The sequence below is a fragment of the Dreissena polymorpha genome, chromosome 1 (genome assembly GCF_020536995.1).
Source record: "Dreissena polymorpha isolate Duluth1 chromosome 1, UMN_Dpol_1.0, whole genome shotgun sequence".
NCBI classification, from domain to species: domain Eukaryota; kingdom Metazoa; phylum Mollusca; class Bivalvia; order Myida; family Dreissenidae; genus Dreissena; species Dreissena polymorpha.
This window is the reverse complement of record NC_068355.1, coordinates 38,219,354-38,289,128: the sequence shown is the minus strand read 5'-3', so window position 1 is coordinate 38,289,128 and position 69,775 is coordinate 38,219,354. Positions and strand designations below refer to the sequence as shown.

Sequence of the window (69,775 nt, the reverse complement as noted above, 5' to 3'; positions counted from 1 at the left end):
TGATTCTTTAGGAGTAAAATGGACCAAAACACAAAACTTAACCAAATTTTAAATTTTCTATGTATAAAAGGGGCCATAATTCTGTCAAAATGCCAGTCAGAGTCACATAACTTTGCCTGCACAGTCCCCTTATGATAGTTAGTAAGTGTTACAAGTATGAAAGCAATAGCTTTGATACTTAAGAATAAAGCTAAATACAAAACTTAACCAAATTTTCAATTTTCGAAGTATAAAAAGGGGCATAACTCTAAAATAATGCCGACAGAGTTATGCACCTTGACCTACATAATTGTCTTGTTGCCATAAAGAATTATTCCAAGTTTGAGTTAATTATCTTTGATAGTATTAGTGATTTGACTTTTTAAACAAGAAATGTGTTTGTCAGAAACACTATGTGTCCTTCTGCGCCACTTTTAGTTTTTTTGACCTTGAAGGATGACCTTGACCTTTTACCACTCAAAATGTGCAGCTCCATGAGATACACATGCATGCCAAACATGAAGTTGCTATCTTCAATATAGCAAAAGTTATTGCAAAATGTTAAAGTTGGCGCAAACAGACCAACAGACAGGGCAAAAACAATATGTCTATAGTGGTGGGGGACACAAAAACTTTCATTAACGGCAAATTGGTTTGCAGTTGCACTGCTTGTTGAAGTAGTCACAATGATTGTATGTACGTGTGCGTTGTTTGTTCAACTTTTACACTTTTCCGGACTGTAGCTTCATTAATATAAGTTTTAAAACATCTTTACCAATTAGTGTGTACAGGGTGCCCGCACATGTCTAGACATTAAAATGTGACCTTGACACTGGAGCTTGACACACATAGTCTCCAAACGTAATGTTGTCACATAATAGTTCAATTGCTGAAGTAATAATGTGAACCAGAAACTGACCAAAAACAAGTGCTATCAACAGAATAGTTTATTAGCCAATAGTAAAAATAGTAACAATACAATTAAAAAGTAAGAACACTTACAAGTTTGCCCTTTAAAACTGGAAACATTTTTTTCATAATTCCAGTATAATTCAATTATCAAGTGATTAATTCATCTATTATATAGAAACAAGTTATATAATAAAACATTTTTCAGACCTAAATTAACATTGTTCAGACCTTCTCAACACACACGAACTAGTTACTGTCTTCATTATAAATAATGGTGAAGGTAAATTCAACTTGACGATTACATACATTGTGTCATTAAGAGTTCACAAATAAATATGTGAATTATAAATAACAAACAGATATTACAGAAATAGATTTATATTTAATTTCGTACTACAGTTTGCCCATCTATTCTAATCTACTATACATCTAGATACAAATGTAAATTTATGATCACAATATTGAATAAAATAATTTCATGAGGTATTTTTTATAGTTATTTCATAGAATTAAAATCATGTGCAAGAAATGTAACTGTAAACAGAGTGCCAAACTGTCACAAGATACGCCCGGTCGAAGGTTTTGGACACCATGCTCAATGCTTGAAAGTGTCCTCAAGACCTAGTTATTGACCCGGCATGACCCATATTTGAACTTGACCTAGATATCACTTAGATGTAACATCTGACTAAATTTGGTGAAGATCAGATGAAAACTACTTCAATTAAAGAGCGGACAACATGCTTAATGCTTGAAATGCACTATGTGACCTCGTTTTTGACCCGGCATGACCCATGTTCGAACTTGACCTACATATCATCTAGACACAACTTCTGACCAAATTAGGTGAAGATCAGATGAAAACTACTTCAATTAGAGAGCGGACACCATGCTAAATGCTTGAAATGCACTAAGTAACCTCGTGACCTAGTTTTTGACCCGGCATGACCCATATTTGAACTTGACCTACATATCATCTAGACACAACTTCTGACCAAATTTGGTGAAGATCGGATGAATACAATTTGAATTAGAGTCCGGACAAAGTGGCGCCGTTGAAAATGCACTAATTGACCCTATGACCTAGTTTTTGACCCGGCATGACCCATATTCGAACTTGGCCTATATATCAACTAGATGCAACTGCTGACCAAGTTTGGTGAAGATCGGATGAATACAATTTGAAATAGAGTCCGGACAAAGTGGCCCCTTTGAAAATGCACTTATTGACCCTATGACCTAGTTTTTGACCCGGCATGACCCATATTCGAACTTGGCCTAGATATCAACTAGATGCAACTGCTGACCAAGTTTGGTGAAGATCGGATGAATACAATTTGAAATAGAGTCCGGACAAAGTGGCCCCTTTGAAAATGCACTTATTGACCCTATGACCTAGTTTTTGACCCGGCATGACCCATATTCGAACTTGGCCTAGATATCAACTAGATGCAACTGCTGACCAAGTTTGGTGAAGATCGGATGAATACAATTTGAATTAGAGTCCGGACAAAGTGATGCCTTCCGCCCGCCGCCCGCCGCCCGCCAAGGGGTTTCACATAATACGTCCCGTATTTTATACGGGCGTATAAAAATTAAACATTGTTTTTTTTAATGAATAATAAATGATATACAAATGCTATCGAATATAGAATTAATTGCTTACTATTGTTGAAACAGGGGAACTGTTGCATTTTATTAAACCATTCCTAGAACATTGTTCCAAATCCTGATATAAATACATTAAGAGAAAAATATTAAATCAAAATTCCTTAATACTTAGTAATTGGAGAATCATTATAAGCATAAAATCAGTATAGTTATTTTTTAATATCCCTTATATATTGGATAATTAAAAAAGAACACTTTGTGTAACAGTCTTGAACTAGAAATTTGTCAAAAGACGTGGATGCAACCACTAAATGTCACTGGACACAACATAAGTGTAGTGTGACAGATATTCATACCGATTGGAACAATGAGCTTCGTGTTTCTAATAAAGCACATTGCCTTATTGTGACACTTACCTAAATAGCAAGCAGAATAGATCATGAACAATAAATATATATGATGATTTGCTTCCAATTCTTCCAGAATCCCATCATGCAAAATATTATTAACGACACACAAATCAAGAAATGTGTTATTTCACCATAGTCATAGAAGGAATATGACCTTGGTCTCATAGCTAGCCACATGGGTGGTGCATGCTGCACATCAACATTGTCTTCATGTGAGAACTTTTTATGCCGATTAAGGTCGAAATCCTATATGGATGTAAAAACGATTGTTCCTATCAAAAACTAATGCCATCCCCATTTCCATCCCCCCACACACACACATAAATATACATCCACATACCGAGAGTCGTAACACTGTATGCCCTTCTACAATTATCATGTGGAGCATAAATAAGCATTAAATGTTTAACAAATAGATACCTTGTGAGATAAAAAATTGTATCAAATCTGTTGTAAAAAGATATGAAAGTAACTCTTTATTTACTCATATAGACAAATTAGAAACAAGAAATCCTAATTGTGGGGAGAAACTATTGCTCCTTAATTATTATTATTAAAAATAATTATCCATTGTTAATGTGACTTGTCTGACAAGTATAAAGCACTAAACATTTACATATGTAATATACATTTATTCATACATAAAACACGCAAATACACAAAAAAACACGCGCATTGAAGGACAATCAAATTGATAACAGAGTTAAACAATTGTTCCAAAGATATACTGGCGTAAACCAAGTTTCTTGCAAGAAATCATATTTACATTTCATTTTATTACTAGAGCTTTGTCACAGACGTGACGTATACCCCAACGTGCTGCATTGACACAGACTATTTTGCATGCTGTCTTCACAAAACAAGAGAATCAAATTTATAACGATTTTTAAGAATTATAATGCCATTATCATTTATGGCCTTTTCAACCTTTGAACTCTTGAATTCTTTCCCATGACATGCCGTCAAAATTTATGGCCATTTTTTTACTTTTGAACTCCAAGTGTGACCTAGACCTTGGAGTTATGGACATAATTCTTTCGCATGACACATCGTCCAATGATTGTAAACAAATGTACCAGGTATTTTTAAAATCTCACAATGAATGACAGTTATGGCCCGGACAAGATCATTTATCGCCATTTTTGACCTTTGATCTCAAAGTGTGACCTTGACGCAGATATTGACGTTATTCTTTCGCGCGACACACCGTCCAATAATGCTGAACAAATGTGCCAAATGATTTTAAAATCTCACAATGAACAACATAGTTATGGCCCGGACAAGCTCATTTATGGCCATTTTTGACCTTTGAACTCACAGTTTGACCTTGACCTTGGAGTTATTGACGTAATTCTTTCGCGCGACACACTGTCCAATGATAGTGAACAAATATGCCAAATGATTTTAAAATCTCACAATGAATGACATAGTTATGGCCGGGACAAGCCCATTTATGGCCATTTTTTACCTTTGAACTCAAAGTGTGACCATGACCTTGGAGATATCGACGTAATTCTTTCGCGCGACACACTGTCTAATGACGGTGAACTAATGTACAAATGATTTTAAAATCTCACAATGAACTACATATTTATTGCCCAGATTAGCTCATTTATGGCCATTTTTAATCTTTAAATCAAAGTGTGACCTTGACCTTCGAGATATCGACGTAATTCTTTCGCGCAACACTGCCCCATGATTATGAACACATTTGCCAAATGATTTTTAAATCTCACAATAAATGATAAAGTTATGGCCTAGACAAGCATTTGACCCTTGAACTCCAAGTGTGACCTTGACCTTGGAGATATCGACATACTTTTTTCATGCGACACACCGTCCCATGATGGTGAACAAATGTACAAAGTTATTTTAAAATCTAACGATAAATGACTTAGTTATGATCCGAAAAAGCTTTCGGTTTAAAACACACTAAGTGACCCCGTGACCTAGTTTTTGACCTGGCATAACCCATATTCAAACTTGACCTATACATCATCAAGATACAAATTGTGACCAAGTTTGGTGAAGATCGGATTTAATTTCGGGACAGACCGACCGACAAACTGACCAACAAAGTGACTCCTATATAACCCCCATTACCAATGGTAATGGGGGTATAAAAAGCAATATTATAAAAAGTACTTAACACATGTACATTTCAGGAAACCTTTAAAACTTGGTTTTCATAGCATCACACAGATTTTGTTACTTTGTGGTATTCATGAATATTTACAATACTTAAGTATTACAATTTGAAAAAAAATAAAAGGATGTCAATGGTTGCCAAAATATGTATATGAATATTCATATGGGATACCCACCTACTATCTGTTGGGTTATAGGTTTGCATAAACAGTTGAAATCTGAAGTCAATAATATACAAGTCTATGTAAAACTGGTGACACCCTAGTTGGGACTATATTTGATCCAAGGGGCATTTTTTAAATAATCCTTTCAAGGTTTTTTTCTCCACCTTTTGATAAGATAGCCCATGGCTTTGGAATTGGGAATTTTATTGGCATTTTCATGAAATTGGGAAAATAAATTAATTAGCCTTTTTTTCCACACGAAAAGTCCGCTGATTAGGGAAATACTAAAATTGATATAACTCTTTATAATCATTCAAATTAAAAGAACAAAATTTTATAATACTTTGTTAGATGTAATTGAATAAAAATTGAAATAAAATACGCATTAGACACTTCTTTCTAAAAAAAAAAAAAAAAAAATTGTTTTTTTTTTTGGAAATTGGGAATTTTTTGCCACATTTTGGGAAAAAAACGTACTTTTTGGGATTGGGAACATAGCCGAATTTCGACTATAAAATCGGGAAAAAAAAACCCTGCCTTTATAGAGCATCTCTTGATGAGGCTACATAAAAAATATGAAAGTCTTGGGTGTTTCAGAATTAAAAAAAAAAGATTTCCAGTAAATAAGTTTATGTAAAACTAATGAAACCAGAGGTGGGCCAGTTTTGACCTGTGGGGCATAATTTGAACAAATTTTGTAGAGGACCTAAAGATGATGAGACCAGATATGAAAGGCCTCAGCTTTGAGGCTGCAAACACTGCATATTTAAACAGATATTCCCAGTATAATGTTGCAAACACTGCATATTTAAAAAGATACTCCCAGTATAAGTCATTGCAAATCTGGTGACTTGAGACTGAATAAACACATAAGTATAATTTGAACACAATTTGTATCACACTACATTTCTACATACCAAATATTTAACATTTGGTGTTTCATTGTTTGTTTTTTTTAATTTTCATTTTTAAAGCATCTTTTTGGGCCCCATGACGTTATTATTAAATGGACCAGAACTATTTTAACAATGTTTATACCGGTATCCCAAAGCTTGCCAGGAGTGCATTTTGCTTATGTGAGCTACAAAAAAAACATAAAGTGTACTTCTTTTGCACACAGTTCAAGATTTGTTCAAAAGGTACAAACTTTAATAAAGCAATGCCGCACAGACATAGATACATTGTGTATATGTCAAAATATGCTGAAGAAGTCATTGTAATTAAGGAGTGTTATAAAAACAATTTGTATCTAAATGCATTGTAAAATTTCATGATCATTTAGAAAATATCCCATATCTGTTAACACATGATCCTCTTCTAACGTGTAACAGTTAAAAATACCTTTATATATAATCCATAGCCCTCAAGATCATTTGAAGTAAACAAACTCCATCCCAAAAACAGACTCAATTACAAATACAATGAACCATAATAACATTTATATCTACATTTTATCCAAGAGTTTGGTAAAAACAATACAATAAAACTTACAATTGGATATTAAAGTCAATCTACATTTCCTATCAAGTAAGTTGAAATATTATAATAATATAAAGTAAACTCTATAACTGTTAAAAAACAAATTTCCTACAATTCTTTGCACCACATTGACAGACCATTCTGTATTCCTTTGTAGCAGATGGGGCCGAGGTTGAAGCATCGCCCATTTCTGAAGCACGGTCCGGAATGGGTTCCGAGTCTGGGTCGAGTTCTGAGACATCGGTGAGTGTTCCCTGTGATAGGTCACCCTTCAACGTGGATGCCTCAGTGGTCGTAGTGAGGACTGAGCTGTCATTGTCTGAAATTATAATGGATTCAAAGATGATGAACAAACAGAAATATTTCAAACGCAAAATCAACATTAGCCATATCAATCATTTTACTTTGAAATTGTATAATAATCTACTCTTTGCCAGCAATCTTAATTACTGGTATGTGCTTAAATACATTTAATTTTTATGATTTTAAAATGTTTGCTACAAAGCAAAACTGTTTAAATATTTGTTATGTGATCTACAAATTTGATGTCTTCATTGTTAAGAGTACCAGCTGGTGTCAAATCACAAGTCAGTACATGTGTAACAAGAAAGGTCCAAAGTCACTCACCTGAGATACAAAGGAACTGATCTTAGATATCATTAGAACAAATGTTCTGACGAAGTTTTATGCAGAGTGAACAATAAATGTAACTTTAAGAGTGCTAATAAGGTTTTACTATAGCCATATTAGGATAAATTCCCCGACCCCTGGCGGCTATGTTTTTCAACAGACTGAAAGCATTTTTGAACTGATCCAAGATAGCATTGAAACAAATGTTATGTCTGAGTGTTATGAAGATTGGACAATAAATGTGACTTCTAGAGTGTTAACAAGTTTTTACTTTAGCCATATAAGGAAAATGCCCCACCACCTGGCAGCCTTTGTTTTTCAACCTTACCAACCAGAACTATTTTCAAACTCGTCCAAGATTTCATTGGGACAAATCTTCTGACCAAATTTCATTATGATCAGACAATAAGTGTGGGCTCTAAAGTGTTAACAAGGTTTTATTAAAGTAATATATAGCCATATAAGGAAAAATGTCTGCCCCACTGAGGCCACGTTTTTCAAGAAACCGGAACCATTTTCGAACTCGTTCAAGATATAATAAGAACAAATGTTCAGACCAAAAAAGTTTCATGAAGATTGGACAATAAATGTGACTTTTAGAGTGAAAAAAGTTTTTAATATAGCCATATCAGTAAAAATGCCCCGCCCCCTGGCAGCAATGTTTTTCAACCAACCAAAACCATTTTCCAACTCGTCCAAGATATTATTGAGAAAAATCCTCTGACCAAGTTTCATGAAGATGTAACAATAAATGTGGCCTCTAGAGTGTTAACAAGGTTTTACTATAGCCATATAAGGAAAAATGTCCTGCCCCCTGTGGGCCATGTTTTAAACCAACAGGAATCATTTTCGAACTCGTCCAAGATATCATTGGGACGAATCTTGTGTCCAAGTTTTATGAAGATTGGACGATAAATGTGGCTTCAAGAGTGATAAGAAGGTTTTACTATAACCATATGTAGCCATATAAGGAAAAATGCCCCACCCCCTGGCAGCCATCTTTTTCAACCAACTGGAACCAACTCTCCAAGATATCATTGGGACAAATCTTCTGACCAAGTTTCATGATGATCGGACAATAAATGTGATCTCTATAGAGTGTTAAAAAGGTTTGACTATAGCCATATAAAAGCAAAAATTCCCCACCCCCTGGGGGCCATGTTCTTTAACCAACCGTAATCATTTTAGAACTCGTCCAAGATATCGTTGAGACGAATCTTCTGACTAAGTTATATGAAGATCGGACAATAAATGTGGCCTTTAGAGTGTGAACAAAGTTTTTCTATAGCCATATTAGGAAAAATGCCCCGCCCCCTGGCGGCAATGTTTTTTAAGCAACTATCACCATTTTTTTTAACTCGTCCAAGATATAGTTCATATGAATTTCCTGACCATATTTCATGAAGATTTGACAATAAATGTGGCCTCTATAGTGTAAACAAGGCAAATGTTGACGCTGCACCACGGAAAAAAGCGTTCCCAAAAAGCTCACCGTTAGCACATTGTGCTCAGGTGAGCTAATAAAAAGGCCGTAAAACATAAACTTACATGCTTAAAACATAAAGCATGTTAAAAATATAAAATTACTGCAGGTTTTTATCTCTAGAAGATTGGTTATAAAGCTGCTTGAAAACACACACAGAATCTGTACAGCTTTGTTTACCAGATATTGAAATAGCAGAGCTAATGTCATCCACATCCGAGGACCTAGCTTCAGAAGCGTCAGAATTTGGCCCAGGAAGTGAAGATACCTCTTTGCTGTTTTCCATCAATGTTCCTTCAATGCCACTTTCTTCCAGTGGAGCTGTATTATCAAAAAGATTTAACAATTACAGAGTTCTATCTACAGTATAATTGGTTTGAGTGGAGTGCATTGTGGTATGTCAGGTAGGTGTTGTTTTGTCAAACTTTAACATAGATTTATCAATAATATGCATATTTTAAGTATAAAAGGGGCAATAATTCTGTCAAAATCCTTGATACAGTTGCCTGCACTTGTTTATAGGTTGAGGTCATGATGGTAAACAAGTATGCAAAATATGAAAGCAATATGTCAAGGGACATAGGAAATATTTGGGGTAGTATGCAAACTTTAACATAGATTTATCAAAAATATGCATATTCTAAGTATAAAAGGGGCCATAATTCTGTCAAAATGCTTGATACAGTTGTCTGCTCTTATTTATAGGTTGGGGTCATGATGGTAAACAAGTATGCAAAATATGAAAGTAATATGTCAAGGGACACAGGAAATATTTGGGGTAGTACGCAAATTTTAACATAGATTTATCAATAATTTGCATATTCTAAGTATAAAAGGGGCCATAATTCTGTCAAAATGCCTGATACAGTTGTCTGCTCTTGTTTATAGGTTGGGGTCATGATGGTAAACAAGCATGTAAAATATCAAAGCAATATGTCAAGGGACAATGGAAATAATTGGGGTAGTACGAAAACTTTAACATTTGCACACTAACGCTAACGAAAACGCCGATGCCGGGGTGAGTAGGATAGCTCCACTATATATATTTCATATATAATAGTCAAGCTAAAAATTGTTTCAGATTCGCAAATTTTTGTTGTAGTTATGATTTTTGTGAGGAAACAGTAAAACTGAACATTTACCATGCTCTAAAATATCAATTATATGCATCTTTTGACGATTTAAAAACCTGAAAATTATAAAACGTTGCAACGCGAAATAATTGAATAATTGGAGAGTTCTGTTGTTGTTGTTATATTTTGTGATACTACGAGGATTACTTATATAAGGTATCAACTACATACTGATTGTATGAGCACGGTGGCCTAGTGTTATAAGCGATACACTTTTACTCCAGGGGTAAGTGGTTCGAGCCCATTTGAGGGTTACTTTTTTTTCTTTCTTTTTTTGTCCTTGTTGTTTACTGGAGCTTTTTAGATCCAATGTTTACATTTATCAATAAAAAGCATTTCATGACAAACTTCCATACATGCCAAAATCTGTGAAATGACCCCTTTAAAATTCAGTGGTTCTTGAAAACAAACAAAAACTGCAAAGGCCTTTAAGGTATGTCTCTGATAAATGTACTCTCAGATTTTGCTGCAGCACATGCAGAATTTCAACTCTAGAATGTATATAGAACTGATGCAATTAAGAATACAACACTTAACAAGGGCTGTCCTAAGACAGACTTCATATATATTTAGCTGACCTTGACCAAACTGGACCAAACTGGTCCAAAATGCAATCCCATGATGCTACATGTAGATCTTCATGTCAGAGATAGGAGTTGTTGCATGCAAAAGTTGACCTGAATTTTTCTCAGAACAAAAATTAAAGATAATAACTCTGCTTAACTGCAGGTCAGAGTTATGGACCCTGGTCTGTGACTTTGTATGAAAATCCCCAAAATATGTGACAAGTTTCATTGCAGGGAATAATCTAGAATTTACTATCAATGGGTCCCTGAACTCGCAGATTTTAGACCAATAAGTCCCAGGCCAAAATTAATGAGTCCACCTTGAAAAAGAATGGGTCCCAAATTTTGAAAGATACCAAGTAGTGAAGAAAATGAGTCTAAATCACACTAGCTCAAATACTATATTTTGCAATAAACTTTTAATAATCTCAAAAACATGTTGAAACCAAAAAAGCAAATTCAGGGTAATCACTATCTTGTTTGCCTTCACATAGGCTTTAAAATTATCTGTTACACGAATGTAACCTGTTACAACATTTCAACTTGATTCAAATCGATGATAATATTATTGTTAACATCCGAATTGCGAGCTTGATAATATTATTGTAAACGTCCGAATTGCGAGCCGTTGGCCTACCATTATTAAAGTTTAGAGTTGTTTTTTTTGGATTTAGCTTCAACACCTTATATCGGAGGCATTTTTTCTGTATCATTTATGACTAAGTTACAACAAGATGCGTTTGTGAAACACAATGTCCCCCTATATGACGTTTGACCTTGAAGGATGGCCTTGACCTTGTGAAGGATGACCTTGACCTTTCACCACTCAAAATGTGCAGCTCCATGAGATACACATGCATGCCAAATATCAAGTTGCTATCTTCAATATTGCAAAAGTATTCATAAAATAAGCGATTTGGGCCACATATATTTGACCTCTGACCTTGAAGGATGACCTTGACCTTTCACCACTCAAAATGTGCAGCCCCATGAGATGCACATGCATGCCAAATATCAAGTTGCTATCTTCAATATTGCAAAAGTATTTATAAAATAAGTGATTTGGGCCACATATATTTGACCTCTGACCTTGAAGGATGCCCATGACCTTGACCTTTCACCACTCATAATGTGCAGCTCCATGAGATACAAATGCATGCCAAATATCAAGTTGCTATCTTCAATATTGCAAAAGTATTCATAAAATGAGCGATTTAAGCCACATATATTTGACCTCTAACCTTGAAGGATCACCTTGACCTTTCACCACTCAAAATGTGCAGCTCCATGAGATACACATGCATGCCAAATATCAAGTTGCTATATTCAATATAGCAAAAGTTATTGCAAAATGTTAAAGTTGGCGCAAACAGACCAACCAACAGACCAACCAACGGACAGGGCAAAAACAATATGTCCCCCACTACTATAGTGGGGGACATAAAAAGTTTAAGCAGGTTTTCATCCAGGGACTCTAGAAAATATCATAACACACTCTATTTAAATGGTCAATTCTAATTGGTTTGTATTATACAGCAGCGGCTCGACTAGACCCAATCAAAAGACTTGTTGCAGTCTTCAAGCCTCGTTTGGTTAAACTCAGCGTTCATCGCTACACTTTAGACTCATACCCAAGATGGTTCGTACTTAACGCGATTCGCGTATGTGTTAACGGATTCGTTTCAGCAATGCGTCTGAGTGGACGCACATATTTCAAAACTATGCGTCTATTTCGATATTTGTGCGTCATAGACGCGGGGCGCACATGTAGATTATTCCCTGTATCTGAAGCAGTTACAGAGATATGTACTTATTGCACGCAAACCTTAACCAATATTGCATGTTGCACGCAAAAGTGAACCAGACTTGGTACAAAAGGGGGCATAATCCTGATAAAGAGATCACAGTTATGGGTTCATTTAATTAATATTCACACATTTGTGTTCATAAAAAGCTTTGATAAATATGCTACATAAGATAAATATCTAACTGGGTTTGATATAATTTGTTGGAACTACTAATGAGGCCATCCTTAAAAATATGTTTGTTTGGCATAACCCGACCCCGGTAAATTTGGGTGGGTAGGTAGGTAGGGAATTTTTTTTTTTAGTTTTTTTTTTTCTGACATTGAACTTCCGACATATATCAAACTGAAAGGTAATTATCATATAAAGCTCTAAGTCTTCTGCCTCATGAAAGGAAATTGGTAAAGATTTTTCTGCACCATCCGTATCACTGCATGTGTATTTGTAAGTCTATTTTTTCTATAAAGAACATCGAAAATATAATAAAATCGACGAAAAATAATTTATCCGAAAGCGATAGTCCGAAAATATTTACGCATTTTGCACATGAAATCAGATGTGCATATCGTTTGAAAGAAAATGAAAACAAGTAACCTAGCAAATACGTAACTAATATACTATTTGGTTGACATATTACTTTACAATAGCATAGTTTGTGAGTAAAAAACAACAAAGTAATTATCACATTTTAATTTCAATCAAGAACAGAAAGGTGTAACATCTTCGACATGTAACTTATTATTTAATCATCATCCTTTAATTCAGATCGATAGACGGTAGAAAGTTGTAGTGATCAGCTTAAAAATAATTAATTGAGTGTTACACTTCTTTTCATTTGCTTATTTTTATACGACTTTTGCCATCGGCCATTATATAAGGCAGACGACAATATCAACTGTGTATTCCATAATCTGCACATGAATGACCCAATATTACCCGATAGCAAACTCAATGTTGATTGGCAAGCTACCATATGCGCTTCAAAATGTTCATGGAAACAAAGAGAAAAAATTTAAAAAAAACAAAAACAATCCGGATTAAAATGGCAAATGTTTTCAATGAAATTTAACGAGATTTTAGCATATTCGCAAATTATATTTTTCTTGAGCCAAATTCGCTATATTTTCGCAAATGGCGAACGACAGCGCGAGCCCTGTTATAGTGAGCATTTATTCCAATAATAACACGTTCGCAATGCTCGCGCTGTCGTTCGCCATTTGCGAAAATCTTGAGAATTTGGCTCAAGAAAAATCTAAATTGCAAAAATGCGAAAATCTAGTAAAATTTCGTTAAAAAACATCCGCCATTTTAATCCGGAGTGGTTTTCTATATTTGTCTCTTTGTTACAATGAATGTGTTCGCAATTCGAACAGTTAACGAAACCCGATTAGACATCGCTTGACCTTATTGTTATTGAAGTGCACATGGTAGCTGGCCAATCAACATTGAGCTCGCTCACACATGACATGACGTTGTCGAATGAAACGTGAGAGCGGGTGGAGCTATCGGATAATATTGGGTCATTCATGGGCAGTAGAGCTGCAAAGATTCGATCCGATTCATCGAAAATCGATTCGAAATGCTTCGATTCAATTACAATATCAAACCTACCAAATTCGATTCGATTCTTTAACATATATACATATATAAACATAGATACGTAAAGCGCGCTGTATTCTGCCTATTGATACAGGAAGGTGTAGGTTTTATCTTTACCTGTAATTACGACGCGCGCGATTGGTTGCTTATTACTTTAGTCATCCAATCAATAAGCCCGTTACGGTCTACTTTCGGAAAAAGCGTCAAAATGGCTGAACAAGTTGTTGCCGACAAATTGAAATTATCAGATGCGCCTTAGAAGCTAAAATCAAAAGTGTGGCAGTATTTTGGGTTTCGGGATGGTAGCCCTACCGATAAAGCAAAGTGTAAACTGTGCTTCACGGATGTGGCGTACGCTAAGTCCGGCTCAACTACTAATCTAATGCAATATGTCAAACGCAAACATAACGTTGATTAAGCAAGACTAAGAGGTCGCACAAGTGCAACTACTCAAGTCAAGTTTATTAGTGAATGTGATTTGTCCTACAGGTAACAGGTGATGCTGTCATGGCACAATGGTAGATATGCTTATAGCGGTTTTGGGTAAAAGTATAATAGTGATAATACTAACATTCAACTGATTCCAGATACGTTCTTATGATTATTTATTTATTTTTTATATTATTGTGTAATCAACACAATCTTCTAGTCAGAAGTTTTTATATTAAAATTGAGTCCTAATTTGCTATTCTTTTTTATGTGTTTTATTGAAATCACATTTGAACAGAAATGTTAATTTTGAGGCATAAGAGTGAATATATGATAAAACTAGGTTTGAAGATGAATCGAATACTAGGTTTGAAGATGAATCGAATCGAAAAAATCGGTATCGGAGTGTCTGAAATCGAAATCGAATCGAGCTGTTGGTGAATCGTTGCAGCTCTAATGGGCAGTTGTTGTATAATTTAAAAACACATTTAATATCGCCGTCTGCCTTCAAAAAAGCATCTGGTCACAAACTTGTATAAAGAGATAAGCAAATGAAACAAAAACGTGACAATTCCCGTCAATACATAGTTCTAAGCTGACTACTTTTTATCTTTCTACCGAATATTTACCGATCTGAATTAAAGAGTGATAATTAAACAATTAGTTATATGGCGATAATATTACACATCCCTGCCGATTGCCGAATTAAATTGAACGGTGATATTTAAATTAATTTGTTTTTTACTCCCAAACTATCCTGAAGAACAGCAACGTATTTTAATTAAAGGTTTACGAGAAAAACAGGAGCGGTTTAATTGTATTTAAAGTCTAATTTATCACATATGCATATGTCAAATAAATAGGCGACTAAAATAAATACCAGTACGCGTTTTCTTCATTCCTATTCTAGATATCCTTGAAAGAGCATTCAATTAAATGACGCAAGCAAATGACCGGAAAGGATAAAAAGCGGAAAGGAAAAATAAAGTGAAAAGAATTTTCGGCAAGAAAAAAAATTTTTTTTGGAAAATAACAAAAAAAAAATCAGTCGGGCCGATTTTAGTGGGTAGGTCGGGTTATGCCAAACAAAAGAATTTTTTATGGATGGCCTGAAAATGCCTCTATAACTTAGACATTTTTGGGTCCAAATTAAGTGATCTTTTTTGTTCTAAACAAAGCTTACATCAATAAGGGCTTTTTTCCTCCCCCCAACAGAAAGGCCCCTTCAAAAAAGAGAATTTCTTTAAAATGATGTGTTTTCCCCCAAATGTCAAGCTTACTTTAGGATTTTTTTCCCTTTCTCAGTTTTGTCCATATTTTTCCCAAACAAAGAAAGGCCATTGATGCAGCACTTACAGTGCACCTTGCTGGACATGTAGTCAAAAGTAAGCTCCTCCCCTTTCTCAATGTCACGCCGTGAGAACAGGGCGATACGCGGCAGTCGAGGGTCCAAAGTGTTGATCCATACACTGTACACCTCCAGGTTTGGGTCACACTGAAATCATTGCCCCAAAAGACACTTGATATTCCTTTGTTGGACAAATCGAGTGTCTGTATGAGTTGACCCAGAGTATGAACAGACCAGTCAAAGTTTGATAGAATTTATTATGTTGATTTAGAGACACATTGCGCACAGTATTTCTCAAACGCCGACTATTATGTCAAAATGAGACTGTTCAATTGGTAAAGCTATTCCTTTATGAACTAAACACTATAAACAGTATTATACATGGTATAAAAAGAATGTTTTTTCATATATCACGGAAATACAAAGTACATGTACCAGTAAAAGAACACAATGCCCTGTTCAATAAACGCATTAGCATACAAGAGGAAGCCTTGTCAGTATAATTTTATTGATTAGTTTGTCCATTTGAATATGTCTAAATCCACAAGTAGGTAAACGTCTTGGTCTAAATGAATTCAGGTAATGTCACATTGCTGAGAATGAATAAAGTTAGCATCAAAGCAAGTCCTTTTCTGGGAGTTGAAAATAGATCATCAATTCAAGTATGATAGCTTTATAGTACAAATTATTGATATTATACAAAACATTAAGGGCAGACATTTTCAGGTATACGAAACATATGTGACTTAGTGTAAATCTCATACCGACAGGCCAATGATGAATCCCTACATGCAACTCGTCATCAGCAGATGCCTGCATAAAAAAGAAGACTGCTTGAAAATAATAACTTACTGAGTGATTCACAAAGTGAGAGACATTTCCATACACCGCTGCATCCACGGTGAATGGACAGTCATCACCATTAAAATCCAGATCAAACAGGTATGTCCGGCCCACAGAATCATAAGTCTTCCCGCGAATCTCAGCCTCCTCATTACTGATAACCTGTAACAAGCCATTTTATATACATGTATATCTAGGCAATTTTGCCACATACAAATTGAAAAGTTGTGAAAAGGAAAATGGAAACAAAGGTTTGAGTAACGTGTAAGAATGTAGGAAAATCACATTCTTTATTGTTAAGAATGATATTTGTACTGACTTTTGTAACTTGATTGACCCTCAATTGGCTATGCAAGTCCTTTTTTTTACTAATTTTATGTGGGCGTCATTAAATTCTACACACTTTCAGACTTTCATCAAGCACATCATTTGGAAATTAAAACACAGGGGTACACAAGATTTGGTAATAAAAGCACAGTGGTAGCCCAATGTCTGAAATTCAGGCAGTGGTACCCCTGTGGTTGCGCTGCAGAAATCCCTGCTGCTCTTTCGTAATAACTTCCATAATAGCAGTTTTTGAGAACTGCACTAATATTTATTCCTATTAGGCTAATTGTTGCATTCCAGAGCCCTAACACTACTTTGGGGGTAGGGGTCTGCAGCCCTTAGGAGGGAAAAGTTTTTGTAAATGGGGGAATTTTTATAATACTGATTTCATCTTCCTGTATAATAATATTTTAGCCTATTACATTCGATAGTAGAGTTCCCTTTCATACATGAACTTACTTTACAGCAAAAAATGCAAAAACATGAACTTTATCAAAGCAGTTTACTATTCTAAACATTGTTTCTTGAAATTATTCAAAATAAAAGATCCAAGGACCATGCTCCTATTTAAAATTGTTATATCATACCGAGACCATATTAACAGACATGGCATCTTCACTAGTGGAACAAAATGCATCTGCATCTGACAGGGCAAGGGACTGTTGCTTTAACAGAACAGGGCTCAAAATTAACTTTTTTTTCTACTTGCAAAACATTGCGAGCTGCTTTATTACCAACTCGCAAAATCAAAAACAGACTCGCAAATTTTGCAGTGTGTTCACTCAGAAAACAAAGTTTAAGTGTTAGTTTGGGATATTTTTAATGGGTTTTCAAATATTGAAAAAAATCAGCTATGATATTGTGTGTTGAGTGCGACGTCACCAAAATACAAATCAACGGTTAACTTTATCTTTTGTATTTTTATTTCCGTCTGTAGGCAAAATGAAACTAATTATGTTTGGCTTCGACGCCATGTCTGTGCAAGTTCAATGAACAAATGTGAATAGTCAACTGTTTAACGTTCTTTGTTCCAATACTATCCGCGTATCTGTACTATAAGTATACCAGTCTACATACAAGGTGCGCGCTTCTGCATACATAGACGTTCTATAAATTGACCTACGGTTTAGCGTTCATGACGTTGAGTGCATTTATATTACTAGTTTTTTTCCCACTATTTCTTTACTCGCAAAAAAATACTAGTGGCTTAAAACTTAACTCGCAATCAGTATTTTTCACTCGCATTTTGCGAGTGTGCGAGTGTTAATTTCGAGCCCTGCAGAAGATCAATTTTTTTTACATTTAGCAAATGTTTTACTGTTGACTTTTTTACGATAAGACTTGCTGTTAAGTGTTATGAGACATGATGTTGTTTTGACCTTCACCTTCCGGCCGGTCTTGATTGTCTGGGTGTTTTTATTTTCTGATGTTTTATTAAGCGTCTTATCTACAAAGGTTACATACCACCAATTCTATTAGAACGAAATAAGCGTAGATAGTTCAGTGTGCAAAAAAAACGGTCTATTTTCAACTACAAATCAGCGATTTAAACAAAAACAAAATCATTTTCTGAGGGGGAAAAAATCAGTTTTTTTCGGAAAAAAAAAAATACTTTTAAGGTGGGGGACTGCCGCCGAAATTCGGCAGCAGATTTGATAGATTGACGGCCCTGCATACTGACAGTATCAAGGTGGTCAAAATAATTTAGAAGTTGACAAGCTTTAAATTTCTAAATATCTTAATAAAAATTCATAAAATCAGTTCATCATGACATGTAAAAAATTGAAGCACCTCTTAACTCATAACCAATCCATAGAAGTCTTAGGTGCATGCATTTGAATCATAACAAAAAATCAAAGGCAGTTTGAATGTTTATAGTTATATGTTGAGAAGTATGGGCAGTCTTCACAGTAATATATTTAAACCACTAGCCCGAATTATTATGCTTTATTTGAAACGGCTAAAAAATCCAATAACCCGACTATATAAATTATTTATTACTAGTAGCCCGAATAACATTTCTCCAGACACGCAGGGTTCCCGCTGTCGATCGCCATTGGCGCCAATTGCGACAAAATAAAAAATCTGGCGACAAAATTTCGTAAATGGCGATTTTAAAAAAATCGGCATTTTTCTGCGTTCATATTTTCTTAAAATGACAAAAGACGCTGTGTTTACCAGCCGCTTTACGGCAGTCGTAATACTTTAGATTTCCATGGTGTAAGCGATACAGCTGTAATCAATGGAGCGTGGTGCTGACTGCCGACTACCGCAAAGTGGAATGTTATGGTGATAATTGCGATTATCTGGGGTGCTGTTGCAAGTTATCTTAATTGGTCACAGTTTTATTGCTTCAGAGATAAGGCAATATTAAAATATACCGACTTTGCGCTTAAATGTGAAGTGTTTGTCACAGTGTTCGAAGCAGATTCAAGACCGTTAAATTGACAACAATGACAATCAAAAAGGTAAGTATCGATTGTTTTTAGAAAAATCGGTGTAATTATAGAAAATAGTAAAACATTTTACATCTATTGGTTCTATTTAAACGGTGACATATTGCTGTTTCACTCGTCAAAATGGCAAGTTCAGAGTGTAAAACGACTTTTAGAAAGTGAACATTAGATGCTGCTTATTTCGAGACTCATTCAAAATGCAAACGTTCCCACCGCTATTGTTCACCAGCTAACAAACAAAAACCAAACAAAGACAGTTGTTTATCAGAATTTCATTTCCTTCAATATGATTTCCAACACACAATCTATGCTGTGTGAACTCTTTATAACCTCAACACTTATCAATTCATTCACTACCGGATGTACCTTACAAAAAAAGGTAAACATAGTTTAGCACATGGAAATCAATTTGACATTTGATATACACAAATGCTTATTTTATTTGACTGTTGTGTTAAGGGCTCTATGTAGTAGATCATATGCTAGCACACATTTATATTATTTATATACTTCACATTCATTGATTATTATTAGTATTATATTAATATTATATTTCCCTTTTTGTATTTTCAGAATACCACAAAGCTTCTGAAGCACCAAAACTGTGGCAACATATTCAGGCTGCTAAGAAGGTGTCAATCAACAAGAGTTACAACTGATTGAATGTGCCTTTATTTAATTAACAATGTTAAATGTGTTGTTATTATTAATACTACTGTTATTAAATCAATTCCTTTAACATACTGTAAATGCTCAGTTTTTGTTTGTATTATAATAACATGATCTTCATTGCCCAAATGTAGCCCCAGTGTGGCGACAACTTTTTAAATTTGGCGAAAGTAAGTGGCGACAACTTTTGAAAGCCCAGAGGGAACCCTGACACGGGCTGTCGGGCTTATAGTTAGCGTGAAGACTGAGTATGGGTGAAATTTGCCAGACAAATTCCTTTGGATGGACAGAGAGATGTCCCATGGTGATTCCAGTACATCCCCCTTATCTTTGTATTGGGTCATACAGGTGGTACAAAAAGTATAACTGGATAGATACAGATCATTCAATCATATCCAATCGAGCAATCAATCATATTAAAAAAAAGCAAAATAACATTTGACTAATACGACATGGACAGTCAAATGAAATTACCTCTCCTACGTATTCCATTACAAAAGTCCCAGACTTAATTTTTTGCATGGCTTTCACTCCCCATCCTCTTCCGTTTAGTGTCCGAAACACGCACACCTTATGTTTCCTCCCCTGCTGCACAACGCGATTCGGACAGTCTGGCCCGCATTTGCATTTCTTGTTGCACTCATAAATCGGACGACCAACATGTATACGTAGACGTTTGTGCTTGAAGTAGGCAAACTCCACCCCAAACTGTGCTGCACAGCACTCTTTCTTCTCAGAGAAACAATCTGTGCACTCGCACCCGATGACTGGATCATCTGGTATCACTATTCCTGGACCAGATTTATAATCGTTGATGTACTCGAAATTCTCTGGAGGCCCCTCGAGATCTACTGTGTTTTCCACGAAAATAGGGGCTGGGTCAGAGTTCACAGCATTTAAATGCTTTTCCCACTCTTTCAGCGCATTAGTTATCACAATTTTCTTCTGCTTGTACGCTTTTGACCTCGGATTCAACAAAGCTTTGCTGGTGGTGTTAAACTTTGGAGCCTTCAATCCTTGGCAATTGATCACTCCTTTGTATGACTTGGTGAGTTTATCTGGACTAGTCTGCGATATGAGACTAAGAGGGGTAACGGCACCATTACAAGCTACAAGCTTCCTAAACAGTTCATCAATGCGGCTCCTCTTAGTAATTCTTTCATCCTCCTCGGAGGCCTCTTCCAATTTCCGCTTGTTATCTTTTTTTTGTTCGCTAGCATTAACAAGTTTGTTCTTCAGTTTAAAAGATTCGATGAGGTCCGGACAGTTAAGGTTCTTTTCGGGCTCCCAAGTGTTGTGGGCATGGCTCCAGCCCTTCCACTTGATCAGGTAGAAGTATGTACCCTGGTGTACAGGTAGAAATGTATACATTAAGCTTTAATAAAATAATTTTATAAACAAAAACAAACAAGAATATCAGTGAAACTGATGGATGCCCCTTGATGATGCGCTTTGTCAATCTATGTGTTAATAACCACCTAAAATAATCTATTATTAGCCTCAGTGACCTTGACCTCAAACCTCATCAAAAGGTAGAGATCTATGCAAGGTACCTACATGCCAAATATGTAAGAGAGCGGTAAAATATTGAAGGCGCTATGAGAAACTGTAACAAAATTGTGACGGAAAAATCTATTTTTAGCCTCTGTGCCCTTGACCCAAGTGACCTCAAACCTCATCAAAAGGTAGAGGTCCATGAAAGGTACGGTACCTACATGCCAAATATGTAAGAGAACCGTAAAATATTGAAGGCGCTATGAGAAACTGTAATAAAATTGTGACGGAAAAATCTATTATTAGCCACTGTGACCATGACCCCTGTGATCTCAAACCTCATCAAAAAGTAGAGGTCTATGAAAGGTACCTACATGCCAAATATATAAGAGATCTGAGAAATATTGAAGGTGCTATGAGAAACTGTAACAAAATTGTGACGGAAAAATCTAGTATTAGCCTTGGTGACCTTGACCACAGTGACCTCAAACCTCATCAAAAGGTAGAGGTCCATGCAAGGTACCTACATGCCAAATATGTAAGAGATCGGTAAAATATTGAAGGAGCTATGAGAAACTGTAACAAAAGTGTGATGGAAGGAAGGAAGTAAAGAAGTACGGAAGTAAGGAACTTCAAACTGGCAACTATATGCTCCCCAAAAATTTTTGGGGAGCATAATAAAACGTGTGGTAGTGATTCTGAGACAACTTAGCATTTCCATTTGTACTTATAATTTAAAATTAATTTTAACATACTTCTTTTCAAGTAAATCTCCCTGTAGCCCCGAATGTAAAGATTGCATAATGTAAATTATAATTTGTTTCTTTAATATAATGATCTTTTTTTCCATTACTGAAATTGGTTATGCCTGAAAACTCACTCATAGGCAAACAAACCATGTCATGACATTGATAAGAAAGTTTTAAAGAGAACTTTGCAAAACTAGTCCATCACTTACATCCTCGCTGTAATAATCCAAGATGTTTTCGACCTCAAAATCATCTTCTTCGTTCCATTTGATCGCACCGCTGGCTACCACTGCAGATAAAGGAAGTTGATCGTGTTAAATTTCTTTAAAAATCTTAGCAAATGGACTTTATCAGTTGTGAGAAAGAGGAAAAGTGCCAAGGAATGAGATTTCCCTATGTAACTTTAATGTGTCTACTGCGTAGACAATGCAAAATACATTTACAAAATGTTGAACCCATTTATCAATAAGGGCGAGAAATCGTTGCTTTGTCTGTCAGGCTTTTTCCGCCCTATGCCACGGGTCTGAAATTCGACCCCATTCCCAATGCAAATCTGGTTGTTTTTTTCCCAATTAAAAAAAAAAATCCCCCCCAAATTTTTTTTTTTTTTTTTTTACCTTTAAATATTTAAGTTTACCTGATTCGGTGTAGAAAATAGAAAGTATTGAATAATTTAATTATCTGTTGCCTTGAATTTGTTTTTAAAAACAATAAAATATGTTAATGATTATTTAAGACTTTCCTTATTTTCCTCAAAATCCAGCGCTTCGCGCAATTTTTTTCACCTCAAAAAAGGCTAGGCCTTTTCCCCAAATTCAGATTTAAAAACGTGCACTTATCACACATGTTCATAATATTTTGTAAAATTTTAATAATAAGTTATCAAAATAGTAGTTATTTACCAGTTAACGGCTTCTTTGAAATATAAGAAACACTATGTACATGCAATAATCTTTCCCAATTGAGCCAATTTTGCGATTAATTTTTTTCCCAATATGGGGGTTTTCACGACGCGAAATTCCCAAAATTCCATTGTGGTGTTTTCCCAAAATGGAGCGGAAAAAGCCTGTCTGTCTAGTTCCACGCATGGAAAGCGTGATTGTTGCAACAGATCATGTACTGCAACTAAATATAGATGTACAACTCAGAACATGTAGTATTTTCTAATGAAAAATTTGCATTTGAATTATTATAAATGCACACAATGGGAGAGTGTTGAACTAGTATTGGAATTGTAGAAACAAGAAACCGTCAGAGACGGGTGATGCTCCCCAAAGTTTTTTTTGTCACAATATTGCACTATATATTCAGATAAAAGGAAACGTCTTGAGGGGCATAACTTTGGACAAAATAATATGATGGATGGTTTAGCAAATTAAAATTTCAAAGGGCCATAACTCTCTAAATAAATCATCTAACCAGAACCCACAAATAACATGAGCATCACCTCAAGGTAGTTAAGCTTCCCATAAAACTTCATTGAATTCCAGTCAGTAGTTGCGGAGAAATAGCCTGGACAAAAATTGCACTATATGTACAGTTTATGGAAAATTTCAAAGGGTCATAACTCTGTGAAAAATCATCTGACTAGAACCCGCTGATAATATGCACATGTCCTCTTGGTAGTGAAGCTTCCCATAAAGTTTCATTGAATTCTGGTCATTAGTTGCTGAAAAATAGCCCGGACAAGAATTGCACTAAATGTACAGTTAATGGAAAATTTCAAAGGGCCATAACTCTGTGAAAAATCATCCGACCAGAACCGGCTGATAATATGCACATCTCCTCTTGGTAGTGAAGATTCCCATTAAGTTTAATTGAATTCCGGTCATTAATTGCTGAGAAATAGCCCGGACAAAAATTGTGCACCGACAGACCGTCGGACGGACACACGCACTGACAGACGAATCGGTGACTTTATGCTCCCCCCAAAAATTTTGGGGGAGCATAAAAATACATAAATTTAAGACTTATACATTGCGGTAGATGTAATTTTTCATAGAGCCAAAAAGGACCAGACTACACTGTAACTCCAATGTAACGCTCTCCGTTATAGCGCTGAAATTGAATCAAATATAAAGCGGGGTGCTTGGATCCTTTTTTTCCCAACCTTCCATTTCTGATTCAAATCCACGATATGCAACTTCGGGTATTCTCAGAAAATTCAAAGAAGGCGGCGTTCACAGATTGCATGCTTGATTAAAAGTCTGTTTAAATGATTATAATCGATTAGCGATTAGACAACTCTCTCAGGTTTTTTTTCCCACTTTTTGGGAAGATAGCCCATGGCTTTGGAATTGGGAATTTTATCGGCATTTTCATGAAATTGGGAAAATAAATTCATTAGCCTTTTTTTCCACACGAAAAGTCCACTGATTAGGGAAATACTAAATTTGATTTAACTCTTTATAATCATTCAAATTAAAAGAAAAAATCATATAATACTTTGTTAGTTGTAATTGAATTAAAATTGAGATAAAATACACATAAGACTTCTTTCTAAAAAAAAATATTTAAAGAAATTTATTTTTTTTGCAATTGGGATTTTTTTGCCACATTTTGGGAAAAAAGTATACTTTTTGGGATTGGGAACATAGCCGAATTTCGGCTATAAATGGCCAAAAAAAAACCTGTCTCTGATGCTTATTGGTGATAATATGTTGTTCAATGTTAATAAAGGTGTGAAAAACTTTCGTGTCAGGGTTTATTGTTCCTTAATAGGGGTTGAATGCCTTAAGTTCATTAAGGATAGTGTAGATGTACTTGTTGCTGACTGTTGTGATGTTTTGCATTTCTTGCCTATTGTATTGTATTTTATGCGTATTTTACTGTATCCGTGTTATCGTTTATTATATGCAGTATTCTAACATTCATGATTAATAAACAATATCTCTCTTGATCACTCATGATTAATAAACAATATCTCTCTCATGGCTCCCTCTGGCTCAAAATTTTCTGTAGCCAAAATTACCTTTTTATGTCTTAATTCTTATTATTTTGGATATTTTATGGTTGATCATGCAGAAAACATTGGAGCCAAATGGAATTTTGTGTAGCCAAATTTCCTTATGTGTAGCCATTGGCTAATTTAGCGAATGGCAGAGTAAGCCCTGTCTCTTATTGTTTAATTGTTTGTGTGTTGAATATCTTACCATTCCCAGAAAATGTGTTTTACTATCGCACTTTTTACAGAAAATAGTGTGTACATGTAGCATTCATTCATGAATTTATTCTTATTTTATATTCACTTGTTGATTGGTCGATTATAACAGTGATCATGCCCGCACAAAGTGTCACTTGATTGAAGCATGTTCAATTGGAAAAAACCCATCTTACGCTTTATTGTTCACTTCACATTTCTGGTTAATGACATAGGTTTGTGAGTTCTGACCAGGGGTTCTGAAATATGCTGTCCGAGTTGTCCGAGTCAATTTACCCTTCCGGGCAAGCAGTTTTTGAAAGCTGGCTTGTCCGGGGACAAGTAAAATTTCCGTGGTAAAATTTGTTTCGAGAACGAAACTTCAATATTTTTTTTAAATAAAAAACGAAGTTTATATAAAAAGCTTATGATTAATCTGCGGACTAGCACACTTTTTTAACTGGAGGTATGTTATTTTCCGATAATTATTATTTAATGTGGTAAACCAGTCCACGAGTATATATAGCAACAGCCAATCACGCATAAGAAAACAATTTTAATCAGGGACCTATGTCCCTGTTTTAATAGAGAAACCAGCACACACGTGCATAGCAACAGCCAATCACGCATAAGAATCTTATGATGACACTTTTCGTACATTGCAAATGGCCGCATACATGTTCTAAACGCCTGCATTCGATTTTTATATAATAAAACCACTTCAACGTCTAGCCATGACGCTAATCAGACCAATGATAAAATCAGTTCGGCGTCGGAAAAGAAGAGAAAAGCCAAGTATGAATATGATAAACACACAACGCCAAGCGGAAACGAGAATTTTTTTAGTCTTGGCTAATTGATTTTCCTTGGCTTGAAACGTTGCCGATGTGTGTAAATGTAAACTTCGTAAGGAGTTTCCTTTATTAGCGGGTAATTATATACTTATAATTAACGGAGATTATTTTATTTCAAGTGAATTGTGTAGTCATTATTAAATATTATTTTATTTTAAGTAAATTGTGTAGTCATGTTGAGATTATTAAATATCCGAGATGGTACATGTATCATGTTAGTCGAACTTGTTTACCCTCTCAAATATTAAGCTACATTGTATATTGGTAATATTTGAAGCTCCAAAGAATTTAGCCCACATAAAAAGTATCTCTAAATTCTTTGCGCGTCTTATAAATAAGACTAGTATCATGTGTGACTTAAACGTGATCTTATTATATGCACATCTTGCTTGTATTTTTTGTTCAATTTTCTAGTTAACTATGTTTATAATTTAAAATAGAAGTTAACAAAAGTGTATGCTTGTATTATTTGCTTAATTAGTAATGACCTTTTCCTTTATCTATCTTAAAAGTACGGACAGTGATTTTTTTTGCCAGAAATTACAGCCGATATTCGGCTGCTTCCCAATTGCAAAAAATGACGTTTTTTCCCAAAAATTTGTTTAAAATTTCCCAAAAAAAGACAAAATTTTCCCAATAAAGTCAATAAGATTACAATGTAATTAAGCAATAATTTCGAACGAGTGCCGATCGAGTTGCCGAGTCGTCGCCGAACAACAACTGACTTAATTACGTATTGTTCGCGAATTTAGCCGAATACGATTTTACGTTGCTCTCCACATCTCTCTCTATATTGTGGAGGATACCGACGATAGTCGATGTATCCCGATTGTAAACGCCTGTTTTTACACACGCCCAAGATGGCGGCAAGCAGACGATAAATTTGCGATGAGCGGCGAAAATGATAAATAACATTCAAATTAACAATGGATATCATATGGTTATTACGGAATAATTTAATGCGTTTGTCAATTAACGCAAAATATAACGTTTGAGATAAAAACAACAAATATTTATTACAAATCTTCACAGTGAATGTGCATCACGGAAATCAGTGTTGGGAAATTGGAATTAGTCTACCGTTACTCACAAAGTTAATGCATTTAAGATGAGTATCGTTCGAAAATGGAAAGAGACAAACATGATATGATTTATATGTGAGTGGATCTGTGTAAAATCAGATTCATATGCATATTCTGCTTTATTATGTTTGTCACGCTTTACAGTTTACTGAAATAGCATTGAAGTGCAAGATGTTGAAAGGTAAAGAAATGAAATAAATTATTTTAACTCCATATAATACATCATTAACATAGCAAGACCACTAAAGCGTTTTTTTTCATAAATATTTGTTAATGTTTTCACCATATGATATTTAATTTAAAAGAACACTGAATTTAATTCTTACTGTTAAAGAGGTTATGATTAAATGGTATATTTAAGAATCTATATAGATTATTGCAAGTTCAATATGAATTTGGAAGGATATTAACTTTACATTGTCTTCATTGTATGAACACATTAAATTAGTACTTTATAATATAAAAATGCTGTCAAACATACTTTAATAATTTTAATTCTGTTCTTATAGATCTAATCATATTTATAATGTTTCCCAATTTCATGGTTTATCGCGCTATTTTTCCCAATTTCATGGTTTATCGCGCTAATTTTCCCAATCCAAAAGGCACAGGCTGTAAGAAAAAAAAAAAAAAAAAATCACTGACGGACAAGTACTTCTTTGGTACGGACAAGTGAATTTGTGGGTCCAACTTGTCCGTGGACAATTAGACTCTTAAAATATTTCAGAACCCCTGCTGACAGTTTTCCACATCTACCACAAGAATTCATTTTTCCCACCTATTATATCCGTTTGGAACCACCTCCCTGCGACAGTAGCAGAGGCCCCTGACTTGGTATCCTTCAAGCAGGGGCTTTCCTTATTCACCTTCTAATCACTGTAAGGTGCCCCGCTTTAAGTAACCCCTAGTGATTCCCATTGCTGTGCAGGCCGCGGCCACCATAACCGGAGAGGTCTGGGTTGAAGAGAAGTTGCAATAATTCAACTCTCAGCTTTGTAACCCAAAAGGTTGCTGAGAGTTGCAATGCACCGTCTATTGTCCAAAGGTGCAAAATTTCTTCACCACTGCAAAGGCTTAGGAACACTTATACTGCAAAAACTTATCAACGTTTACCTGTTTCAAGCACAAACTTATGCAAACGGTACCATTCAAGCAACAAATAATTTCGTTATTTACTTTGTTATTCTTTGTACGCTCTATTGACCAAATTGGGAACTGTTGTAATGTTGCCGACAAACATGGCGCTATTGCTTAGGTCGCATTACACCCATATTTTCCACTTTGTGATATTTGACGTAACCGTTGAGTCAATTACGATGTTTTGAGTCTTCGAATATTTACAGTTGGAAATTTCAAAATGAAAATGACAGCAAGAATAGTGTTTTTTAGGTTGCATGCAATGGATAACCTCCGTAGACTGCCATTCAGGTAATCTTAATGTGTTTATGAAGTTTATTCATCACTTTCCATAATTGGTGACGAATGACGTCTGTTAAGTGATGCGCACGAAATCTGTGCGCAGATTTGCGCTTGAGTTTATTAAGGGGTGCATTTGGACTCCCAGAGCCGCCATAGCAAAAATTATCAAAGGCTCTGGGAGTACGTTTATATGGACTAGGTTGAAGAGGTGAAAATGAAGCTGGCTAAACTTTGTCTACCTCTATACTTTTAACTATCAAATCTCTTCTATCTATCCTGTTATTTCATATCTTTCTCTTGACCTTGAACCACCCGTCGGGTAATAATCAAGTGTGACTGTGCCGACTTATGATGATTGATGTAGATGAGGGTTAATTACGGTATTTTCCAAAACGTTACACTAACAGATCAAGATACACAACATCATAGAATACTTAGACATGAATAACTGACAAATAAAGAACATCGAAACTATAAATATATTTGTTTGCCACCTTGTTAAAAGAACTTACATTTACTAACTGCTTTTTGTGCGATTGCTGGGCCAATCTTTTTTAAAGTGGAGTAAAGCAGATATTTGTTCGTTTCATTTGACAGCTGAACATTTTGGCTCATGCATTTCTTTTGCAAATCTTTAATGCTTGATAAGCAGGTCACTTCGGACTCGTAGATCGATATGATATTCATGGTTTTACTAAATAGAATTTTTGTCCGTGTTCATGTTTTTCTTTTTTGGCGCCGACATATTACTTCCGTAAACGATGAATAGCTTTGTTTGATGAGCTTCCGGTAAAATATCCTGGTGACATACCACAAACTTATCAAAGCGCTGAAGGCATTACAGTTGTTCGCTATTGCATAATTTCACAGGCAGCAGTATCATAAATTTGCCCTCCCCCGGGACCATACCCCCCCCCCCCCGAGCTTACCCCAGGGGTTCCAGATTGTTAAATGTACACCTATTGTGTATGGTTTGACTTTTTAACAACGAATATTGACAAAAATATACAGTTTTAAAAAATAACCCTCGTATATGTATTATATATACACAAGGTATGAAACGCACTACATGCCTATAGCTGAAATATTGTGGAACACTGGGCATGACCTTTTTCATCGAAAACACACATGTTCCCATGCAGTTGCCGACAAAATGCAACTGGATTCGTTAAAACACAGTAAAAGCAACGAGATTACACTACTAACCGATCTCCTGCTCGGCTATTAACTTTAGTATTCAATTAAATTCGACTTTCTCGCTACATGTCTGTGTTTTGCTGTCATATTTTTTCGATCGAATGCTCGGTTCTAAAACGCCATATCATTGGCAAACACAATGAGAACAACCAACCAGATGACGCGTTATAAAATTAAATGGTGTACATGTGTAGATGAAACACCGAGTGACATAAAGCGAGAAAGTCAAATTTAATTTGAATATTAAAGTTATTAGCCGAGCAGGAGATCGGTCCCGGGGGGTGGGGGCAAATTTATGATACTGCTGCCTGTGCATAATTTAAGACGCAAATCATTTTTCAAAATTAATCGCAAGGTTGAAATGAACACACGCCATTCAAATATATAAAGAGTGTGTCATAACGCACGGGTCGAGATTTGTGTGCACATTTTATCATCCTATTTATTTTATATAGATAACTTAGACAAAATAACAACAACATGGCTCTTTTTGGACGTTCTGAAAGCATAGAAATTATGATGAAAAATGGTAATAAGAACTGAATGTAAAGAACATTAACAATCACCATCATATTAAATGGATATTGTTGGAATATCAAATATCTCACTAGGAATATACTTTCATGATGAAAATTCCATGTATAAAACTTTTGATTTTTGACACCATATACACTTTCAAAATATTCAAGATAATTGATGAAAATAAATAAAAAAATAATCTGGGAGCAATACTTTTTGCTCACGAATTAGGTAGTCATTTAGACAGCCCTGTTGACCTGTACTTTGTTGTTTATGCATTACTTGTTACCCTAGCAGTTCACACGGTGTCAACAACTCTGACCTAAACATAGGTATAGAGCCCTTATACGCTTTTTCGGCAAAGCAGTTTTACCCAGCTTTTCACCTTAAATGATCTACATAACGCCAGCAGACACGCGTGAATATTTTCGAATATTTCATAGGCAGATTCGAGATAAAACCTCTGAACTTTTGCTGCATCACCGTATCTGTGCTCAGCGCAAAGGATGTAGCACTGTTCTGTGTAAGGAATTCTGTACTATTCTCTGTATGTTCAAAAGACACAAAGTGTGGCCCAGTTACAATCACGCGTCAAAACCAATCTCGCAGAATTTCAGGGTCACTACTCGTTCAATAAATCGTCCGGGAAATATATAATTGACTATCGATAAACTCAGTTTTGCTTTCAAGATGAGAAAACAAACATTACCGAAATAGTATAGTGTTAAGATAAGAGGAAAACCGTTTAATTATCTATCCACAAGGTTTGCCGTACTCGGTCAGCACGTCTGGAAATCGTTCCCGAAAGCCTTGAAAGGCTGCCCTTATTTACAAGTTTGCTATTTTTAGTTCAATTTTGTATCGAAAAGCATTGTTCTAAAATGTGCCATTTACAATTCGCAATGTGATTTTTAATGACCCTCGTCATGCGGAAATGGGTCCTATTCCATATGCGCCCATCATATATATAGCCCATTCAGCCTGCGCATCTCTCAGTCTGGTCAGGAGATACATAATGAGACCATTACACATTGAGTGATTTTATAGCGAACAGCATCGCCTCTGACCAGACTGCGAAAATGCGGTGAATATGCGACTTGCAAGTGAAAAAAACACAATAGTTAAACTTTTGTTTTCAGTTGATTTATTTAGAAACGTAAATTGCAAACTTTATTTCAAAGTCAGTATTTACGCAAACTACCATTTTAAAAGATATTTCTTGCTATATTTAGTTGTTTTTAATTTTCGGTTTTAGCGATTATTAAGCGATTATAAAGCATTTTTGAGGTTGTCTATAGTATACCTGTAGTAATTGGTGAACTCATTTTGGTGAACTCATTTTCAACGTTTTATAAATTGAGAACTGTGAATATAAACAAGCTTAACCTTCTTCTATTGCTTTGTTAGCACCCATAAGTACAAAAGATCGCCGCTATCTGTTGAGAACAAAAGAACGTTTCCCAGAATATCAAATTTAACCCCCTGTAGAAGCATAACGAGATTAGGAAACAGATAATTCTTGTTATATTTAATTGTTTTTTATATTCGGTTTAAGCGATTATGAAGCATTTTTGTTGTTGTATATCGTATGCCTGAAGTTATTGTTGAACTCATGTTCAATGTTTTATAAATTGAGAATATAAACAAGCGTAACCTTATACTATTGCGTTGTTTTCCCGATTATATTAATAGCCTCGGAGTCGGATTATGAATGACCTGTACTACGTTATTAAGACGCAGCAGATAGTGGACTATTGTAATAATTCATAAATAATTTATTCCACGACACGTATAATACAAACATTGTTTATTGATTATTTTCTATATAAGCTCCGTTCAAAAATATTCCATTTGACACGATATTCACATAATGTTTCCATTTGTGAATGAATATAGTTGGAGAACTCATACCTCTTGCATAAATTATACAATTCTTTCTCGCGCGGATACGGCATGTGTGGCGGGTAGTAGGCTTTCCGTAGATAAGCCGAACTGACTTAATGCGCTGTCTTTGGGTGTCTTAGAGTGTTCCAATAGATATGTGTCAAGCCCAACTAATGAATCCATCTGCTGATTTTACAGATTTCATTACACTATACAGTTCTTTTTCTTCTTCTTCCAAGTAATGGCCACCTTGAACGGATTGAAGATTTTTGCCATGGTGCGCGTTAGAGATAAAGAAAAGAGAAAGTGAGAGTAAAAAAAAGTGAAGTATATACAGTGTGAGATAAAAGCGGAGGGGAAGTTAGATAAAGTGTTTGGCTAGTTGAGATCTGAAGACCTCGACTGAGCCAGCTGACAGTATATCTGGTGGAAGGTTGTTCCTTTCCCTGATGGTTCTCGGGAAGAATGATTGTTGGCGATAGAGCGTTCTGCAGAATGGGATGTGGAAGTAGAATAAGTTGTTTGTTGGTTCGGACTTGTTGAGATTTGGTTTGAGGCGATTTTCGGATGGTATGTGTACGAGATTGTTTACAATTTTATAAAACATTATGAGTCGTGCTTCTTTGCGTCGGTCTTCTAGTGATTTCCACTGGTGGTCTTTCAGCATGTCTGTAACGCTTGAGCGATTATGGTATCTGTTTTTGACGTATCTGGCTCCTCGACGTTGGATCATTTCCAGCCTATCCGTATCAGATGTTCAGGTTTCTTCGGATGAAGCTTAGGTTTCTGCTGGCTTTACTACTGATGTTGTTAATGTGTTCGCCCCAGTCTAGCTTTTCATTTAATGTACATCCAAGGTATTTGATTGATTTGACATGTTCTAAAACGTGGTTATGGAGTTTATATTGATGGATGATGGTTTTGCGCTTGCGGGTTATTGAGATGACTTGGCATTTTTCTGGGTGAAATTCCATTTTCCATTTATTTTCCCACGATGCTAGTTTGTTTAGGTCTTCTTGTAATTGTATGCAGTCTGTGTCTCCTGATATGGTGAGGTATGCAATGGTGTCATCAGCAAATAGTCGGACAGTCGATTTAAGGCCGTCTGGGATGTCATTTATGTAGAAGAGGAAGAGGGATGGGCCGAGGACAGATCCTTGGGGGACGCCAGAGTCGACTTGTACTGTGTCTGAGGATTCGCCTTCTAGCACGACCTTCTGCGTTCTGTTTGTAAGGAATGCTTGGATCCAGGCTAGGATCTTTCCTTGTATGCCATAGAGTCGAGCTTGTGAAGGAGGAGGCTGTGGTGTACCTTGTCGAACGCTTTCGAGAAGTCCATTACAAGGACATCACTTTGGTGGCCATTCTCCATGTTTTGGGTCACGTCATCTGTGAACTCCAGGAGCTGGGTTTCACAAGATCTGCCCTTTCGAAATCCGTGTTGTAGTGGGTGGAGTAATTTGTTTGTTTCTGCGTGTTTCATGATGTTGCTGGTAACAATGTGTTCTAGGAGTTTGCAGCAGATGCAAGTTAGAGATATTGGTCTGTAGTTAGCTGGGTCATTTGTGTTTCCTTTTTTGAAGACTGGAGTTACGTTCGCCTTTCGCCAGTCGTCTGGGATGGTGCTGGTGTCTATAGAGAGTTGGAATATGCTAAATAAAGGACCAACTAATTGTTTTTAATGAAAATACAATACTGCTCCAGCAGCTGGAGTTTCACTTCTTTATATTGTAAGAATAGGTGATATTTCTTTTGAAAGTTCTTTTAGGATTCGTGGGTTGATTTTATCTGGACCTGCAGCTTTGAATGGGTTGAGTGAGTTGAGAAGTTTTTCTATTCCGACGGTAGATATAGTGATTTCAGGAGCAGGTTGAGATTTCATGCTGGTCATGTATTTGTTGGTCTTGAATTCTTCAGCCGATATGTTGGGACTTTTGGTGAATACTGATTGGAACTGCTTGTTGAGGATGTTGGCGTTTGGCAGTTGTTCAAACTGTGCATAGTTCTTGAATGATTGCAGTTGATTAAAGTTATAATCAAACTAGGATTGTTTAATGGGCTTTCCTCTAGAGTTATTGTATTAAAAATGATAAACGAGACAAGAAAACACAATTAAAAAGTAATAGATACGAGATTGCATATATTGCTAGTTATAATTGGCTCTAAAGGAATGCATCATGTAATATATCATTGAGTAACAAGATCAAGCTAGCGGCAATATTACTTTGTAATGGTGCACAACAAAGACATTGAATTCCTTCTGCAGCAAATACGAATATATTTAAACCTTTTTATAAAATAACTGTTTTGTTCAAAATATAATCATTATTTATTTCTGCGACATTATTTTTTTTTATTTATTAGTAGTATCTAACCGTTAAACCGACCGGAAGCTTTACCGTTTATTTCCTCGTTTCATCACATGATACCGGAAGTGGAAAGAGTTAAGCAGATGACTGTCACAATGTCGAATGTATTTCTTTTAATCGTATTTGCTGCGAATTTAAGAACTTTAGATGCTGCTTCAAGCCCCGCATTGATATGGTCATCGAGCAGGTAAATATTTTGTCTCGGACTTGACAGATTTACAAGTTTTCAATTTCAGATAATCTTTCAACAAATGTCACTTGTTTATAGTTTTATATCATCAAGATTTGTGAACAAAAACTCTCTATATATGCTGTTAAAATACCTGCACAAGTCTATTGTCTAAACATTTATAGTCATTGATTTTTTTTTGCGGGGCAATTGCACTTTACCGGTACATGAAAGAGAACGGAAAAGTGTACCCTAACCCGCAACACCTAACAAATAACGCAACACCAAATAATCCTTTTTATCCAATATATTTCCTTAGTATCTAAGTATTGGGGGCTACTGCTCCCAACCCCCACTTTGTCGATAGTGGTTAACAACTGCGTACCGGTAAAGTGCAATCTAGCCGTTTTTGCTAGAAATTACAGCCGATATTGGGCTGCTTCCCTATCACTAAAATCAGCAAATCACCCCTAAATCTGACCAAAATCCCCCCCCCCCCCAAAAAAAAAGGCAACAATTTCTCAATAACCCAAGAAGATTTTTATGTTAGACACAATTATGTTGAGAACGAGTTCCAGCAACAGGGTTTTTTCCCACTTTTTGGGAAGATAGCCCATGGCTTTGGAATTGGGAATTTTATCCGCATTTTCATGAAATTGGGAAAATAAATTCATTAGCCTTTTTTTTTCCACACGAAAAGTCCACTGATTACTGAAATACTAAATTTGACATAACTCTTTATAATCATTCAAATTAAAAAAAAAATCATATAATACTTTGTTAGATGAAATTACATTAAAATTGAGAAAAATTACGCATCAGACTCTTATTTCTAAAAAAAAAAATTTAACTTTTTGGGATTGGGAACATAGCCGAATTTCGGCTATAAATCGGGCCAAAAAAACCCTGAGCAAAGCGTGTCGAATTGTCTCAAATCTACAACTTACTTAAGTATTGGTTCGCACGTGTAGCAGAATACACTGTAACTCCAATATAGTGCGGTCAATGGGGTCCAAGCCGCGAAATAGCGTTATAACAGATCCGCGTTATAGGTTTTGAGCTCATTTACTGCAGGGCGCTATAAAAAAAACAGGTATAGAATAGCCTATAATATAGGTCATGTATATAATAATATTGCCATGCTGTGTTGACGCAAATACATGCATATAAACCCAATCGTATCAATAACAGTATACATACCGCTTTTCTTATGTGCACATTTATCCGATAATCCAATAAAATTGCAACATCACTTAAAAAATAATAATCTTGAACATTAATGACGATATATGTTTAAGAAATTCGTAAACACAACCGTACGCATATATGCCATTTTCAGAAGTGTACAGTGCATTATGGGGCAGAGCTTTCATTGGACGAGCGACTTTAAATTTAGATTGAATGCAATACGACTCATGTACAAAAAATTGTTGTATTGCGTCATACGCATGCAAAAAACGTGTTTCACTGGGACTTTCTGATACCGCGCGAAAATGAAAGTGAAACTCTGTTTACAATTACCGGTACACTGCGTTCGCATGTAAATAAATCGTCTGCATTATTTAATTTCTTATACACGAACTGAAAGATTAAATGACATAATACTAGAATGATAATGAAATGACAGAAAAAGTTGTTTTAAACAGTAGGCAGTATATTTCACAGCCGCTCATTTAATACGGGCAAAAGCCCGCGAAGCGGGCGTTGACCGTTTATTTGTATCACTTTTCTGAAATACAAAGAGACATTACCTTATAGGGATACAAGTCAAATAATTTCTGCCGTCACCTATTTTCGCGATGGAAAATCATAGAGCGCTGGAGCACATAGACACTTCGACAAACGCTATATGACACGTAGATGCATTCCTCGTGAAATAATACGGCATGGCAGTAATTATTAAGTAGCGAATCGTACTCTATGTTATTGTATTATGATTTTCTACGATCAAAATACGTCTGTTTGCTTCCCTGTGTGACACTTCCTGTTTCCCATAATGCATTGCAAATTGAAAATTGCTCTAGATATTGTAAACAAAATCTGACAAAAAGATAACCCGTCTAAATTATTTGCGTACTTCCGGTTTACCATACCGAATAAGATTAGTTTCGAATTAACTTCTTCAATGAACCCAATATTCTATAGTTAATATTATCCCTTTACATAAATAAACAATTGTTTAAAAGTTTAATTTGTTCACAACATGAATGACCGCGTTTCTTTCGTCGACAACTATACATGTCTGTGTGACGTCACTGCTTTCGTCAATACGGCATTAAGAAGTAAAAATTGAAACTGACATACTCTGGTGGATGTTTACATTGTTGAAATTTAATAAATTAATGGAATGCACTCGATTGGTAAGTCATTATTCAATTAAAATATTGTGTTTGGTTACATAAAACATCAATCTATATAATATTGCTAAAGATTACCTTTGATAACATGGGAACTGTTTTCGGCAGATACAAAATTTCGCCAATTTTAAATTTAAGGTCATTATTATTCAGTCAAAATAATGGAACATAAAAGTTATCATTTTATTAAGTTTTGGAGTTATTTCTTGAGTATATTCTACGTGATTATTCTAAAGACCCTTTCTTTTGTGATGTATTAAGTTACGTTGTGATTGTAAACGATATTGCATCTCCGACTCATACTCGATCATTTTCGTACCAAACTGTTTCAAACTGTAAAAAATCAAACTGTGCTTACAAACACATTGGAAATAGACAATAGAAATTTATATGTACATTTTATGGATTCTTTTTTATTAGCTCATCTATTTTTTGAAAAAAAATTATGAGCTATTTTCATCACCTTGGCGTCGGCGTTGGCGTTGGCGTTGGCGTCGGCGTCCGGTTAAGTTTTGCGTTTAGGTCCACTTTTCTCAGAAAGTATCAATGCTATTGCATTCAAACTTGGTACACTTACTTACTATCATGAGGGGACTAGGCAGGCAAAGTTAGATAACTCTGGCGTGCATTTTGACAGAATTATGTGCCCTTTTTATACTTAAAAAATGGAAAATTTTGGTTAAGTTTTGCGTTTAGTTCCACTTTTCTCAGTAAGTATCAATGCTATTGCATTCAAACTTGGTACACTTACTAAATATCATGAGGGGACTGGGCAGGCAAAGTTAGATAACTCTGGCATGCATTTTGACAGAATTATGTGCCCTTTTTATACTTAGAAAATTGACAATTTTGGTTAAGTTTTGTGTTTAGGTCCATTTTATTCCTTAAGCATCAAAGCTATTGCTTTCATACTTGCAACACTTACTAACTATCATAAGGGGACTGTGCAGGCAAAGTAATGTAACTCTGACTGGCATTTTGACAGAATTATGTGCCCTTTTTATACTTAGAAAATCGAAAATATGATTAAGTTTTGTGTTTAGGTCCACTTTATTCCTACAGTATCAAAGCTATTGCTTTCATACTTGCAAGATTTATGAACTATCATAAGGGGACGGTGCAGGCAAAGTTATGTAACTCTGACTGGCATTTGGACGGAATTATGGGCCCTTTATACTTAGAAAATTGAAAATTTGGTTAAGATTTATGTTTTGGTCACTTTACCCCTAAAGTATCATAGATACTGCTTTCATACTTGGAACACTCACAAACTATCATAAGGGTACAGTAAAAGGACAAGTTGCATAACTCTGGTTGTCATTGTTACGGAATTATGGCCCTTTTTTGACTTAGTAACTTTTAATATATGGTTAAATTTTGTGTTTCGATCCACTCGAAGTATCAAGGCTATTGCTTTCAAACTTCAAATACTTACATGCTATCATGAGGTTACTGTACCTGGCAACTTGAATTTTACTTTGACCTTTGAATGACCTTGACTCTCAAGGTCAAATTATTAAATTTTGCTAAAATTGCCATAACTTCTTTATTTATGATTAGATTTGATTGATACTTTGATGAAACTACTCTTACCTGACATACCACTATAGACTTCACCCAAACCATCCCCCGTGCCCTCCCCCCCCCCCTCCCCCCCTCCCCCCCCCAATTTTTTTTATTTATTTTTTTTTTTTTTAAGATCATCTCACAAATGACCACCACACCCTCACACTATACCCCCACCCCACCCCCCCCCACCCCACCCCACCCCCCAAATTTTTTTTTTTGATTTTTTTTATTTTATTTTTTTTTTAAGATCATCTCACAAATTATCACCACACCCTCACACTATACCCCCCCCCCCCCCCGATTTTTTTTTTTTTTTTTTTTTTTTTTTTTCGCTTTTTTGGAAGATAATGTAATAAATGTCCACAACCCCACACTATACACCCCTCTTCACTCCACTCCTCCCTCCTTTGTGATTGAAAATGAGAGTCCCTTCACCTTTAAAAAGAAAATAGATGAGCGGTCTGCACCCGCAAGGCGGTGCTCTTGTTTTCTTTTAGAAGCTGCTCTGTAAAATGCTGGACTTCACACATTCCATGCAGCATTCTGCTGAGCAAAACTGACTGCGTGCTTTGTACTCAACAACGAAGCAATTCTGGACCTATAAAGCTTGACCGGGACTGAAACATTAGCAATTGTGACTCTGTACTGTTCAACGTTAGTGGACTGTAAAGAAACTGCAATTATTGTGAAGAGACTCTGTATGTCAGTAAGCAAAAATAATATACAGCATAACAAATATCAGGTGTGAAAACAATGTGAAAGAATAGTGAAATTAACAATTTGCAATCAGGCATGTCAAATGAATTGTTGATATTAAAAATGATAGTTCCCAGGCAGCTCTAGATGTTTTTTTTCTGTATTTCTATTACTAGTATTAATTCATAAAATGTATGCCACAATTAAAAAGCACACTCTGTTTAGAGACCATTGTGTTGTCTCATTGTGTGATGATGACTTTGAGTAATACATTGTACATTAAACAATATCTACTTAGTTGTTTTTAAGTATCAGATTTCTTGTTTATTATATAAATGAATGTTAATTTTTGCTTAAATATAAATGTGCATAATGCAGTGCCAGTAGCACACTTTGCAATATTTTTATTACAAAAGAGTATGTTGTAAACGTATACCTATAATTAATAATCCTTGCCTAAAAATTCATTTGACACACCTGAGACCATGTGTATTACCATTATTATTTTGCCTATTAAGCTGACCCTTTGAAAAAATTGCAAATAAGCGAAAAGCAGAAGTTTAGTCTTGTCAACTGTCTCTGATTAATTTTTTGAAGACCATATAAGAAGCGAAAGTGTAGGATACGGTATTCATTTTATTTGATGACTGCTTGTTATAATTTCTTCATAGAAGGCGTACTGGATGAGTGGAGTTTTTTTTTTTTGGTTCTACATCTTTGATGAAGTCAACTCATTGACATTTAGTGCCATGACTGAGCGTGTTTTTTAACTAACAAACGAGTGGTAGGAACTTACCGAATATATGCAAACTCATAATAGTGTGTCTAATACTACATGTGTTGAGTGCACAGAAACAAGGGCGAGAAGATAAGGGTATAAATGAACAAACTGAATGTGTTATTTTGTTTACGAGCTTGCACATACAAAAACATGACTTTAATCAATTGGGATGTACATGCAGTTTAATAATCGGGTTGTTATTTTATAATCATATTCATGTGGAAACTGCCTCATTCACATGCAATACGCAGCTGCTGTCTATATGTTTAATGCCACATTCCATAATGACTGAATATCGTTACTTTCAAAACATGTCAATGAATTAAATTAAATGAAAATAAACGAAATAATGTAATTAAATTCAGGTGAAAAATATTTGATTATATTTTATTTAAATATGGTTTGGTAAATTATTTACTGGTAAAACAATTCTTGTTGAGTACATCAAGTAAATTCGTGATAATAAGTATGTTGTTGTTTATTTTTTGTCTCACACATTAAGTGACAGGTACACTCATATATTTAGCGTTAAGCTTGTGATGTGGGTCTTCATCATAAACCTCAATTTTTGCTGCTAGTATTTTCTCCTTAGCACCAACCTAGTAATGTTCATTCTGTGTATGCCATAAGCAATAGTTTTTACCAACTGTTAATTCCTTAGGATTCAGAAAAATACAATAAGTTTACCACATTTCATGACATAAGCTCTAACTGCGGAAGATATGCAAAGAATATTGTGTCCAAAGCCAAAGGTGATATTTCTGGTCCGTGTAATTTTTTCGCAGTGAATGAGGTCTATGCACTTCTTTCAAGATAGACGCAAACACTCCCGCAAGCATTGTTGCATTTATATGTTTATTAACATTAATTAAGTACAAAAAGTTTTTCATTTACATATGCAGGGGATACATTTACGATGTCGATGATTTAGACATGGGACCAAAATAATGAAGTACGACACCATTCTTTTGTATGCTTAAATTAAATAAAATCGTTATAGAAATAATCTCGCCCTAAAACATAAATGGCATCCCTGCATATGGAAAGATTTTTTTTTTTAATTCTAACATTGTTTTGAAAAATGTAAACAAAAAATGAAATACATGTTTAAGAGTTTGAAAACAGTACAAGGGGTTACTATACAAAAAGCATAGCTTCATAAACTTGTTTAAGATTTGAACAAATTATATTTTATTGCTTTGCTAAATTACATATTGTTTTGTAAAGAAATTGAATGTTTTGTTGCATGATAATGTGCAGACATATGTTACCCGTGTTATCTTTAACAAACATCAAATAAGCTTTTGCCCGTAAATTAGGTAGCACCTATTATCATATTATAGTCAAACTGCAACCATATCAAAGTAACAATGTTTCAATCGTTTTGAATTACTTTAATTGTATAACTATCCCGCTTGCACTTAACTTATGGAAATTATCGCACTGAACCGCTCTAATGAGGAATACATGGAATAAACACTGACACGCATTGACATTACACAACAGATTAACACCAATTAGCTGTCGGTGTTGTTTAACCTTGAGGCGATTATAATCGGTTCAACGGACGGTTGAATAAAGCAATCAACATGTCATTGCCGCCATCTTTGAATTGTCTGAAAATACATGGAGTTGCATAATACGGACTTGAATCAGAAATCAAACGGAAGGTTGGAGAAAAAATGGGTTCCAAGCACCCTCCTTATATTGGATTCAGTGTTATAACGGAGCGCTTTATATTGGAGTTACAGTGTATATCAAATATACTTTACTATTCACACATCTCTAAATTGCGGAGGATACCAGAGATAGAAAGATTTTTCACTGGGCGGAGAACTGCCCCCTCACTGTTTTTGTATAGGGCGGAGAACTGCCCCCCTGCTGATTAATAAGGGGCGGAGAACTGCCCCCCTGTCAGAATTGATGACCCGGAGAAGTGCCCCCTAATTAAAGAAATAGCGGTGATATATAAAGCGAGTATTATAATGACAATAACGCCAGTAACTTTCTTGCTATTATGTATGGAAATTGAGTGAAATTTCAAAAGTAATATAAAGTTGTACAAGTAATAAAAGTTATAAAACGGCATAAAATACCTACCTCGGCATGGACGTCGTCACGTCGCCAACTTTATAATCACGTGATTTTCGTCAATGTGAACAAAGAAAAACAAATAACTTTTTGCTAATAAAAAGTTTTCGCGGCTGAATTATTTGATATTTTCCCCGTAATAAAAACAAACAATTAGCATGCAATTTAATCCATCATTATGCCAGCTGAAAACAATAATTTATTTGTTTGTTTTCGCCAATTACGGATTTGGACGGTTCAATATAATAAACCCGTATGCGGCTTTATTCAAAGCTAACAAGTTCTTAACAATTAAGGTCGGTCCGGTCTACCAATTAAAAGATTAAAAGATCGCGGTACTTATTGTTAACGGTAACAAGTTCTCTGCCTGCCTTATTAGCTGCTAATTAAAGCAACTGTTACCGATTTTGTTTGTTTGGCATGTCGACATGATCTGCTCAAAATGCAAACTGCGGACGACTCGACGGTCTGGCGATGCTACCGACGGATAAGGTGCTAGAAGACATGAATTAACTAAACAACATAAATAAATTGCTTATAAATTCAACTTCACTTCACTTTTTTCTTCAAGTCAGCTAAATTATTGCCTTTGCCTTGCCTATTAATTTACTTTTTTATATGTCAATTAACTTTTTTTCCATGGGTCAATACTATCTTTATAATGTAAATTAATTCCGATGTAACTTTTCCTCCATAAGTACCGAGTTGCACGTCTATATTTAGTTGCAACACATTGCCAGTATTAACACGCACGCGTTTCCTGTGTGGATCTCGACTATGTTTCGCGCTCTTATTAAAACACGACTTTTACAAGGAATTCATGTATAGTGAGTGGTGCAGATGCGTACCAAGGGCCTTAAACAGTATTATCACATGCCTCTAGACAATTTGTGTTATTCAGTTCGATAAATGGTAATATACTTGTACTGAAATTAAATTGTTACCGGATAAAATGTGTACGGCGATAACGTAAAATTACCCGTAAGTATTGTTTTCACTACGTAACTAATAACTAATATGACACCGGGGGGCAGTTCTCCGCCCCTACAGATTTGATGGGGGGGCAGATATCCGCCTACTAAATTCTGACAGGGGGGCAGTTCTCCGCCCCTACCGATTTGATGGGGAGCACCTCTCCGCCACCTTTAAAATAAGGGGGCAGTTCTCCGGGGGGGCACTTCTCCGGATACCATAGTCTATATATCACTGCCAAGATGGTGGCAATCAGAAGGGAGATTACAATGTACGGCGAAAATGACAAATATCCTCCGATTACCATGTATCAAGCGTTAAGGAAACAAGGAAAATAATTTTTGAATTTATTCAAACAATGCCTAAATAAACGATTTACCTTTAACGATTAATTTGATTCCCATTTTATCCATGCCAATTTTTTTATTTACAGCGTGCTTTACCATGCAAAGCCGATTGTTCCATACACACCTGCAAATAACATTCACTAGGCGCGTTGTTAACTTTGTATCTAGACGTCACATCAGAAAAGCGAGAGTACTCAATCGCAAAAGGCATTAGGCCAACAAAACTTTGAAAATTCGATTCACTGAACATATTTATACAAACTGAAACAGTAATTTAAACTTTATTATAACTTCTATTGACAATTTAACAAGTTTCTCTTTTATCGGTCAATCTTCCTTTGAGCAACATTGACATCTAAAAGTGCTCCAGAATTGCAAAAACACACACGTTTGCTATTTGTTCAAATACAATTTTGACTAATATTTAACTATTAAAAGATTTGATTCAATAAACATCCAATCGGGACGGGGTATACCTACTGAAAATGTGTATATCACCATCTCCCTATTTTCTCGATGTGCGCGCACATGTTCCATGCAACATTATCTTAGAATCGGTATAAAGTTAACTAATTTTCTTAAAAATACATCAAATACATAAAAGTGTTGTGTTAACACTAGCACAGTCGTCTGCCTCACTTTGCCATGCAACTCCGTTCACCAGCTAGGCCTAAATGGAAGGGCGCCAAACACTGCCCTCCCGAAGCCCTCCCCTGCCCTTTTATTATGAAAAAAAAACTTTTTTTTAATACAGGGCTTTCATCAGGAAATTGGGAAGAGGCCAGAGGCCTTTCAAATTGGGAATTTCATGCGCGATAACTGCTCATTTTGGGAAGACCGTGTTTTGAGAAGTTTTTTAAATAGGGTCTTTTTTTAGCTCACAACGTGCTCATGGTGAGCTTTTGTGATCGCTTTTTGTCCGTTGTGAGTCGTCAGTCGTCAACATTTTGCCTTGTGAACACTCTAGAGGCCACATTTATTGTCTGATCTTCATGAAATTTGGTCAGAACATTTGTCCCATTGATACCTCGACTGAGTTCGAAACTGGGTCATGCTGGGTCAAAAACTAGGTCACTAGGTAAAAAAAAGAAAAACCTTGTTAACACTGTAGAAGTCACATTTGATGCCCAATCTTAATGTAAATTTGTCAAAATGTTTGTCTAAATGATATGTTGGTTGAGTTAAAAAATGGTTCTGGTCCGTTGAAAAACATGGCCGTCAGGGGGCGGGGCAGTATTCCTTATATGGCTATAGAAAAACCTTGTGAACACTCTAGAAGTCATAATTTTTGCCCAATCATCATGATACTTGGTCAAAAGATTGGTTTCATTGATATCTCGAACAAGTTTGAAAATGGTCCAGATCGGTGAAAAAACATGGGAGCCAGGGGGCGGGGCAGTTTTCCTTACATGGCTATAGTAAAACCTTGTTAACACTCTAGAGGCCACATTTATTGTCCAATCTTCATGAAATTTGATCTGAAGATTGGCCTCAATGATATCTTAGATGAGTTTAAAAATGGTTACGTTTGCTTGAAAAACATGACTGCCAAGGGGCGGGGCATTTTTCCTTATATGGCTATTGTAAAACCTTGTGAACACTCTAGAGGCCACATTTATTGTCCAATCTTCATGAAATTTGGTCAGAAGATTGATCTCAATGATATCTTGAATGAGTTCGAAAATGGTTATGTTTGCTTGAAAAACATGGCTGCCAAGGGGCGAGGCATTTTTCCTTATATGGCTATTGTAAAATCTTGTTAACACTCTAAAGGCCACATTTATTGTCCGATCTTCATGAAACTTGGTCAGAAGATTCACCCCAATAATATCTTGGATGCGTTCAAAAATGATGCTGGTTGGTTGAAAAACATGGCTGCCAGGGGGCGGAGCATTTTTACTTATATGGCTATAGTAAAACCTTGTTAACACTCTAGAGGCCACATTTATTTTCCGATCTTCATGAAACTTGGTCAGAAGATTTGTCCTAATGATATCTTGGATGAGTTTGAAAATGGTTTCGTTTGCTTAAAAAACATGGCCACCAGGGGCGGGGCATTTTCCTAATATGGCTATATATCATTCTTTAGTAAAACTTTGTTAACACTCTAGAGGCCACATTTATTGTCCGATCATCATGAAAATTGGTCAGATGATTTGTCCCAATGATATCTTGGAAGAGTTGGAAAATGGTTCCGGGTGGTGGAAAAACATGGCCGCCAAGGGGGCGTGGCAATTTTCCTTATATAGCTATATTTAAACCTTGTTAACACTCTAGAAGCCATATTTATTTTACGATCATCATGAAACTTTGTCAGAAGATTTGTCCCAATGATATTTTGGACAAGTTCCAAAGTGGTTCCAGTTGCTTGAAAAACATGGCAGGGCTTTTTTCCCTTCTTTTGGACCCCCGAAAAACGGCCCTTTCCCCTCGTTTTTTTTCCCCTCAGCAGGTAAATTTTCCCCCAAACTTCATTTTTTCCCCTAAAAAATAATATTTTTTTTTAACTTTAAATACATAAATTAACCTGATCCAGTGAAGTTAATATAACATATTGCATAATTAAATTATCTGTTGCCTTGAATTTGTTTTAAAAACAGCAAAATATGTTAAATTGATTATTTAAGACTTTCTTTATTTTCCCCAGAATCCGGTGTTTCGCATGATTTTTTCCCCCCAAATCCGGCATTTCGCCCGATTTTTTTTACCCTCAAAAAAGGCCAGGCCCTTTCCCCAAACTCAGATAAAAACACCTGCATGGCCACCAGTGGGCGGGCATTTTTCCTTATATGGACTTATGAATCTTAAGGAAACACATGTCAGTATATTTGTTTAAATGATATCTTGGATGTGTATGAAAATGGTTCTGGTCTGTTGAAAAACGTGGCTGCCAGGGTGTTCACTAGTCATGAAAGTTGGTAAGAACATTTTGTTCTAATGACATCTTGTGCTGCACAGAACAGATCAGTTCCTTTGAATCTCAGGTGAGCAACTTTGGGACTTTCAGGCCTTCTTGTTGTTGTTTTTTACAATTTGGGAAATTCCTCTATCAATTTTGGAAAAATGACCATATTTTCAATTGGGAAGGGGCGGAATTTCGGCCCCTGTTATATAAAGGTGAAAAGCCCTGTAATACAATATAATTTATAAATCTCTAATTACATAGTAATTTATTTATTCCTCATTGTAGACATTTTATTTGCGTGGTTTAATACATGTAATAATGGCAATTATATTCTAACAATTATGAATAACATAAAAATAAATATGCAACAGGGAGCATTTCTGATACAACCACATGCTCATAATTTCCCTTTTGTCAAAATTCTGCAAGTTGAAAGTGCCCTTTTGGCAAAATAGCCCTCCCCCCCACCCCCCTGCCCTTTTCAAATCCTAGCTGGAGCACTGCAACTATACTTGTTTTTCCTCATTTTAGTCTTGTCCGTATTTATTTGTATGCCCCCCTTCGAAGAAAAGGGGGTATATTGTTTCGCTGGATGTCATTCGGTCTGTCTGTTGGTAGAACCATTCTTTTCTGATCAATAACTCGTCAACGAATGGACTGATTGGCTAGATACTTCACATGTGCATTGGCTTTGGACAGTAGATGGCCCCTATTGAAATAGGGGTCACTAGGTCAAAGGTCAAGGTCACTGTAACAATACCTGTAAGTGTGAAAATTGTTTCCGATCAATAACTCATCAACTAATTGACGGATTTGCTTGATACTTCAAATGTGCATTGGCCTTGGACAGTAGATGACCCCTATTGGAATTGGGGTCACTTTGTCAAAGGTCACTATCACAATAAGTGTGAAAATTGTTTCAGATCAATAACTTGTCAACAAATTGATCGATTGGCTTGAAACTTCCCATGTGCATTGGACTTGGACAGTAGATGTGTCCTATTGAAATTGGGGTCACTAGGTCAAATGTCATGGTAATTGTTGCAATAAGTGAAAATCATTTCCGCTTAATAACTCATCAACGAACTGACCGATTGGCTCCATACTTTCAAATGTGCATTGGCCTTGGGCAGTAGATGACCCCTATTGAAATTGGGGTCACTATGTCGAAGGTCACTGTCTAAATAAGTGTGAAAATCGTATCGGATCAATAACTCGTCAACAAATTGACTGACTGGGTTGATACCTCACATGTGTTTACTACTTATTTGTGTATAATAGTCTCCTGTAAATCTGATTGAGATTGGCCAGTACAAGTTGTTATTTTTTTATACGTCGAATACCTGTATTATATATGTTGTATAACACATGTATCTGATGAGACTTGAAAAAGTAATAAACTGTGCATTGCCCTTGGACAGTAGATGACCCCTATTGAAATTGGGGTTACTAGTTCAAAGCCCTGTTTGGGGGCATATGTCTCCGACCGCGAAACTTTTGTCAAGCGTTGTTATGTTTAGTGAAACAAAATACTCTGAGCGCATGTGTGTAATGTCATCACAAGAGCAACATTGTTAGTGTAAACAAAGTGATCGAAATTAAGCAACGCTCAATATAAGTGAATCTTACTTTATAACAATCAAATTAAATGCGGATAGCATATGGTTAGTAGGGCTTAATTTGATGTGTGCATCAATTTACGATCAAGACTACGTTGTTTATACAAACAACAAATATTTGTTAGAAATCTGCACAGTGCATGTATGTCTTGGAAACCAGAGTTGGAAAATTGGAGTCAGTCTACTCGCAAAGTGAAAGCATTTAAAATGAGCATCTTTTGAAAATGGAAACAGACAAATACGATTTGATTTATATGTTAGTGGATCTGTGTACAGTTTACTGAAATAGCATTGAACTGATGTCAAATGCAAAATATTTAAAGCTAAACTAATTTAATATATTAATTTAAGTCTGTTTTAATCATCATTCACACAACAAGAACACTAAAGCGTGTTTGTTAAATTGTGTACATTGTAATATTTGTTTTGTCTGCATTTTGGGGGAAAACATATTTAACAAACATTGTTGTCTTAATGGGTAAGCCTCAGTGGCAACATTTGTTTTAACTCTTGCTTATTGAAATACTATTCTAAACAAGGCTATTCAAAATGCACCAGCACAGGGACTGGTAAGGGCTTGTGCTGTTTTTTAGCACGTTTGACTATAGTTGACATTACGCAATATTTTTGTTTTCAGGCCCATGAGTGACCTTCCAGCTGGAATTGCTGGCAACACTGTATCAGTGGACAACTTCCATGACACCTACCTGAAACCTCTAGCATCCAGCCCAGAGCATTCGCTGGTGGTCTTTGTCCAGAACAAGGTACAACATAGCCTTCATAATATTAGCCACTGTCATCTGGCTCAGCTTATCACATTGCACCTGGTATCCTTTGATAGTGGAGAACAATGACACAGCAGCTTATCAAATTCTCATCACTGATTAAAGATATTCAGCTGCATTTTTGTTTCTAATATTAAGCATTGATTAAGAGAAACTGTTGTTACACACTTGTATTTTTCACTGACTCACTGACTTGTATTTAAGGTGGCAATTAAATCTTTTTCAGCTGAGTGTAGAAGATTTCACCAAGCACGCTGATGTGTACAACCCAAGTAGCGATGGGGGAGCCTTCAAAAATGTCAAGGTATCGTTGTGATCTTTTGATAGAAACAAATAAACATGCATTTTACAAATGCGTATATAAGGAAAAGCATAACAAATATGATAATATTTAAAGATATAGTCATTTAAGTTTCATAACAATTATTTTATGGTGTGTTACAAATTATTTCAACTTTAAGGCTTCCACCTTATGTGCCATAACAAGTGTCGTACTAACATGCACCGTTCACATGACAAGCATGGCTATTTTAACAGCTTGTAGAATCAGTTACTTCATCATTTATCATGCAATTTCAAAATAATTTATTATTAACTTCTGCCATATGGAGAGAGCATGTAACATGTAACAACTGTCTAATAAGTTCAAATGTAAAGGTCACAGTAAAAGGTAGACAATTAAATATGCCCTTTAAACATTTTGCTCAGACTTATACTGTATCATTCACCATGAAATTTTAAAATTATTTACCATAAATGTAAACAGTGCAGAAACAGCTCTATCTAGTGCCAAGGTAAAGTTCACACTTAGAGATGAAATTTAAGTATTATACATCTTTTCTGGACATTATGCATTATTTAAAATAATTACACAAATGGGTCATACTAAAGCAATGTGACCCTTGGACAAATGTCAAGGTTTATGCTTAAGGTCAAGGGTCAAACATGTTCATGTTGTCTCTGGCTGATTTGGAGAATGACTGCATCAGTCCTGAATGTTCTTCTCAAATTATTGCACAGACTGCAATGGACGAGAGCTACTCCATTCAGCTGCCCACAGTGAGCTCCCCTACCTCCGCCATAGAGACGCTCTTTACCTCCTTCACTGGAGAGGTCATCAAGGTAGACAACCCTGATGAAGTGCAGACCTTGAACCTAGATCCCAGCAAGTCCTATATGATTGTTGTGAATCTCCCACCAGTGACCAAACATGATGAGTATGGATCTTTCCAGGCCAGTGGTACGAATGTTCAGTGATCTTGATGTTGTATTTTAATCTATTAATCTAAAATTGCCTTGTCAGTAAATACATGACTTTGTCCTCTAATGACCCAATATTTCATCAAAATAAGAAATTGAAATAAAAAAATAAGACTTGCTGGCTGTTTCATCAAAGCAATTGCAGTTTTGCATATGGTTTTTAACATGAAGTAAGATTAAGATTTGAATGATAAGTTTTTGTGGCATGTAGAAAAAGGTACTGGTACCAACATGTGTAGCATGCTCATGATTTAACAAGCACAAACAGCTGAGCCTAAAATGATTATCATCCTTTAAGACAGTTTTACCATAGTCAACATAAGGATGAAAATGTAATATTTAATGTTCATATTTCTTATATAAGAATAACACATGAAAACATCATGAATTTCCATGTTTGTCTGTCATTCTAAATGTTCAATGGCACAGATAAAAATAAAAACTTAAGAAAACTGATGTTCTGTATTTGAACAGTTTTCAGGAGATATATCATAATTTATTTATCAGTCTGTCAAAATAATCATCCAGAACATGAATATCAAATTTCTCACTTGTATGTAGGTAATAAGCTTGGCGTTTTCGGAGAAACCCAAAGGTATTGTCATAGCCAGCTCGTCGTCCGGGTCGTGCTAAAACCTTAACATTTTGTTAAGGTTTTGAACATTGGCTCTAAAATCAAATTGCTTCCACCTACAACTTTGAAACTAATATGTAGATGCACCTTGATGAGTTCTATATGCCAAACCCATTTTTGGGTCACTAGGTCAAAGATCAAGGTCACTCACACCCATTTTTGGGTCACTTGGTCAAAGGTCAAGGTCACTGTGACCTTTAAAAAAAATAATCTGACAAGCTTTCATTTATTCAAAACTGCACCCATAGCCGAGCGTGGCACCCGTTATGCAGTGCTCTTGTTTTACTGTTGCACTTCCTGTCTAATTTTTTTGGACAAGTTCATTTTCAGGGCATGAGTTGGTGTAAAAGTTTTTAGTAAATTGTGAATGGTATAAGTAGTTTTTGAAAGTTTTTTATTCAGAAGTAAAAGTAAAAATATGTTTGATTCCCCTTCCTGACTATATGAAAATAATTTACTCTATGTTTAAACACATTGTACATGTACTACAAAATTTAAAATGTAACAGATTGTAACTTACAGGTATACAAGTATACTATTCTGACATGTCAGAATAAATGCATGACTAAACTTTTGATTATTAAACTTTAAATCTGGTTACACTAGTTTTTCTGACATACTTTATTTTTATATAATTATCAACAACTTAAGCCGTTTGTATTGCTGTTTGTTTCACAAATATCCTTTTCAGTGGAATAAATTGGTAAGCACAATAAATCAGTTGTTTTTACTGATTTGTGGCTATTATCAAAAAGTTTTGTTAGCATCAGTAGTTAAACAAAGAGTGGTTCTTTGTGCTTTTCTGTATGATCAAAATGTTCTGGGAATTTGTTATATTATAACTCATTATGTATCTTTAGAATTTTTTAATCTAATTTGAATTTATTTTTAGCTCGACTATTATATATGAAATATATATAGAAGAGCTATCCTACTCACGTCGGCGTCGGCGTGCAAATGTTAAAGTTTTCGTACTACCCCAAATATTTTCTTTGTCCCTTGACATATTGCTTTCATATTTTGCATACTTGTTCACCAACATGACCCCAACCTATAAACAAGAGCAGACAACTGTATCAAGCATTTTGTCATAATTATGGCCCCTTTTCCACTTAGAATATGCAGCAAATGTTAAAGTTTTCGTACTACCCCATTTATTTTCATTGTCCCTTGATAAATTGCTGTTATATTTTGCATACTTGTTTACCAACATCACCCCAACCTATAAACAAGAGCAGACAACTCTATCAAGCATTTTGTCATAATTATTGCCCCTTGTATTATTAGAATATGCATATTATTGATAAATCTATGTTAAAGTTTGCATACTACCCCAAATATTTCCTATATCCTTTGACATATTGCTTTTATATGTTGCATACTTGTTTACCAACATGACCCCAACCTATAAACAAGAGCAGACCACTGTATCAGGCATTTTGACATAAGTATGGCCCCTTTTACACTTAGATAATTGAACATTTTGCTTAAATTGCCTTAACTTCTTTATTTATGATCACATTTTATTATTACTTTGACAAAACAACATTTACCTGAATACCACAATGGATTCCACCCCAAACAATACCCCACGCCCCTACCAGAATCCCTCCCCCCCCAACCTCACCCCCCTCCCCAATTTTTTTTTTTAACAACATCTAATAAATTGCCCCACCCCACATTATACCCCCCTCTCACCCAAACCCCCCCCCCCTACCTCCCACCCTCCCCCCAAAATATATATTTTTAAACATCATCTAATAAATTACCACACCTCACATTATACCCCCCTCTCAACACCCCCCACCCCCCCCCCCCCCCCACCCCGAATTTTTTTTTTTATTTGTTTTTCTTTTTTTATTTTTTAAATATCGTCTAATAAATTATTAATATTTGACAATTTCCCCGTGATGGCTTACGTTATTCTGTCAAGCACTCGAATAGTCGAGCGCGCTGTCCTCTGACAGCTCTTATTTAACCACCTTTAAAAAACACAAATTTGAGTCATGGCTATTTTTGTGGGCCTAAAAGGAAGGGGAACAACATATTTTTTGTTGTTGGCCCAATCGTTTTAATACTAATAAAGAGAGGTGTTGTGAAAAGACTTAGTGTCATAGACATGAAATCCTATTTCAGATGCTGCCATCGGGCACTGCATGCGTCACATGCAGAAACGTGGATTAAAGTTTAGCGCTGTTTATACTGCAGAAGATTCTCAGGTATTGAAACCCAGTCATTCATTATAATGACCCTGCTTTTCTGAAATCATATTAATCAGGAAAATAATTCCAATACTTTGTTCAGCTGTTCAGCTTTTCTTTTGAAGTTCAACTATTGTGTTTTTAGCTCCCCTGATTGCTCAGGTGAGCTTTTGTGACTGGTCTTTGTCCGTCATCCGTCCGTCCACATTTGTTTGTAAACACTCTAGAGGCCACATTTGTTGTCTGATCTTCATGAAACTTGGTCAGAAGCTTTGTCCCAATGAAATCTCGGTCGAGTTCAAAACTGGGTCGTGCCGGGTCAAAAACTAGGTCACTAGGTCAAAAAAAAGAAAAAACTTGTAAACACTGTAGAAGACACATTTCATGCCCAATCTTCATGTAACTTTGTCAAAATGTTTGTCTTAATTATATGTTGGTTGATTTAAAAATACGTTGAAAAACATGGCCGCCAGTGGGCGGGGCAGTTTTCCTTATTTGGCTACAGAGAAACCTTGTAAACACTCTAGAAGTCATAATTTTTGCCCCATCAACATGAAAGTTGGTAAACACATTAGTTTTATTGATATCTCGGACAAGTTTGAAAATGGTCCAGATCGGTGAAAAAACATGGCCCCCAGTGGGCGGGTCATTTTTCTCTATATGTATATAGTGAAAACATGTGAACACTCTAGAATTCACATTTTTTGCCCAAATTCTCATGAAATAAATTTGGTCAGAACATTTGTTTCCTTGATATGTGAGATGTGAGTTGAGTTCAAAAATGGTTCTGGTCAGTTGAATAACATGGCTGCGGGGGGGGGGGGGGGGGCAGTTTTCCTTATTTACCTACCTGTATAGAGAAACCTTGTAAACACTCTAGAAGTAACAATTTTTGCCCAATCATCATGAAAGATGGTAAAAACATTGGTTTAATTGATATCTCGGACAAGTTCGAAAATGGTCCAGTTCGGTGAAAAAACATGGCTGCCAGTAGGCGGAGCATTTTTCTCTATATGTATATAGTGAAAACATGTGAACACTCTAGAAGTCACATTTTGGGCCCAATTTTCATGAAATTTGGTCAGCACATTTGTTTTCTTGATATGAGAGTTGAGTTTGAAAATGGTTCCTGTCAGTTGAATAACATGGCTGTCAGTGGTTGGGGCAGTTTTCCTTATTTGGCTACAAAGAGAAACCTTGTAAACACTCTAGAAGTCACAATTTTTGCCCAATCATCATGGAAGTTGGTCAAAACATTGGTTTTATTGATATCTCAGACGAGTTCGAAAATGGACCAGATCGGTGAAAAAACATGGCCGCCAGTGGGCGGGGCATTTTTCTCTATATGTATAGAGTGAAAACATGTGAACACTCTAGAAGTCACATTTTTGGCCCAATTTTCATGAAATTGGGTCAATACATTTGTTTCCTTGATATGAGAGTTGAGTTCGAAAATGGTTCCGGTCAGTTGAATAACATGGCTGCCGGGGGGGGGGGGGCAGTTTTCCTTATTTAGCTACCTGTATAGAGAAACCTTGTAAGCACTCTAGGGTCACAATTTTTGCCCAATCATCATGAAAGTTGGTCAAAACATTGGTTTTATTGATATCTTGGACGAGTTTGAAAAATGATCCACATCAGTGATAAACATGGCCGCCAGTGAACACTCAAGAGGTCACAATTTTGTTTCAGATTTTATGAATCTTGGTTATAATATTTATTTTTGTAAGCAAAGTTTGATGTTTAGTAAGGGGGGTCAACTCAAAATAAAGGTCACCTGGTCAAATCTTACAAAAACAAAATCACTCCATATGCCAGAGTTTTGGTTCAATAATGGTTCAATAATGATGAAACTTGACCAGGATGTTTGTCTGGACAATATCTAGGTCAAGTTTGACGTTTGGTAAAAATTGAATGAACCAACTCCTCTCAGGTGAACAAAAAAGGGCCATCTTGGCCCTCTTGTTAATTGACCAGCACCAGCCATGTAAGCTTAGTAAAGATAAGTGAATAATCCAAAGCACTTACTTGAGGTTTGATTATTGAGTTTTTCCAATTTATACATTTTTAGCTCAACTATTATATATGAAATATATATAGTGGAGCAATACTACTCACCCCGGCGTTGGCGTTCCCGTTAGCGTGCAAATTTTAAAGTTTGTGTATGACCCCAAATATGTCCCTTTACATATTGCTTTCATATTTTGCATACTTGTTTACCAACATGACCCAAACCTATAAACAAGAGCAGACAACTGTATCAAGCATTTTGTAAGAATTATGGCCCTTTTTATACGCCCGTATAAAATACGGGACGTATTATGTGAAACCCCTTGGCGGGCGGCGGGCGGAAGGCATCACTTTGTCCGGACTCTAATTCAAATTGTATTCATCCGATCTTCACCAAACTTGGTCAGCAGTTGCATCTAGTTGATATCTAGGCCAAGTTCGAATATGGGTCATGCCGGGTCAAAAACTAGGTCATAGGGTCAATAAGTGCATTTTCAAAGGGGCCACTTTGTCCGGACTCTATTTCAAATTGTATTCATCCGATCTTCATCAAACTTGGTCAGCAGTTGCATCTAGTTGATATATAGGCCAAGTTCGAATATGGGTCATGCCGGGTCAAAAACTAGGTCATAGGGTCAATTAGTGCATTTTCAACGGCGCCACTTTGTCCGGACTCTAATTCAAATAGTTTTCATCCGATCTTCACCAAACTTGCTCAGAAGTTGAGTCTAGACAATATCTAGGCCAAGTTGGAATATGGGTCATGCCGGGTCAAAAACTAGGTCATGGGGTCACTTAGTGCATTTCAAGGATTTCATGGTGTCCGCTCTCTAAATGAAGTAGTTTTCACCCGATCTTCACCAAATTTGGTCAAAAGTTGTGTCTATATGATATGTAGGTCAGGTTTAAATATGGGTCATGCCGGGTCAAAAACTAGGTCACGAGGTTACTTAGTGCATTTCAAGCATTTAGCATGGTGTCCGCTCTCTAATTGAAGTAGTTTTCATCTGATCTTCACCTAATTTGGTTACAAGTTGTGTCTAGATGATATGTAGGTCAAGTTCGAATATGGGTCATGCCCGGTCAAAAACGAGGTCACATGGTGCATTTAAAGCATTTAGCATGGTGTCCGCTCTCTAATTGAAGTAGTTTTCATCTGATCTTCACCAAATTTAGTCAGATGTTACATCTAAATGATATCTAGGTCAAGTTCAAATATGGGTCATGCCAAGTCAATAACTAGGTCTTGAGGTCACTTAGTGCATTTCAAGCATTGAGCATGGTGTCCAAAACCTTCGAACGGGCGTATCTTGTGACAGTTTGGCACTCTTGTTTCACGTAGAATTCGCATATTATTGAAAAATCTATGTTAAAGTTTGCGTACCACCTCAAATATTTCCTAGGTCCTTTGACATATTAATTTCATATTTATGCCCCCCTTCGAAGAAGAGGGGGTATATTGCTTTGCTCTGTCGGTCCGTCCACCAGATGGTTTCCGGATGATAACTCAAGAACACTTAGGCCTAGGATCATGAAACTTCATAGGAACATTGATCATGACTCACAGATGACCCCTATTGATTTTGAGATCACTTGGTCAAAGGTCAAGGTCACAGGTGAAGGTCACAGTTACTGGAAATAGGCATTTTAAGGATTTAGCGTGGTTCAAACAAGGGAAATAACTACCGTTAATGCATGTTCTTTTTGTTACAGCATTTGCCTCCCTTCTAATTTATTTAAAATTTACCAAATGTAAGGCTTACTGCATTTTTGTAATGCATTGTATCAATAAACATCGGGCAAAAATGAAATTAAGGTTGCATTATCTCTACCTAGTTATGCCCCCTTTCGAAGAAAAACTCAACACAGTAAAATGATCCACCACCACCACCACCACGAACACCACCACCACGATCACCACCACCACGATCACCACCACCATCACCACCACCACCACCACCACCACCGTTCACAGTGACAAAAAAACATATTCACACAATGGCTACTACTACAACTTATAGCACATATAGGGGGCATGCATGTTTTACAAACAGCCCTTGTTTGCATACTTCTTTACCAACATGACCCCAATCTATAAACAAGAGCAGACAACTGTATCAAGCATTTTGACAGAATAATGGCCCCTTTTATAATAGATAATGGAACATTTGGTTAAGTTTTTTGGTTTTGGTCCATTTTACTCCTAAAGTATCATAGCTATAGCATTTTAGACTTGGGAAACTCGCTAACTATCTAAGAGGACTGTACAGGGCAAGTTGCATAACTCCGGTTGGCTTTTAAATGGAATTATGGCCCTTTTTGTCATTGTAACTTTGAATATTTTGTTTAATTTTGTGTTAAGATCCACTTTACTTCTAAAGTATCAATGCTATTGCTTTCAAACTTCAAATACTTTCTTGCTATCATGATGTTACTGTACCTGGCAAGTTGAGTTTGACCTTGACCTTTGAATGACCTTGACTCTCAAGGTCAAATTAATACATTTTTGCGTAAATTGCCATAACTTCTTTATTTATGATCACATTTGATTCATACTGTGACAAAACAACACTTACCTGACATACCACAATGGACTCCACCTAAACCAGCCCCCACGCCCCACCTCAGAATCCCCCCCCCCCCTAAAAATAAAAAAATCTTTTTTTTGTAAGATCATCTATTTAATGACCACACACCCACATTATACCCCCCCTCTCCATGATGGCTTATGTTATACTGTCAAGCACTGGAATAGTCGAGCGCGCTGTCCTCTGACAGCTCTTGTTATTTAGAAAGTTCAGATTGGTAAATAATTAATTTCTATAGTGAGTCTCCCTCTTCCAATATTTCAAGTTTGCCAGAATTTAGTGACACCTCTGACAGTCTGAGATCAAATTGTATCCTAGATCCTTATTCTGACCCGATTCTAGATCTGTATTAATTCCCTTCTCATGTCCATGTTCTTCAGAAATCCAAATTGTTTTTAATTGACAGTATTAAAAACAGTTATTAATAAATGCTGTTTAACTGTTAATCACTTGTAATACTTGTATGAGCCTAGCCCGGGAAAACTGGTCTCAATCAATGTGCGTTAAGTGTCATCCAAGATGAGCCTGTGCAGTCAGCACAGGCTAATCAGGGACAACACTTTCCGCTTTTATGGTATGTTACATTTAAAGGAAGTCTTTTTTGCAAAATCCAGTTTAGACTGAAAGTGTCGACGCTGATAATCTAAGACGACACTTAAGGCACATGCTTTCAGCCCAGTTTTGCCAGAACATGACTGGTATGTTTGCAGATATCAGCCTCTGATGTCCACTCTGGCCGCCGACTACTTGCCAATGAAGGGGCCACAAACGACAACTACACCGGATCTTTCTGGTCATCAGAAAACGCCCTCATCTTCATGAAGTCGGTGAATCTAACCATTACACGTGCGGTCCAAGAGAACAAGCAGCCCAAGGAGAACTACCAGTGGACATTTGACCAGGCCAATGTGTCCAGCAGCCTTGTCAACGAGTCCATCGAGTAGGTTCTATTTTTATGCCCCCGAAGGAGGGCATATAGTGATCGGACTGTCCGTCTGTCTGTCCGTCACACTTAGCGTTTAGGTTTCGAAAAATGCTCATAACTTCTATGTAGCTTCAGATAGCAATTTCATATTTGGCATGCATGTGTATATGGACAAGGCCTTTCCATACACACACAAATTTTGACCCCTTTGAACTTTACCTTGAACTTAGTGTCCGCGTTTAGGTTTCGAAATCTGCGTTTAGGTTTCGAAAAAAGCTCATAACTTCTATCAAGCGTTTATAGGGGCATAAGTCATCCTATGGTGACAGCTCTTGTTTTCATTATTTCATTAGTTGGTTCTGATTATTTAGTTATTGCTTCCAGTAGGTCCCAGTAACTTATTTGTATGTACAATTACCAGGATGTTCTTAATTTTTAATTTCGAAATATGTTTTTATTGGGACCAGGCAGGGACTGATTTGTGTAAACTGTCTGGAGGAATATAATTTCTGTTAACAAAATTTTAAAACACAATTTTTTATTTTTTTTTTGTCAAATAATGTTTTCATTGTTTGAAATAATTATTTGATGAATGATCCCCTTGGCATGTTTGTGAATATTGTGTTATACATTCAAACTGTTATGCTGTTAATAGTATGAATAATTTGGGGTATATTAAACTTGATGTCATTTTTCATATGGGCAGATGAGTCTTCTCCAGTGATTTAATTTTGTTGCCCCTTTGTTGTTTCCCTTTTACCTCCCATCTTGACTGGTGAATACAATTGTGCAAATCTGTGTAAATTTTAAGTATTTTTTCAACTATTTAATGAAGTCATTATGCATAAAAGCCTTCATTACAAGCATGAGACAAAAAGATAATTTTGTTAATTGAACAGATCAATAGTAAAATGTCGCCAGATTGGAGATTGGCTCTCCCCCCTCTTTTTAGAAGCACTCTGTATGATTTGTGAATAACCTAACCTATCAAAAGGCCTGCTGTTGTTATCACAGTACATTGTATATTATAATGTTAGTGAAATAAGCTTTTTTGACACCAATTCTTATGTTTAACTTACTGTTTCATTTCAGAATCGAGATGAAATTTGACAGTCCAAATGGGACAGCCACAATCAGGTGCTCTTTTTCTCTTTTATCCCCTTACTGACCTTTTGCTGATTTTGTATGCAAAAATGTTAATTATAATATAAAATTACTATAAAGATTAAATGTGTATGCAGTGAAGTGTTGAACATTTGGTTAGGTCAAGGGGAAACACAAAGTAATTTTCAAATAACCATTTAATGCATGTTGAACAATTATTTGGACGTTAAGGGCATGAACATGAACTACTCTGTTAAAATCTGCTTATCCATGGCTTCCTGGCTTATAAGCCTGATTTATAATTTTGGTTCATAATTCTCATATAATTCTAGATATCGCATGGGCTTTTATAAGAAAAATTGTAGCCAGGAATATTTCACATACCTTTTCATTCATTTTCAGTTTCGCTCTAATCAAAACAGATAACATGGGCACACAATGGAAGTCCATGCGAGGCAGCCTTTCACTGGTATCAAAGGATGGACCCAAACATGCCAATCTCAGTAACCTGTCAATGGACTACGACATTGAGTCACTGAAGGGTTACTGTTACCACTGCGGTAAACTGGTCCCAAAGCCAAGCATTCGCAACTACACTGACAACAACACGATCCCAGCTGGAGATGTAGATGCTGTGGAGCTTATCCTGTACAGGTTCCAGGTGGGTTGTCTGGCTAAGGCCGTCAAAAATCAGATTGTGTTTCACAACTGATAATTATCTCCCGCCATAGGCAAAGGGATATTGTTTTGGCACTGACCGTCTTTCAGTCCGTCTGTCTTTCCATCTGTCCGGCCGAAACCATATCTTGGAAGTGCTTTGACGGGTTTTCATTGAAACTAAGTATGAGTATATATATGGATAAGATGATGATGCACGCCAAATGGCATTGTACACCATCTGTTAATACAGAGTTATGACCCTTTGTATCTTGAAAAAATGCTTTTTTGAGTGTCAAATATAACACTTTTGTGTCCAGAAGCATATTGGCGGGGGATATCAATTCAACGAATTTGCTTGTTCTTTTGTTAACCACCACCTCCCTCATGTCTGCATAGTAATTTTTCTAAAATATGAAAATTTAAAAACCCTCACACAAAACTAAGGTTGGGATGCTGCAGTTCCATTTCTTGATTTTCCTGTAATTATGTTTGAAAAAAAAATCAAAACTGATGACTGAAATAATTTTAAAATGGCTGATTGATTGATTTAAAATTAGTTCAATTTAAGTAGAATTCTGAGGTTTTTATTTCAACAGGTGATATGGTGTGATATTATATTTGGCGTTTATCAGATTCCAGATAGCTATCTTGCATCCATCTTAGACTGTTAACATTTCTTGTGCATCAAGTGTTCAATTAATACACGTATAAATAACACATGTTCATGTTTGGTTCAGTATCTTCTTGGATAAAATCCTAAATTGCTTTTTCACAATTAAATTTACATGGGCCTACTTGCAGCCATCTTGGTTACAAGTTTTTCCTTCGAGTTTCTTTATTATAGAAGTTGTATAATTGAAATGTCCTAATTTGATAGTAAAGGCTTTGTTTCTCAAACAATTGGTTGGTTAAATATTACCATCATGTGATTAATATCAGTAATGTATTGCTTGTTATTACGCTTATGTAATAACTACAAACTTTTAACACTGAATACTCTTATTCTATTCACAGCTGGACATCTCGTTCAATGCCACGCTACGCAACATGTCCAACGAGAACACTACATTCTCTGCAGACGTATGGGAGTGTGTGGAGTTCTTCACAATTCCCATCTGGATGGGGCTGCTGTCGTCGCTGATACTGATGATGGTGCTCTTCTACGGCATCACGATGATCTCCAACATCACCACCATGGACCGCTTTGACGACCCCAAGGGAAAGACGATCACTGTCACAGTCAACGAGTAGACGGGCTGTGAAATGACGAGATTCAAGGGGATTTGTCCTAATTAATTCATTAATTTCGTGGGGTTTGGAAAATGAAAAATCTTTCTATTCGTTAATAATGTGGGAATTTGCATGATGTCCAAATCAAAAGCTCATGTGTAAATTCTTATGAAAAAATGGGGATTAAGATTTACTTGGTGAAAAAATCATGTCATGTATTAGTGTATTATCTCTCTTACTTCCAACAAGAAGACTTCATGAATAAAGATTTGATATTCGTATGATGTCTGAATTTATAGATTAATTTCTTTTAGCTAGGGACTGGCTTAACAAATCAATCTTTAATATGATGTATGAAATCTTTGGATTTGCATAATGTCAAACTTTATTTATTAAATTTATTTTGAAGGAAATTGTGGTATTTGCAGGATTAAAGAAAATTGAAAATGGTGAATAAACATGGATCATTTGTTTGATAATTCTCATGAAAACAATGTTGAAGAAAATAATCCAACTTCTTTGTCCTGTTAAAATTCTTGAATATTTTCAGACTATAAGAAAGTGAAAGTCTGAAATTTCAAACAAATTTGTGTTTTGTATTTGTTTAATAAACAAAACCTTAAAAGCAAATCTTTAAAAAAAAATTAAGAATCCTAGTTATAATGATGTTAGTGAAATTCTGATGATTTTCTTATCAAGACATCTTGAAATTTAGAAAATTGTCATCAATAAGAGGTCGGGTGCTTCAAATTGTACGAGTCAGGAAAATATCGGGCTTAATAATTTGTGTGAAAGATTTCATTATTCGGAGAAAAATAAGATAATCAGTTTTGCGGATAGAGACTTTCAAATGAAAGTACATTTTTAGAGTTTGTGTGTGTTATCTGTTCAAATTTCTCTTTTATTGACACTTATCATAACAATAATTCCAACAGGCTTTTTGAAATAAAATTTAATCAAGAGGAGTTTTGTTTGTTCCTACTTGAATATAGTATTCATTTACTGGACTTGTTATAACAACCATTGCACCTCATTCATTTTTATAAGTGAAAGTGCAGAATACATAATACCTTAATCGATTGGCAGTGAGGTCACATTGTCCCCCTGTCAGTGAGGTTTTCTTGACCCACTGTCAGTGTGGTCTTTTTGTCCTACCATCTGTATGTACTGTTTCTCCCACTTCCATTTTTATATTGTCCCACAGTGTGGTCTTGTTGTCACACTAATAGTGTGATCTCTTTGTCCACCACTGCTAGTGTGGTATTCTTGTCCCATTGTAAGTTTGCTCTCCTTGTCTTGCTAACAGTGTGTGCGGGGTCTTCGTGACCCATGTCAGTGTGGTTTGTCCTTCTGTCAGTTGTTCAAGTACTTGCAGTTGGACATTATGAATTGTCTTGAAAGAATTTCTCATTTTTTTCCTGTTATTGCTGATGGTAGTTATTATTTTATCACAATATTATTAGTAATATAACAATTATCATTTTGAGCTCATCTAAACATGCTAATGGTGAGCTTTTGCAATCGCCTGTTGTCCATTGTGCATGGTCAATATTTGCCTGGTTTATGCTTAAGAGGCCACATTCATTGTAAATCGTCATGAAACTTGATCAGAGGCTTTGTCCAAATATTACCTTGTGCAAGTTCAAAAATGGTTCCGATTGGTTGAAAAACATGGCCACCAGGGGGCCGGGAATTTTTTTTTAATAGCTATTAAAACCTTGTTAACACTAGAAGTCACATTTACGTCCCGATATTCAAGAAACTTGGTCAGGACATTTTTTCTAATCTAGGATGAGTTCGAAAATGTTTCCAGTCTGTTGAAAAACAAGGCCGCCAGTGTGGCAGGGCAGTTGTGTTTTTTTAAAGATGGCTATAGTTAAACTTTGTGAACACTCTAGAAGTCACATCTTCAATTTAATCTTCATGAAAGCTGGTCTGAACATTTGTCCCAATGAAATATCAGTCGAAATTGAAACTTGGTTATTTGATGTATAAGAAAAGGTCACTTACGTCAAATTAATGAAAAAGCTTGTTAACATCTAGAAGTCACATTTCAATTCAGAAAAGGTAACTTCTTTGTTTTTCAGGTGAGCACCTTAGGGCACATTGTTCATGAATATTGTATGATAAAACTTTTCTGTGACGTGCTTTCCACTGAAATATTCATACTTTTTATTGTCATAAAATATATGTATTAATTCAATTGCATAGGATATGTTTGTTTCAAAACTAACAACTGCCACCAAAAGACCAGTGGGACGCATCATTACTTTGTTTCTTGTTGGTTGACTAATTGCTCAATGTGTGTATGTCAGAGTTTATTTACAAGTCATCGCCGAGTCGTCACAACTACCTTATGTGCTGACCTGCCCCATAGACCTTCAGGCGAAATATTTAATTTTGAGCCACAATAGGTCAAATTTACCCCGCTGTTTGGGTTTTCGCCGAAGAGATAAAACAATTTGTTAATACTAATACACCAGCGCACAATGGCCAATGAGACCTTATTGTTCACTGGTTGTTAAAAAAGGGTGATGGTGTGCTGTATGGGTTATGTTTATGTATTGCATATGGCTGTTGGGTGTTTGTCTTGAGCGGAAAAGGGGTGGCTAGTACAACTGTTGGCGTAAGTCCGTCGTAACAGTCAGTTCCGTCTAATTTCAGTGACGCGATGCATGGTATTATTACCATCATCATTATCATCACCATCATTTTAACCATTATTATCATAATTACCATCATCACCATTATCATTATTATAACGCTGATTTATTAGTATTATATTTATTATAACCACCATTATGATTATCATTTATGATTGATTGTTTATAGTTTGTTATGTAAAGGAAGTGTGTTACATGTTTATGAGCGCTTTGTCCCCTAACGCGTAGTCGGCAACTGGTTACAGCTTAAGAGAGAATGAATTAAAGAGGGTCTCGCGGAACCCTAATTTTGTTATCTAATGCGTTTTATTTAAGTTCGTTCATAGTGGTCGAACTTAAGGTGTTTGGACCTTTGGCCAAGGTCCAAACACACAGCCCGATATCGTGTATAAACATTTAGGCATTTTAACGTGGAATATTAACGGACTATTGAAATATAAAAACGACGCCGAAGTAAAGCACCTTTTAAATAAGTACGATATTTGCGGCTTGTTAGAAACTTGGAGTAATCTTACTGGGGAATTTGATACGTTTCTAAACTCGTATGTCCACTTTGATTCTGTTCGATCTTAACCTGTAAATGCTATTCGAAATAGTGGTGGTGTGAGTGTTTTTGTCAGAGAACATGTAATCCAATCAAGTTTGGTCAGAAGAATTAATAGTGATATTGTTGATTGTATTGTCTTATATATTAAGTCGAATATTTTTCATGCCATGAAAGATATTATTTTATATATTGCATATGTTTCCCCTGAAGGTTCTCCTATGTATTCGAAAGAAAATGAAAGTAATGGTATTCTATTGCTTGAAATCAATATTTCTATTTTAAAACCAGCTATCCTGAGTGTTACTTGTATTTGGCGGAGACTTCTGATTTTTAGCTCACCTGAGCGATAGCTCGGGGTGAGCTATTGTGATCACTCAGCGTCCGGCGTCCGGCCGTCCGTCTGTCTGTAAACAATTTGTAAACATCTTCTTCTACTAAACCATTGAGCCAATTTCAACTAAATTTCAACTAAATTTCATGTGGAGCATCCCTAGGTCATGGGACAAAAGAATTGTTAAAAAAAATTTGATCACATAACCAAGATGGCCGCCATGACCATATATGGTAAAAACCTTAAAAAATCTTCTTGTCAGAAACCGCTCATCAGATTTTAAAAAAAATTCACAGGGATGACCTTTAGGGACTCCCCTGAAAAAGTTGTTCAAAGAAATTTTATTCGTCAAAAACATGGCGTAGGAGCTCGTTGAACTTGCCTATTTTGTGAAAACTTTCAAAAATCTTCCACATTTTTTGTCCGATCCTTTCCAAATTTGCACAGTGTCTTTATGTCAATGAGGACACAAACCCTACAAAAATGAGCATTATTGGTCCATGAAGTACAGAATTACCTCCCATTGAATTGAGAAAATGGTGTTTATGCAATAAAGTCCAAATTTTTCATCCAATTCTTTCCAAACTTGTAAGGATTTAGCATGGTTCAAACAAGGGAAACAACTATGGTGTATGCATGTTCTTTTTATTACAGTTTTGCCTCCCTTTAATTCATTCAAAATCTCATTTTACAGCAGAGATTCCAAATCTGACCTGTAAATGAGCCCCATATTTACTGCCAGTACTAGGTTACCTTTTCCCATTTGATCATTCTTAAGTATTGGTCTTGTAATGCTGCTACTGCTTCTGCTACTGCTACTGCTACTGCTACTACTACTACTACTACTACTACTACTACTACTACTACTACTACTACTACTACTACTACTACTACTACTATTACTACTACTACTACTACTACCACTACTACTTCTACTACTACTACTACTACTACTACTACTACTACTACTTCTACTACTACTACTAGTACTACTACTACTACCACCACCACCACCACCACTACAGCAGAGATTCCAAATCTGACCTGTAAATGAGCCCATATTTACTGCCAGTGCTAGGTTACATTTTCCAATTTGATCATTCTTAAGTATTGGTCTTGTAATGCTGCTACTGCTTCTGCTACTGCTACTGCTACTACTACTACTACTACTACTACTACTACTACTACTACTACTACTACTACTACTACTACTACTACTACTACTACTACTACTACTACTTCTACTACTACTACTACTTCTACTACTACTACTACTACTACTACTACTACTACTACTACAACTACTATTACTACTATTACTACTACTACTACTACTACTACTACTACTACTACTACTACTACTACTACTACTACTACTACTACTACTACACCACCACCACCATTCACAGTGACAAAAAACGTATTCACACAATGGCTGCTACTACAACTTATAGCCCATATAGGGGGCATGCATGTTTTACAAACAGCCCTTGTTTCTATGGGATTTTAACCACAACTGTTCATGTTAATCTCCGACACATATTTTTAGGTCACCTGTCATGAAGTGACACGGTGAGCTTATGTGATCGTGTGATGTCCGTTGTGCGTGCCTGCGTGTGTCCGTGCGTCCGTCCGTCAACAATTTGTTTGTGTAGACAGTAGAGGTCACAGTTTGCATCCAATCTTGATGAAATTTGGTCAAAATGTTTATCTTGATGAAATCCGGTTTAGGATTGTATTTGGGTCATCTGGGGTCAAAAACAAGGTCACTAGGTCAAATAATAGAACAACCTTCTGTAGACAACAGAGGTCACAGTTTTCATCCAATCTTTATGAAATTTGGTCAGAATGTTTATCTTGATGAAATCTGGGTTGGGATTTTATTTGGGTCATCTGGGGTCAAAAACTAGGTCACTAGGTCAAATAATAGAAAAACCTTGTGTAGACATTAGAGATCACAGTTTTCATCCAACCTTTATGAAATTTGGTCAGAATTCTTGATGAAATCTTGGTGGGATTGTATTTGGGTCATCTGGGGTAAAAATCTAGGTCAAATAAATAGAAAAACCTTGTGTTGACAATAGAGGTCACAGTTTTCATCCAATATTTATGAACTGTGGTCAGAATGTTTATCTTAATGAAATCTGGATTGGGATTGTATTCTGGTCATCTAGAGTCAGGAACTAGGTCACTAGGTCAAATCATAGAAAAACATTGTGTAGACAATAGAGGTTATAGTTTTCATCTGATCTTAATGAGTCAGGTGAGCGATTCAGGGCCATCATGGCCCTCTTGTTTAGATTATATTCCTTTTGATACATTAGAACATATTTTTGATGTGGAGGTAGAGTATTACGAAGATTCTTTTAACATGCCTAGGGAAAATAACGATAATATGTATTATAATAATTTTGGAAAAACATTAGTTGAAGTATGTTGTACGAGTTCATAATATTCACATTCTAAATGGCAGGTTACATTTGGATAAACTTGGAAATTTTACATGCGTGGCAAATGGGGGCCACAGTGTAGTAGATTATCATATTGTATCTACAGAATTATTCCCATTTGATTCCAACTTTAATGTTAAACCATATGATGTTTCTGAACACTTTCCTGTCTACTGTCAACTACAGTTTACAGCCTCTCTAAATCACGAAAACCATGACTGCGATTCCTCACCAAAAGATACTCAACATTATGACACTTAAAAGTGGAATGAAAAATATTGTGATTAATTCCAAAAAATACTGACAGAAAACTAAGAAAAATGCCGTGATGATATTTTAAATTGCTAAATGAACATGTAAACGATGCTGTGCATTCGATTATCTCCATTTATGAAACCGCTGCGGAGGATATGCGCACAATAAGGCGCAATTTTAATAAATAACAAAATAATCCGCTCTGGTGGGATAGCGCGTGTAGTAAGGCCAAGCGAGAAATATATTCGTTGCTCAGGCGTTTTCGTTGGACCAATAAACCGGCCGATTATCATTCGTACAAAAATGCACGTCGGTCCTTAAAAAACTTATGTCTAGCAAAAAAAAAATCTATACCAAAATAAAAAAAACGTAAAGTTTTAATTGATTCCCGTCAATATCCGCAGTATTTTTGGTCGGTTATTAAAGGAAATAGGTCTACAGCAACAACTCGTGCAACAATCAATCCCAATGAGTGGGTTAAATACTTTCAATCCTTGCTATTTAAAGAATCAGAGAACCCACTACACAATTTTGATGTACGTTCAAATGCGAATAATAACGACCAGGACGATTATATATTAAATTCGCCAATTACAGACGACGAAATAAAAACAAGTGTCAGTAAGCTGAAGCGCGGAAAATCTCAAGGTAAAAAACTGGGATCGGGGCGGAATTTTACATAAATACTAAATACCTTCTTACCCTTATTTTAATGTACTTTTCAATAAGATTTTATCTTCTGGAAACTTTCCTGATGCTTAAAGTATGAGTATCATCGTACCTTTATATAAATCGGGTTCGCGAAGTGATCCTTCAAATTACCGAGGTATATCTCTAGTGGACGTTATGTACAAGATATTTGCAGGCATCATAAATGATAGATTAACCAGGTTTGCCAATGATTTAATTGATGAGGCGCAAGCTGGGTTGAGAGCAGGATATTCGGTTACCGATAATATGTTTATTTTACAGAGTTTGGTGCAAAAATATATTTCTAAGCCAGAAGGTAGATTATATGTGTTTTATGTTTTATTGTTAAAGGCATTCGATTCCTTTGGTGCATCATAAATTGTTCACACGCTTTATGCGTAAAGGAATCGAGGGCAACGTTCTTAAGGTCTTGACCTCGATGTACTCCAAACTTAAAAGTTATGTACGCACGAGCCCCGGCGCTATTTCGAGCCCGTTTGCTTGTAACATCGGTACTAGACAGGGCGACTTGTGCTCGCCGATTAATTTTAGTTTATACATAAATGATCTGTGTTCATTTATACGACAAAAGTGCGACACTGGAATATTTGTCACAAACGATATCCCTGACATATTTTGTATACTTTTTGCTGATGATATTGCAAATTGTGCAGATACTGCTGTAAATCTACAGTTGCAGTTAAATGCTATTGCAGAATTTTGTACTTTAACAAGCATGGATTTGAATATAAAAAAAACTGAGGTAATGGTATTTAGAAATGGGGGTCCATTACGTCACTACGAGAAATGGTATTTCAATAATTGTCCAGTAAATACAACGTCCGTCTATAAATATATGGGCATCCTATATACCCCAAAGTTATGCTGATCGGCTGCAAAAACTATATTAGCCGCTCAAGGATGATAAGAATTATTTGCCATTAAAGAATACCAAATTCCGTTCGGATATTTCTGCTGTACAGAATTCTTTAAATTATTTGATGCCATGGTTACACCAATACTCACATTCGGATCAGAAATCTGGGGATTCACATATAGTGATTCAATAGAGCGTGCACAAATATAAGCTTGCAAGTACTTCCTGGGCGTTAAAACTGCGGTCAATAACTGTGTAGCTTTAGGAGAATGTGGCCGTCTAACAATGTACGTCACTTATCACTCAAAATGTATAAAATACTGGTGTAAACTTCTCCAGATGCCTGATAGAAGATGTCCAAA

General features: G+C 35.9%; 2 protein-coding genes and 3 long non-coding RNA genes across 5 annotated transcripts; 4 read left to right on the top strand and 1 right to left on the bottom strand.

Moving 5' to 3' along the window:
- Nucleotides 1-1,454: 1,454 nt before the first annotated feature.
- Nucleotides 1,455-29,507, bottom strand: LOC127877410 (histone-lysine N-methyltransferase SUV39H2-like). The gene is made up of 7 exons (XM_052423262.1): nucleotides 29,241-29,507; nucleotides 22,444-22,523; nucleotides 20,466-21,335; nucleotides 16,549-16,701; nucleotides 15,705-15,843; nucleotides 8,997-9,137; nucleotides 1,455-7,022 (listed from the first exon to the last, which is right to left on the bottom strand). Exons 1-7 carry the CDS (start codon nucleotides 29,413-29,415, stop codon nucleotides 6,796-6,798), a joined length of 1,785 nt encoding a protein of 594 aa, XP_052279222.1. The 5' UTR covers nucleotides 29,416-29,507; the 3' UTR covers nucleotides 1,455-6,795.
- LOC127865064 (uncharacterized) lies at nucleotides 19,240-20,072 on the top strand. The gene is made up of 2 exons (XR_008042466.1): nucleotides 19,240-19,334; nucleotides 19,896-20,072. It is a non-coding gene; the product is annotated as an uncharacterized LOC127865064 (long non-coding RNA).
- Nucleotides 29,508-34,719: 5,212 nt separating the features above from the next.
- Nucleotides 34,720-62,563, top strand: LOC127865017 (V-type proton ATPase subunit S1-like). The gene is made up of 9 exons (XM_052404871.1): nucleotides 34,720-34,884; nucleotides 48,841-48,967; nucleotides 49,215-49,292; nucleotides 50,009-50,228; nucleotides 53,019-53,101; nucleotides 58,392-58,621; nucleotides 59,699-59,743; nucleotides 60,113-60,371; nucleotides 61,385-62,563. Exons 1-9 carry the CDS (start codon nucleotides 34,751-34,753, stop codon nucleotides 61,619-61,621), a joined length of 1,413 nt encoding a protein of 470 aa, XP_052260831.1. The 5' UTR covers nucleotides 34,720-34,750; the 3' UTR covers nucleotides 61,622-62,563.
- On the top strand, nucleotides 36,454-40,735 carry LOC127865068 (uncharacterized). The gene is made up of 2 exons (XR_008042471.1): nucleotides 36,454-37,226; nucleotides 39,290-40,735. It is a non-coding gene; the product is annotated as an uncharacterized LOC127865068 (long non-coding RNA).
- LOC127865059 (uncharacterized) lies at nucleotides 55,223-55,861 on the top strand. Its single transcript, XR_008042462.1, has 2 exons — nucleotides 55,223-55,563; nucleotides 55,720-55,861. It is a non-coding gene; the product is annotated as an uncharacterized LOC127865059 (long non-coding RNA).
- Nucleotides 62,564-69,775: the final 7,212 nt, after the last annotated feature.

What these genes read in the sequence shown, in the direction of transcription:
- LOC127877410 (XM_052423262.1), bottom strand. Translation starts at nt 29,415, where the DNA reads ATGAATATCATATCGATCTACGAGTCCGAAGTGACCTGCTTATCAAGC. An exon ending in TGGATTATTACAGCGAGGAT is followed by an intron (nt 21,336 to 22,443) that starts GTAAGTGATGGA and finishes CCTGTACACCAG; the next exon opens with GGTACATACTTCTACCTGAT. An exon ending in CATGTCCAGCAAGGTGCACT is followed by an intron (nt 9,138 to 15,704) that starts GTAAGTGCTGCA and finishes TTGATAATACAG; the next exon opens with CTCCACTGGAAGAAAGTGGC.
- LOC127865017 (XM_052404871.1), top strand. Translation starts at nt 34,751, where the DNA reads ATGATACCGGAAGTGGAAAGAGTTAAGCAGATGACTGTCACAATGTCG. An exon ending in TGGATCTTTCCAGGCCAGTG is followed by an intron (nt 50,229 to 53,018) that starts GTACGAATGTTC and finishes ATCCTATTTCAG; the next exon opens with ATGCTGCCATCGGGCACTGC. An exon ending in TTATCCTGTACAGGTTCCAG is followed by an intron (nt 60,372 to 61,384) that starts GTGGGTTGTCTG and finishes TTCTATTCACAG; the next exon opens with CTGGACATCTCGTTCAATGC.